This window comes from Marmota flaviventris, chromosome 10 (genome assembly GCF_047511675.1).
Source record: "Marmota flaviventris isolate mMarFla1 chromosome 10, mMarFla1.hap1, whole genome shotgun sequence".
Classification (NCBI taxonomy): domain Eukaryota; kingdom Metazoa; phylum Chordata; class Mammalia; order Rodentia; family Sciuridae; genus Marmota; species Marmota flaviventris.
Window position 1 is genome coordinate 105975253 of NC_092507.1, and position 60948 is coordinate 106036200.

Sequence of the window (60948 nt, forward strand, 5' to 3'; positions counted from 1 at the left end):
GAGGTCATTCCCAACACCTTAAAATAGCCTATTGCTTCATGATAAAAAAATTACAACAAGGCTGGGCCCATGGTAAACATTGGTAATTATACCTACTTGGGAGGCTGAGGCAGGAGGATTGGAAGTTTGAGGCCAGCCGGCGCACCTTGGCAAGAGTCTTTTTTGTTGTTGTTGTTGTTGCTAGGGCTCAAACCCAGGGCTTTGTGCATGCAAGATAAGCACTCTAACAACTGACCTATATCTCCAGCCCCACCCCCCTACCCCCCACCCCCGGCAAGATTCTGTCTTGGGAAAAAAAAAAAAAAAAGAAAGGGTTGGGGATAGTTCAGAGGTAGAGCATTTGCCTAGCATGTGTAAGGCCCTGGGTTCAATCCGTCGTACTGTAAACAAAACAAAATAAAAATCTTCCTGGATCCCATAACCCAATCTAGATACTATTCTGCTTCTCTGTTCACCTTCACAGGCAAAACTTGTAGACAAATGGATAGAAAACATTTCCATCCATTGTGTTTCACTCCCTCACCTCCCATTTACTCTAAATCCCTTAGTTTTACTCTGGCTACACCATTAAAGCTGCTGTTATCATCATCATGGCAGGTACTTCTAGTTGCCCTCACCATCCATTCCCAGTCCATTTTTTGTCTATTGTAGAGACTAGACATATTAAGCACTTTCTCAGAGCTGCCTTGCAGTTCACATATTCTGAATAATGAGATGTAAAAGAATTCCAGGAGTTGGGTTTTTTTGGAATTTTTTTTCTATTCTTCTTTTCTTCAGTATTTATTATTATTTTTACGATTTCCATAGTTTGGATATTTATATACAACAAAAAGATTAACAATCAGGTGTCATGGCACATGCCGTAATCCCAGCATAGGGCAAGCCAAAGATGGCTATTGTTAGGCTCCCTCATCAAGTCTACTGGCAATCTATGATTTAGTATAGAGCCGAAGTCATAAACACCCTGATTCTGTTATGGGCCAGGCTATATGAGCAATGACCAAACAGACTCCATTTTATCCTGAGACTCCATATCATGTAAGAATTGCTTCTCCCATGGGAAAGCCCTGCCTCTGTACCCATTAATAGTTACCTAGCATAGCATACTTGGCAACACAAAATAGCAATTCTTTTTTTTTAATACTTATTTTTTAGTTATAGTTGGACATAAGACCTTTATTTTATTTATTTATTTTTATGTGGTGCTGAGGATCAAACCCAGGGCCTCCAATGTGCTAGGCGAATGCTCTACTGCAGAGCCACAACCCCAGCCCAAGATAGCAATTCTTATACAATGTAAAATTGTTCTCTTTGGTTTCCACTTTTCTTGGGCATTGTACCTTGTCAGAAATTGATTGTCTAGATGTTAGTAACCATTCTCCAACTTGTACTGAACTATGGTCATTTTGACCCACTTCCCTTCTGCTTGCTTGCTGCTATGCCAACCTGGAAAGTCCTATGGGAAATACCAGTGTACCCATTGCATTGTCTCGCTGACTACTCAATCCAATTTCTGTACCTGCTTGCTTGCAGCTATGTCAACCCAGACATGGTTTTTGCCTTTAAATATCCTAAAATGCTCAGGCTTGGGGCTGGTCCTTGCAGAGACAGTTATAGGTCCTGCAGGGGGCAGTTACCAGCTGGTCGGCTAAATAATGACTCTTCAATTTGGACAACACTGGGACTTGGTGTGTTTTCTGAGCGACCTGCCCCACAACAATTCAGTATATATACTCAAGGTCATAAACATCTGTTTGTGAGTGTGTGCTCACTTATGTAAACTTGTTGGCAATGTTCCTTGTTTGTTTGGCCTGCATATTAAACAGGCCTATGAAATGACTCAGGGTCTGGGGTCTGGGGGTTGCTGTTGCTTCCAAATAAAGCATGTCTGCAATCTGAACTGTGCTTTGCATCTTCTTTCACCTGCTGGGATCCCAAATTTGTTTCTTAAGGTCTGAGCCCCTGCAGGACAACAAGTGTGGAGAGTGGTGGCTTGGATCATAGTCTCCGACTGTTTCAGGGCTATGGCTGTGTTTTTGCCAGGAACTGTGTGTGCAAAGGTTCAGGACAAGATTGCCCAGTTGCTATGGTGACATCCTGCCTGAGGAAAATCTGTGCAAAGGCACGGAACGATATGAGTGTTGAACCTGAGCTCAGACACCAGCTACTGGGAATAAAGAATTCTGGGCATAATAAGATAACCACAATGTCTGGAAAGTGCCATGACCTTCCAGTCTGTCTGCTTTGGAGAAACCTTCCCACAAATAACCTTTTGATAGTAAAAACCATATAATAAATGTGCTGTACTAGCTCTAGGTCACTGTTTCTCCACTAGAGGACAGTGTTCCCCCTGGTCCCAGGTTTCTCTCTCTGAGTTTTTGTTTATCTTTCTTAATCCCCCATTACCCCTTGCCAGTTTTCTAAGGTCAGCCATGCAGATCATGGCAACCCAGCAATTGGAAGGCTGAGACAGGAGGATTGCTGGTTTGAGGACAGCCTCAGAAACATAGCAAGACCCTGTCTCAAAAAATAAAAATACAAAAGACTGGAGATGTAACTCAGCGGTAAATTGTCCCTGGATTCTATCCCCTGTACTGATAAATAAATGAATAATAAAAAAGATTTATAAATAATTACCATATGAAGTTTCTAAAGTTTTAAAAAATTGCCTCCTGGTTATGATTAGAAAACTTATTAATGAACCAAGATAATCAAAATATCCTGAAGATATTTCTCCAGATATTTTTTTCAGTAATTCCAGGATTGAACCCAGGGCCTCACACATGGTAGGTAAGGGCTTTACTACTGAGCTAAACCCCAATCACTCTAGTTGATTTTTAAAACAACTTTTAATTATTTAGTCCATCTTTAATATGTCCAAGGACGAATAATGAAATGTGATATAACTTTACTTTTTTGTGATTAGTCAATTTTCCTAATACTTTATAGCACATGCTAGGTCTAGTTATTAAAAATTTCCATTCTTAAGCATTCCCAAACAGGGTGGCACTACCTCATGGGCTGAAGCAGTCCCACCTTCAGGAGCTCACATGCAGTCAAGCATGTGATCATACTTGGGTCATAGCATTGATTCTACAGGTCTGACCCTCACACACAGGCATGGAGCTTTAGAAAAGAAGAGTTCTGCCAGGTGTGGCGGTGTACACCTGCAATCCCAGTGACTTGAAAGGCTGAGGTAGGAGGATTGCAAGTTTGAGGCCAGCCTCAGCAGCTTAGCCAGGCCCTAAGCAACTTAGTGAGAACCTGTCTCAAATAAAAATTTAAAAGGGCTGAGGATGTGGCTCAGTGATGAAGCACCCCTGGGTTCAATCTCTGGCACAAAAACAGAAAAATTAGCTTTTCTCACATTAGCCATGTCTGGTTCTATCTGAATTAACTTCAGATTTTTCTATTTGTGATACAGAGACATATGTTGATGGCACTGCCCATTTTTCCCTTTCTGTCTTGAGCAAAGATACAGCACAGATACCCATCTTGCAACCATGATAGAAAGTCCCAGGAACTTACAGAGAAACAGACTACCAATCCATGCTATTAGCTTTGTATATCCCAATTTATGTTTTGGGGATGGGAACAGATCCCTACTTGGATTCAGTTGAATTTTTGCTTCATGTTTCTGAAATAAGTTCTAACAGCTACAACCAGTAATAACATATATTACAAAACTCAGTAGAAAATTCTTTCTACATATTATTTACATACGTATTTCTTTCCTCATCTTACTTAGCTTATTGTGGCGTACCTTTTCTGTGGAACTTATTTTCCCCTTCTTTCTTTGAAACTTTGTTTTGATCTTTTAAAATTCTACCTTTCATGCTACCTAATCTATTTTCTAATATCATTATCAAGCCAACATTTAAATATTGGAGTTCCTCAAGTCATGTCCTACTATTTCTTTCTTTTTTCCTGGGTGTTCTTAGATGTCTCTAAGGCTTTAAAGTTCATCAATATCTTGAAAGCTTCCTGATTATTAAGTCTAACCTCTTTTCTAAATTCCAGATTCAAATATCGAATACTTCCATTGACATTCTAGATGCTTCATGAATATTTAAACCTCAACATGTCCAAAATTGAATTGATTTTCCATTAAAAATGGAAGTCTGCAAGATTCAAGCGAACACAGAAAAAAAAAAAACCAGAAACACATTTCTATGCACTAACAATGAACATGAAGTAGCTGAAATTAAAAACAATACCTTTGAAGCCTGCTGCAGGGAGAAGATGGTGGTTGCAGTGAGAACTTTGTAGGCATAGCTAGGAAAGGCCAAAGAGAGCTTAAAGAATGTGGATGAGAGAGTCTTGGCTCAGTGGTAGAGCACTTGCCTAGCATGTGTGAAGTATTGGGCTCAATCCACAGCACCACATAAAAATAAAAGACATAAAATAAAGGTATTTTATCCATCTACAACTACAAAAAAGTAAAAAGAAGAAAAGTTTTAAAATGTAGGAAAAGTCTTTAGGACTTAGGACTAGGCAAAGAGTTCTTAGATTTTAACATTCAAAGTAGGTTCCACAAGAGAATAATTTCATAAATTAAAGTTCATCAAAATGGGATAGGGAGTCGGAGCATGGGAGGAATAGATGAACTCTAGATAGGGCAGAGGGATTGGAGGGGAAGGGAGGGGGCATGGCATTATTAATGATGGTGGAATGTGATGGTCATTATTATCCAAAGTACAGGTATGAAGACACAAATTGGTGTGAATATACTATGTATACAACTAGAGATATGAAAAATTGTGCTGTGTTTAATAAGAATTGTAATGCATTCCATTGTCATATATAAATAAAAAATAAAAATTAAAAAAATTAAAAACTTTTGCTCTGCAAAAGGCCCTGTGAAGCTGGATGCAGTGGTGCATGTCTGTAATCCTGTGACTCAGAAGGCCGAGGCAGGATGATCGAAAGTTCAAGGCCAGGCTCAGCAGTTTAGCAAGACCTCCCCCTAGAAATTTAGCAAGATCCTATCTCAAAGGTAAAAGACCCCTATTCTCAGTCCTGATTACAAAGAACAAAAACAAACCAAAAAACCCCCTCAAAAAACCTGTAAAAAGGATGGACTGGGGAAAATTGTGGTAAAAGACTATAAAGAATATATAAAGAAATCTCAAAAGTCAATAGTAAAAATATGAACAATCCAATTAGAAAACAGGGAAAAGAGAAAATGCAGGTGGCAAATAAGTAAATGAAAAGATGTTCAATCATGAGAGAAAAGCAAATCAAAACTACAGTGAGATATTTCTACATATTCATTAGTCAAATAATATTAAAAGTAAATAAATAAAACAAGTGGATTACACTTGTAACTTTTTAGAATCTCGCTGGAAGGCAACAGAGTTAATATATATTAAAAAAATTTTTTAGTTGTGGAAGGACTTTTATTTTATTTAATCATATGCAGTGCTGAGAATCCAACTCAGTGCCTCACACATGCTAGGCAAGCACTCTACCATTGAGCTACAACTCCAGGCCAATAGTGTTAATATTTATCTTAAGTAGTATGTATCTATTGAGGATAGCTGTGTACTGAGTAATAGTATAAAAATAAACTTCAAAAGATTTCTCTTTTATGCATATTATTGTATATCAGTGAACTGTATGATTATAAATAGAATGATCATGGCCAGTGTGGTGGCATGCCTGTAATTCTAATGACTTGAAAAGCTGAGGCAGAAGAATCACGAGTTCAAAACCAGATTGTGTAACTTGGTGAGACCTTGTCTCAAAAACACAAAACAAAAAAACAAAAACAAACAAACAAAAAACTGGGCGGGAATGGCTGGGGCTGTATCTTAGTGGAAGAGCATTCCTGGGGGCAATCCCCATACTGGAAAAAGAAAACCAACAACAAAACAAAACCCGCATGCTCAGGTGGTAGGAGCCTGTGTGGAATTTTAAAATATGTTCTATTTTCACTGTTTTTTTTTCCCCCCTGAATACCAGCATAATTACTTTTGAAATTAGAAACTGCATAATTCTGAATGAATTATCCTTTGTAAAACTAAAGGAAGCTGATTATCATTGAATTGGAATATCTCAGATATAACCTGGGTCTTAAGGAATTACATTATTTGTAACAATAGTTCCAGGTGTGTATATTTCTAGCTTAAAGATAATGGTCATAACAATACTTTGGGTTTCTAAAGAAGTTTATTGTACAGGCTTCATTCACTCAAATTATTTATGTGATAATGATTTCAAACTAATTTTAGGCAGTGTTGGTGTGGGAATGAGCGTATGAGTCATCAAGATGATATGAATTAATAAATAGTTTATTTAGTATTTGAAGGTACATCACTTGAATACAGAAACTGACAATTCTGCTTCTAGGTAGAGGTTCAAACTGGGAATTATCCAAACAGTAAAAGTAATTTAAAAATTAGTGCTGATACTTATATGCTAATAATTAAAGGGCTAAATTTTTTTTTTTCAAAAATGTATTCCCTTTAGAAATAAATGTTTTTGGAGTCAGGTGCGGTGGCACATGCCTGTAATTCCAGACAGTTGGGAGGATGAGGCAGGAGGATCACAAGTTTGAGGCCAGCCTAAGCAACTTAGCAAGATCCTGTCTCAAAGTAAAAATCAGAAAGGACTGGAAATGTTGTTCAGTGGTAAAGTGCCCCTGGGTTTTATTGCCAGTAAAAATAAACAAACAAATAACTAAATAAATGTTCCTGCCAAATACTTTAGAAATTAAGCGTTGCTTTAAAAAATTTTCAGTACTATATTTTTGCTGTTTTTCAATGTAAGGTTGCTGGTAGAGTGTTAATTCTTTTAAGATATAATTCTGAGTCTATTTCAATAATATTTTAGCATCAATACAAATGAATTATAATGCTATGATCATTATTCTTTGGTTCATATATTTAAAAATTTTTAGATACAGGGCCCATTATTAAAATGTATACATGACTTCATGGCAAATTTTATCATGATTTTATCATAAACTCTTCCTTGTAGTAGATGAGGGCTCTTGAAGAATCAGCATGAATATAGTTGTTACAAAGTCAGAAACTGGGCTGGGACTAAAGTTTAGAATTAGACAAAACAGGTAAGTCACCAGGTCAGAGGAGATGTGACTAGGAAAATTAAAGTTTAGTGGCAGAACTCTTTTATAACGGTGCCTCCTTAGGAATGCCTTAAAGAAATGAGACTATAAGCCTACTGGTATCCAACAGAATTTATTTACATAAGTGACATCTTAAAAAACTATAATGAAGTTATTTACATATTCTGTTAAAGTGTTTGGGTTTTCATAGTTTCAACTCTGCTATAATTAGCTCTGAGATATTGAACAAGTAGTAATACACATATATTTGTGTTGCAATTTTCTGTTAGCTCCACACCTAAAAAAGACATGTGGATTACATAACTTGTACACATCTAACATTATATCAGTTTATGAATTGTTATTCATACTTCTAATTGGTTAAACAACTTCTTTATCTGTAGGCAATTCAAAATTAAATTTCAAAGTTGGATTGTCACAACACCTGTAGTAATGGAGAGACAATTAATGAGGCTGTTCCTCACTTACCATATTCTTGCTAGCTTGTGGAGACCAATGTTTTGTAAACAAAGTGGAAGAATGTCAAACTCAATAAAGAAAACAAAATATTTATTAAGTCAATAATAAGGAACTCTGGGAGAATATGACCTTAAGGTCCCAAAGGCCTCTATCCCTGACAATCTGGTTATTTTTTAAAATTTATGTCAGCCTGTAATTGCCCTTGTTTTGACCCAAGAGAGGACTGTGTGGGAAGTTTGTCTTTGAGATAGTGCTGAAGAACTGCTCTGCAGAGTGTCTGGAGCCTAAGTGTATGCAGTGTCCCCCTCTCTACCCTTGATAAATAGGGAAAAGGCCCAGTTTGCTCCTACTGAAGAGTGAAGTAGTTGCTAAATCTCTCTGTATTCATTGTGTGAGGAAAAAGACAGTCTTTAGTAATATCACCTAAATGTGAGTATTTTGTCTTCTTAAAAATGAGAAAATTTTATAATTTTATGCTAAGTTAAATATGAATGTTATTATTTTGGCAGTTTACTATTATTAAACTGTAAGATGTTAATAATGGTATTTTTGAAATCTTTAATTTCCACTATTGAAAATTAATTTTTGCAAGTTTGAGTAAGCTGATTGTTGTTACTACATGAAAAGCATTTTCCCTAAAAAAGACATTTAATTAAGGAAAGTAGAATATATACTAATTTGGTTTTCTCCTAAAGAATGTCAAGCCAACTTTGGATTATAGTTGGACTTTAGTTGACATTTGATACAATAACCTAAGTTATTCCACAATCTTTATTGTAATATTTACTAAAGATAACTTGTTTTTAAATCAAGAGCTTATTGAGAGGCTGGAGTTGTAGCTTAGTGGTAAAGTGCTTGCCTGGCACAGGTGAGGGCTTGGGTTCAATCCTTAGCACCATATTAAAAATTAAAAAAAAAATTTAAAAATTGAAGTTAAGTTCTTTTAAAAATAGCTTATCAACATTATCCTTTTTTTTTGAAACATTAGTTTGTATATAAGTTCAAAACACATGAAACGGGGCTGGAAATATAGCTCAGTGGTATAGTTCTCTTAACATGCCCAAGGCCCTGAGTTTAATCCTCAGAACTGCCAAACAAAACAAAACAAACAAAAAACCAAAGCCAAAACAAAACAACATGAGAAATATTGTGATAAATGTATATTTAGGGAATTATAGCTCTTGAAAATGCTATTAAGTTATAGTTATAAAAATTATCCTACTTGGGAAATGGATATAAAATACTAATTTCATAGCCTTTTATTTTTATATTAGTCTATTTTCTCTTTTTGCTGTCTTTCTTAAGTTATGAAAATTACTTGACATAATATTAATTAAAAACTTTTTAAATTTAGAGCTGTATATAAAATTGTATGAATCAATTTATGTGAAAAGTCTATAATAGGCAAATCCATGGAGAAAATAGAATGGTGATTATCAGGTACTAAGGAGAAGAGGGAGAGAGGAGTGACTGCTAATGGATATGGGATTTCTTCTGGGGGTGATTAAAGTATTCTGGAATTAGGTGGTGGTAATAGTTGCATACTCTGAATGTTCTTGAAGTGTATACTTTAAAAGAGCAATTTTATAATAAGATCTCGTTACAGCTGCTTGTAAAAAAGTATATGAAGACTATATGGTGTCAAAAGTCCTCTATATTCTAAAGTATTAACTCTTATAAAGGAACCAGTGGACCTTAATTTGTGTTGTTCAAATATATTCTTTTCATTTTCCTTGGCTCCAATAAGCTCTGACTAGAGAATTTTAGCTCAAAGAAGCCTTACCATAAAAAAACCTTTTTATAATTATATATCAAAGAATAACACTTCCATGAAAAATGTTTTTATAATTATGTATCACTTTTAGTAGAGGCTACTATGAAAACTTAACTGTTTTTCTTTTGAAGCAATCTAGTTTTCAATTGTATCAATCCATGTGATTCATTTATTCATTATTCAAGTGACTTGTATTGCAAATGTAATGTAAAATGTAAAAAATGAGAAATTCTCTAACATGTAGATTTAGTTTTCAGGAATCGATGTTTTTCCTTTCAAAACTAGCTATTTGAAAGTTAATTGAGAACGGTTTTGATTAAGGAGGAGGAAATGCAAATTTATTTATAGAATTAAGCATTTATTCAGTAAATAACCATTACAATCTGTGAAAAACACAGATTTTATTAAAGTTATATTTGTCACAGAAAAAGCATAGACTTTGTCTATGTCAAGTTGAACCTCTTGATAAAAAATCCTCTTCTAATAAAGTTATTTTATTTTAAATAAATATTTACTAGGAAAGATAATAAAACAGAACCATTTCAGAGCCATTGAAGCTTTTCTTTTTAACAGAATAGGAAATTTTTGATTATATACTGCTCTGTATTATTAATAGTTTGCTGAAATGTTTTTAGACTAATTTCATGAATATTTTGAAAGGTTTATTTTATTATGCACATGTATTATAGTATTTCTGTTAAACATTTAAAAGACTGAAAAAAGTTAGCGAAAATCTTACGTTAATAATAGTGCAAATATTAATGAGATCTTATAAAAAAGATAGAAATTTCATATTTTAAAAGGTATCTTTTTACCAGAGGCTTACTTTTGTATATGTCCCATATATAACCTGGAGTAAAACTAGTCCATAAGCTTATAAAAACAGATCTGTGAAAGATAACATTTTAACACACTTATTTACCATTATCAGAAGGACTTGGTTTTAGAATATTGTAATTTACAATATTAACCTTGACAGTGACATTACCATAAGATCTTTATGTGATTGTTAGTATGTATTACCATATATTGCCAGTTTTGTTTAATGTACTACTTCTGGTTTGTTCTATATTATTTTCAAATAAACTCTCAGTCAGCAGAGTCTGATTCTAAACAGTACTGAATGCTATTTTAATTTTCAGTCTCCTTCAGATATTTAACACTGTATTATGTGAAGTTTAGTGGTAAATTCAGCAAATTTAAAAGGAGAGAGAATAACAACTTCAAATTTTCATGTTCATTTGTAATTTCCTAAGATCTAATTGAAACTCAGAAGAAAAGCTTGGGAAGAACGAAACAAATTAAAATTAAACCAATAGCATTCAGAATTGACTTGTTTTAGTAGAGGAAAAAGAGAAGTATGTACTAAGTGATCGGATTGACATTAGTCCTTACTTTTCAAGGGAAACTTCATGTTGAAAGTTCACTGCTGTTTGGGGCACTGATCTTGTTCCCGCTGTTCCATCCAATATATACTGTACATGACTGTTATGCCAGTAGAGGACTGGAAAATTCAAATGCTTTTAAAGGAACCTGGATCCTATTAAATGATAAAGGAAACAAATTTCGGAGATATTACTATTTAATCACCTTCATGGATATATAAATCTTAGTCATGAATCTATCACATTAGTAATAAATCAAAGTAAAACGTTATCCAATCATCTCAGAAGCTATCTCAGAAGTTTTTCATGTGTGTATACCTTTTAGCATTATTTAAAGCCCCTTCTTCTCCTTCTTCTTCTTTGTGCCAGGGATTGAATCTACTGAGTCACATTCCCAACTCAGCACATCCCCTCTGCTCTTTTTAAAATTTGAGACAGGGTCTTACTAAATTGCATAGGACCTCACTAAAATGCCGAGGCTGCCTTTGAACTCATGATCCCCCTGCCTCAGCCTCCTGAGCCACTGGGATTATAGGCATGCACCACTATGCCCAGCATTTTTGTTTCATTTTAAAGATGGAAAATAATCTTTGTCTTCTAATGGACAGCATAAAGCTATAAACAGTGGCCTCTATAGTGATCTTTATTTTCTTACAATAGTTTCCAATTTCTTAAACTGGGATTTCCTGTTTAATTCTATTCAAAGATGTAATCTTTTTGAGTTCCTTCCTGGAAAATAACAAAAATAGTCTTATATTTTTAAAATTTTTCTCATGATAACTTACAATTTTTAGGTTTTACAATTAAAACACTTTTATTGGTAACGAATTGTTGTTAGTTAAGCAGAACCAAAATTAATGTTTTAATATTTAGCATACCACAGTGCTATGAAAATATTTACAAAGAACTCAGATGATAAAAAAAAGTGCTAAAAAGCTATTGATTTCCTATTCTTTAATTTCTTCTATAATTATAAAAAAGTTGAAATTTTCTTCCTAATTCATCTCTATTTAGAATAATAATTTGGAAATCAATCATTGCCAAGAATTGTGTTGGATTTTAATACACTAATTAAACTCTCCTAACAATTTTGTCATAGGGCTTTACTACTTTTACAAATGAGAAACCTAAGGATCAGGGAGATACTGGGTATCAAATCCAAGGCCTTCCACATGCTAGACAAGTACTCTACCACTGAATTATATCCCCAGCTTCAGGCAGAATTAATAATCCCATAAGTGAGTGGGGAAAGCAATCTATGAGGCCTAACTTGAAAGCTTTTTTTAAACAAATATACAAATAAGCTTAATATAATAATAATTAGTAAGCTTAATACATTTATAAATAACAATAAATTTGGTATTTAAAAAATACATTTTTGTTGTAGACAAACACAATACCTTTATTTTATTTATTTATTTTTATGTGGTGTTGAGGATTTAACTCAGTGGCTCACACGTGCTATGCAAGCACTCTACCACTGAGCTATGACTCCAGCCCAGTAAACTTGCTACGCTTTTACAAATAACTTTATAGCTGATAATGATGATTACCTACCAAAATTTATTAAGTTATTTGTAAACAGCTGAGCAATAAGAAATTGGCAAAAATTAAATAAGTTGATGCTTAGAGATATGAAAATCATCATTTTGTCAATTAAAGTATAAATATAAATTATGCATAAATTCTGCTAAACTATTTTTTAAAAGTACACTATACTATCAGATGATACTGATTTAACAATCATCTGTTCAAATAATCTGTGAAATTTTTGTTTCTTCAGGTTTGATTCTGAAAAGTTCAGCATTGCCTGAAGTGAATGAAGCAGTGGGAATTGTACCAGAGAATGGCAAACACTTATGTTACTACATTTGATGGGTACTGTCTTGCTGACCCTATGCAGTACTATGGTATGTAACAAAGAACTACAGTAAAATAGTCAATAAATATTTTTATAGGAATTATGGTTAATTAAAGATTTTTTTAAAAAAGTAACAAATGAATAAATAATCTTCTACAGGAAAAAATAATTTTAAAAACCAGTAATATATTGTTAGTCCAGAATCAAAGGTAAAGAGGAAAAGATGTAACAGTTTAAAATCATATTCAATTAAAAAATTGGAGTTATTTTTAGGAGTTAGTTGAAGCTAGTTTTTATGCAGTTTAGTAAATTGAAATTTTATTATTATTTAGCATACTTGACATTTTAGTCCTAATGTAAGATTCTTGTAAAAGGGAAAGAAAGAAAACAATGCAGAGACAAAAGATTTTTTATTTTATTTTTTACAAAAAGACCAAGGCAATAATAAAAATTTCATCTTGCCATTTTCAAAAAGTAATTTAAACTGTTTTCCATGAAAATGGAACATTAGGTAGTATTCTACTGGGGTGAAAAAGACAGTATTTTTGTTTGTTTTGTCTGTCATCCTAGAAGGGTCTTTCCCTTCTCATCTTCCTCCTCCTTCTTTCTTCTTCTTCTTTAAGCCTACATTGTTTTACTGATAACCTTTCTTCTTATATCAGGCTATTTAGTATTCATTCAACCTTTAGAGTTGTATTGGATGCTCTAAGATTGTACATGACTTATACGAAACAATAGAAATTGTACTGTTTACCAATCTTTGTAGTAAAATTTTTTGGGTAAGAATAAGTCTTATCACCAGGTGATTAAGCACCAGGAAAAGTACAACTATTACTAGTTACAGACATGGAGCAACTAAGTATCCTGGGGTTCTTTTGGAGCCAATATTTTGGATTTAAATCAATAATTCTAACAAAAGCAGGAAGTAAGTTGGTGTTTGGGAACTTCTGATAATAATAATGATATACAACAGATGTCAATTTATAGTTTATATATGCTTTTAACTATCATATTTTATTTAATTCTTTTTTAAAAATTTCATTCTTATATAATCCTGCAAGGTAGGTAAATTTTTCCCCAGATAAACACCAGAACAAAAAAGAAAATAGTAATTTAAGTTAGGCTATAAGTGACAAAGGAGAGTATTGATATATTAAATGAGAAGTTCAAACAAAAACATTTCTTAACCATATAAGCTAAAAATGTATGTTAGCTTTTCTTTCTTTCTTTCTTTTTTTTTTTTTTTTTGAGGGTGGAATAACTTATTAATTCACATAGTTTCTGACCTATTTGCCCTAAGACCAGTATAAGTGGGACAAGGAAAATGTAGAAGATAAGGAAACTCTTCTTCCATTTCAAATTCTTCTACTAAGAAGGGAGATGGAATGGGTATATGAGCCATTAGGAAACTTTACCCTTCCTTTAGCTCCTGATCAACCTCTGCGTATCTCTGGGATGGTGACATTTATCAATATATTGCAATGGGACATAGTAGGAATGTTAAACTCTTTGTTGAGCATGAAATATTTTGAAATTTGAAAATAAATTAAGAAATTTTGACTTTTTACTATTTGCTCTTTTTTAAAAAAATAAAACTAGATATTTTGCCAGAACAAATTGATTATCAGCTGCACAACACTGATTTTCAAGAATCACCTCATTGCCAGTATTCTACAGCTCAGTTTCCTCCGGCTCTCCAATCCCAATCTTTACAAAGCCATTTCAACACCTATGGCTTGGATCCACAGTACAGTGGTGATGGACAGTGTGGACTTGATTCTTGTGAATTAAATAAAACCACTTATGTGGTTGCTCACAATGTTGAAGATGGATACCCTGGAATAAAAAGGTCCAAGCCAACTTGTTCTTTGCAAATGAAGGGACAGAAAGAACTCTGTGTAGTTTGTGGTGATAAGGCATCAGGATATCATTACAATGCACTTACTTGTGAAGGTTGCAAAGGTAAGGATAAAGTTAAAAGAAACTTGAAATCTTAGTGTTCACTGAAGAGCCATGACATCCTAGACATATGAGAATACTTTTCCTTTTAAAGTGTGAAAAACCAAATCAGAATGAGCCATGGCATGTTTAAAGTGATCAATCAGTGGTATCAAAGACATAAAAATAAAATATAAAATTTAAGTTCAGTTTTCTTTTCATTTTTGCTAAGGGCTTTTACATTTAAATATAAAATTCAATACTAATATAACAGAAAGATTTCATATTCCTAGAAGAATCTGATGCTGGAATAGATCTTTGAAAAAGATTTGAATGTTAAACATTATTTCTTTTTATGTGGTTGATGTAAGTTATGCATTTGGAGGGGATTTGAATTAAGTGACTTTCAATATTCTAAGCCTATTTTTCTTTTCTATTTCTGTGTGTATGTGTGTGTGTGTGTGTGTGTGTGTGTGTGTGTGTGTGTGTGTGTGATGGTGGGGATCAAACCCAGGACTTTACACATCCTAGGCAAGTGTTCTACCACTGAGCTATATCCCTAGCCTCTTTTACCCTTTTATAATTTAATTTTTGATATAATTTAGTCTCACTAAATTGCCCAGGCTAGCCTCCAGCTTGTGAACCTACAGTCTCAGCCACCTGAGAAGTTGGGATACAGGCCTGTGCCACCATTCTTATCTTGAAATACTTTTTTGAAGAAAAATTGAAGGTCTGAAAGTGAAGACCAAAACTGACATCTGCAAAGAATGAAACAGTCTTTGATTTTGAACAGTTTTGAAGTACTCTTGCACTTTTAAATTCATAAATGCAGGATTGGGGATGTAGCTCCGCAGGTAGAGCACTTGCCTAGCATAAATACAAGGCCCAGGATTTGAATTTTAGCACTGGAAAAAAAAATCAAAAGTACAGGGTTAGGACTGAATCTAGAAATGATTAGGCCAATATGGTATAGGTATAGATATTAATTAGAGGTCAAGTTAAGTTTTATTCTCAGAAAACTCTCAACCTATCCCTTCAAAGAATAGCCAAATGAAGACCACAAGGAATGAGCTTTGTAAATAGAACGGTGGGGCAAATGTGTGCCTACTCTTGAAATGCAGGGTTTTGCTATTAAAATTAGGTTAAAAAATGAGGCGTAGTTCTGAAAACCTAAACTAAGACTTTTACTCTGTTGAATCTAAGCCATGGAACTCATATTCTCAAGAGCATATGGCAGGGCTTTAAGGAGGGCACTGACTAAGCTTAGTAACTTCACTGTTTGAAATGGAAAGAAGAGGAAGAGGGCAGGAACTGGCATAGAACAAGAAATAAAGGAGGAAATGGGAAGAGGAACTGTTTTTTGCAAGCATTTAGGAAGTGAAATAGAAAACCTTCCTTCCTTCTACCAATTATGAACTCTTTAATGTCTTAAACCAAACTAGCAGCACTTTCTCACTGGGGGAAGTACAATAACAAAGGTGGTGGTGGTGGGGGTGATGGGATATGGGCAGGTATGAAAGTATGAGAAAAAAGGTTTTTCTTATGGTTTTATTTACCTGATCACATATTCTTTCAAGAGAGCAGTGAGAGATGCTTCAGGGGAATTTGATTATCTATAAAAGTTTTAAAAAGGCTTTTAGATGATACATTATAACTATTGTAAAACTAGAGTCTCTTAATGTGATAGAATTATTTAGTTTAATTATCAGGTGTGACTATTTAAAGACACAATGTTGGGATAGAATAGATCAATTAGGAAAAGATCAATTTTCCAGATAAATGCATATTAAGCAAAACCTTTTTATCAAGAGAAAAAAATTTAATTGAAGTAATTTAACTTAATTATTTATTATAACAGTATATATTAGTAATAATGACAATTAAAAATACTTATGATAAAATCTGAAAAATTTTATTGTTAGGTTTTTTTCGACGTAGCATTACCAAAAATGCAGTATATAGTTGCAAGAATGGTGGTCATTGTGAAATGGACATGTATATGCGTAGAAAATGTCAAGAGTGCAGACTGAAAAAGTGTAAAGCAGTAGGCATGTTGGCAGAATGTAAGTACTATTGTGTTTTTTGCTTTGGTTTATTTTGTTGAGGGAATTTTAAATTTTCTTATCTTATTGAGAACTTAATGCATTCTTCAAGGCATAATTTTGAACATTTATATATATTTTTTAGTCTACTTTTCTGGTAACTGTACAACTAGGATAGCCAATTATCAATCTGAATATTTATTTCCATAAATCCTGCTCTATAACTGTGTTGCTCTAATTTTGGAAATGATCATATTTCATCTTAGTTAGAAATTCTTATATTTTTATGTTACCTAAACTAAAGTTGTAACTATATCTGTAAAGAGCAAAATTTTAAGTTAGTAATTTTCAAAAGCCTACAGGATAACTAGATATGTAGAGCTTCCTAACAATTAACACATAGGTGTTAAAAAATGCAACTGCATAGGCAGAAGAGGGTATAATCCACCACCTATCTCCTTAGGACTGAAGATTGAACTCAGGACTGCTCTGCCATTGATCTAAATTTCCAGACCTCTTTATTTTTTTGAGACAGGGTCTTGCTAAGTGTCTAATTATTTGAGTCTCTTCTATGTTTACTGTATTTTTTGCTTTAGTTAAATAATGTCATTTAATACCCATAGTAGTACTAAAATTTTGGCAAAATTTTCTCAATTACTTCCCATTTTCTCTGGCTCAAATTTTCAGATGATTTTCAAGTTATTTTTTTATAAAGTAATATTAATATTTTCTTTTCCTGTCTAATATAGCCTTAATGCAAACCCTTTTTATCTTATAATTATGCTATTATATTAGTTTCCTGGACATTTCTCCATTCTATGTAGTTCAATCAACCTTCAACTTCCATAATAATCTTAAGTTGTAGACAGTTACCTTCTTACTGCTTCACCTCACATAATGAAAAGGAGAAAATAAACTCTCTGATGTCCCTTCTCATAAGGCATTAATTCCATCATCAGGGCCCCATCCTTGCAATATCATCTAAGCATAATTACTTTCCAAAAGCTCCATCTCAAGATACCATCACATTGGGGATTAGAGCTTCAATATATGAGGTTTTAGGAGATACAATTTGGTCCATCAAAGTTCCCAATAAATTGTCTTTGTGTGTGTTGGGGGGGCGGGGCGTGATGGGGATAATAAGATTGAACCCAGGGGTACTTTTTGACTGAGCCACATCACCAGCCCTTTTTATTTTTTATTTTGAGACAGGGTCTACCTAACTTTTTTAGGGCCTTGCTAAATTGCTGAAGTTGTTCTTTAACTTGTTATCCTCCTGCCTCACCTCCTGAGTTTCTGGGATTACAAGTGTGCACCACCATGTCTGGCTTGATAAATTGTCTTGTAACCTATGTCTGAAAGCCTATATAAAAGGAAACTTGTATTCTTCTGTGTCAATTTATAAATGAAATCTTCCCTCCTTTCCTTTAAACTTGAATGAATTATGCAAAGGTCAGAGAGACTTGACATGAGTGTAGTTATTATGATATATGGACATAAACATTATTCAGATATTATTCACATGCATCCAGATTCCTGCCATCATTATTATAGCTCTTTTATGTTATATTTACCCTTAAATTGACCTAAGAATATCCAGTGTTTAGTACTTTGATTGATGTTTTTTATGGATTAATAATGATAATACAATTGGTCATAATTGGCCATAGGATCCTGCTCAAACAGGTCTGTAAAACATTACTTCCTTTCTTCTGGAGTCTTTTTTATTTATTTGTTCTTTTTAGATATACATGACAGTAGTGTATATTTGACATATCTATATGAAGTATAATTTATTCTAATTAGGATCCTATTGTATAGTTGTATAAAATGTTTGAATATGACTTTCCCTGATGGTGTATTCATATATGAATATAGGAAGGTTATGTCCAATTCATTCCGCTGTTTTTCCTATTCCTACCCCCGCTTCCCTTTATTTCCTTTTGTCTAATCCACTAAATTTATATTCTTCCTCCCAAACCCCTTGTTACATGTTAGCATCTGCTTATCAGAGAGTACATTTGACCTTTGGTTTTTGGTGATTGGCTTCTCTTTTGGTCTTAATTCCCTTACCACATGATAATTCTTCAAGTATTATGTCCCTCATGAATTATTTTCTCTCTATTTATTTATTTTTGTACCAGGAATTGAACCCAGTGGTGCTTAACTATTGAGCCATATTCCCAGCCATTTTTCTTATTTATTTTTATTTTGAGACAGGGTCTCAAAAAAGTTGCTTAGAGCCTCACTAAGTTGCTGAGGCTGGCCACAAACTTGTAATCCTCCTGCCTCAGTCTCCCAAGTCCATGAAATTACAGGTGTGTGCACCTCGTCTGGCTCTCTCATTTTAAAGTGCCACGTCCATTACCAAATATATGGTACTCAATGTGTGGTCTTACATACAGAGTGGAACTCAAATACTTCTATCTTTTTAGTTACTAAGAATATATTAAAATAGATTAAAAGCAGGGCTGGGATATAGCTCAGTTAGTAGAGTGCTTGCCTCGCATGCACAAAGCCCCATGTTCAATCCCCAGCAACACACACACACACACACACACACACACAAAATAGGTTAAAAGCATGTTGGTTTTTATAGGTGGCTGTATTATTGATCCATTTTTGTCTGTTTTAACCTCAGTTCAATGTTAGTAGCTCAGCAGGTCTAGACCCTAGAATTATCTCATGTTGAGCTAAGGGTTGACAAACTACCTTCCTTTGCTTTTACATCCACAATTAGTTAATTATTAATTTACTCATCTCTATATAGCTATTCAGACTAAACTCAGGGAAGCATAGCTTTAGGCATGATGAATCCTCAAGCATAGGCTGGTAGAAGATGAGAGGAAATAAATTAGTGAAGATTCATGGCTGGGATGAACAACCTAGGAGGATCCTTGAATATTGAGGGATGGCGGTCAATTTTTTTCTACAGTGTTCAAAAGTGTTATGTCAAAGACAGACTTTATTTATTGACAAAGTATTCCATGTTCATTTTTTGAGGTATGATTATAATAGGTTGTTTTCAGTAGTGATAAAATTTGATATTAGATTAGTTGTAATGCCATGGCTCCAGAACACTAGTGAATTACAATCCTAGCCAAAGTTTGAGGATATAGGGGACCAAGTCCTCTTCTTTCAGGGAAGTGGTGAGATCTAAATGTTTTTAGGTACCTGGTCAAATAGGTTAGGGCTCAAAACAAGGCTGTATTCTCACTGGGGAGCTGAAAACCAATAAGCATAACTAAAAAGGGACCAAACATCTCAATATATTATCTCATTCAGTTCTTATTATAACCACATGAAGTAGATAGTGTTAATACCTTTTTTTAATGAATGAGGAAAGTAAATCATAGAGAGGCACACAGCTAAGAGCACGGTTTGAACTCAGGTATTCTGATGTCTATATGTTAACCATTATACTATGTTAAAATCAGAAATATAATGTGTGACAGTGACTCTTCATGTTATTCAAGATTAGTTCAGAAACATTGCAAAGCTGATTTCACAGGCTAAGAAGTATTGGAAAAAGTCAGAGGTTGATGTCATATGCTGGTCCTAACATTTATCCTCAGTGAATTTTCCTTTGTTATTTATTAGTGTATTATTCAGTCTCTGAAGAGCTTTTAAAATTATTTTTGTGTTGTATAATGTTTTGGGATATTTCCCTATGATTTCTGATATTGAAAAACTTTTTCCAGATTGTAGTTTAAAATAATGACTAGAACTAGTTGCAGGATGGAAACTGGGATTTACCATTAAGAATCTTTCTACAAATGAACTCTGAAAACATTATGCTAAGTGAAATAACCCAGGGACAAAAGGACAAATACTGTATGATGCTACTTAAAGGGACTATCTTGAATAGGCAAATTCATAAGGACACAAAGCAGAAAGAGGTTCCCAAGGGCTGCAAGCTGGGGGAATAGGGAGTTATTGTTTAATGGCTATAGTTTCTGTTTGGGGTGATAGGAATTTTTGGTAATACACAGTGGTATATGGCTGTACAACATTGTGTAAGTAATTAATGCCACTGAATATTATACTGCAAAATGTCTAAAATGGCAATTTTTATGTTATGTATATTTTACCACAATAAAACTCTTGTGAAATAAAAAAAGAATCTTTCTACAGATTGGCATTCATCCATTAATCAAGTTGCTCAGTTAGTTCTTTATACCAACTATCTTTTTCTGAAGGTACATTGCTTTTTTATATGACTTAATTTTATGTATTTATTTTTATGTGGTGCTGAGGATCGAACCCAGTGCCTCACACATACTAGGCAGCTCCTTGATATTTATCCTTAAGAATTAAAGGCATCATACTATAGTGACACCTGAGTACCCATGTTTATAGCAGCAAAATTCATAATAGCCAAACTATGGAACCAGCCTATGTGTTCATCAATGAATGAATGGATAAAGAAAATGTGGTGTATATACACAATAGAGTTTTATTCAGTATAAATAAAAATGAAATTATGTCATTTATAGAAAAATGAATGGTACTTGAGAATATTATGTTAAGTGGAATAAGCCAAACTCAGAAAGTCAAGGGTCATATGTTTTCTCACTTGTGTGGAAGCTAATGAAGAAAAGAACAGAAAGGTGGGGTGGGGGAATCTCATGAAAATCAAAGGGAGATCAGTAGAATAGAGGAAGGGAAGAGGACAAGGAGTGGGTGAGAGGATAGGAGGGAGGGAGAAAGTGCTGGGGAGTGATATTGGCCAAATAATATTGTTATATTGTGTGCATGTGTGCAAACGTAACAATAAACCCATTATTTTGTATAACTGTAATGTACCAATAAAAAATGTGTGTGGGGGCGGAAATAGTTCTACAGTTGATGTTCTTTACCATCATTTCCTCTAGCCTCTGTGTAAGATTTTATCAGTTTATTTTCCCCCCTCCTTTTTAAAATTTATATATGGCAGTGGAATGCATAACAATTCTTATTACACATATAGAGCACAATTTTTCATATCTCTGGTTGTATAGTCACACCAATTCATTTCTTCATACACATACTTTTATTTTTTCTGCCTTCTGTGATGTATTTATCTTTGCCTCTTTGTTATTTCCTTTTCCTGTAGGGGACTCTTCTTTCCCCTCAACTAAACTTAAACATTTATATAGCTCTTTAGTAAGCTTTCCCACAATTAATTCCCTCTGATTCTAACTACTTTATTTTTTGCATATGTGTAGTCAGTTCAAATTATTTTGATATTTACTTGATATGTTGTATTTATTTTTAAATTATCATTATTTTTATTTGAGCTTCCAGGTGTGATTTATTTTGGAGACATTTATAATGATAAAAGGTTTGGAAGTCAAGAGTCTATAGTGTTGTGGGGTATGTGTTAGACAGTGGGAGTAAAAACACAAATGTAACCATGCACTTTAAGATCAAATAAATGATTCCATAAAAAAATGAAGAATCATCATATTTACAAATTTACATCAGGTCTCTCATTCCTAGAATTGGGTATGATCATATCACCAGAAGCAAACTCACAGGGGTAGCATTTAGAGAGTAAGACAGTCATCCTAGTACAGCTCCTACTGATGTATGTCTGAGTCTCCTGGGGCTGCTGGGACTAGATATAGCAAACTGGCAGGGTTGTGGGGTGGCAGGCACAAGTAGCAGAGATTCATTTCCTCATTCATCTGAGGGCTGGAAGTCCAAACTCAAGGTACACACAGGGTTTGCTTCCCCTGAGGCCTCTCCCTGGGATTGGTGATGGGGTTCTTTGTCTTAGTTTTATAAGGACAGGTCATGTTGGATTATGGCCTCCCTAACCATCTCATTTTGACTTCATCACATCTTTGAAGGTCACATGTCCAACTAGTGCAATATTGTGGGTTAGGCTTCAACATGCAAGCTTCAGGGACACAATGTTCCTAACACCATGGGCACTATCACTGATAGCACACAAGTGGAGGACAGTGCCTTGGCAGTTGCACTCTGACAGTGCCTTGGCAGTTGCACTCTGCGCCCCCTTTTTTGTTGTTGTTCTAATTAGTTATACATGACAGTAAATTGAATTTTGACACATTATACATAAATGGAGTATCACTTCTCATTCTTATGGTTATACATGGTGTAGTGTTACACTAGTCATGTAATCATATATGCACATAGGGTAATAATGTCTGTTTTATTCTATTATACTTTGTACCCCCATTCCCCTCCCCTCCCTTCACTCCCTTCTGTCTAATCCAAGTACCTCTATTCTTCCCTGGCCACCACCCTCCCCACTTATTGTGAATTAGCATCTGCATATCAGAGAAAACATTGGTTCTTTGGGATTGGCTTATTTCACTTAGCATGACATTCTCCAGCTCCATCCATTTACCAGTAAATGACATAATTTCATTCTTCTTTAAGAAGAAGACTTAAGTAATATTCCAATGTGTGTGTGTGTGTATGACATTTTCTTTATCAATTCATCTGTTCATCAACCACCTAGGTTGGTTCCATAGTTTAATTATTATGAAGTGAGCTGTGTCACTGTATTATGCTGATTTTAAGTCTTTTGGATATAGACTGAGGATTGGGTAACTAGATCAAACAGTGGTTCCAAGACTAAGTTTTCTGAGGAATCTCCATACTGCTTTCCAGAGTGGTTGCACAAATTTGCAGTGCCACCAGAAATGTATGAGTGTGCCTTTTCCCCATATCCTTGTCAACATTTATTGTTTCTTGTATTCTTGATAATTGTCATACTGACTGGAGTGAGATGGAATCTCAGTGTAGGTTTTTTTTTTTTTTTGGTACTGGGGATTGAACTCAGGGGCACTCAATCACTGACCACATCCCCAGACCTACTTTGTATTTTATTTAGAGATTGGGTGTCACTGAGTTACTAAGCACCTCGCCGTTGCTGAGGCTGGTTTTGAACTCGCGATCTTCCTGACTCAGCTTCCTGAGCTGCTGGAATTACAGATGTGTGCCATCACACTTGGCTTTCAGTGTAGTTTTGATTTGCATTTCTCTAATTGCTAGAGATGTTGAACATTTTTTCATATATTTGTTGATCAGTTGTATTTCTTCTGTGAAATGTCTGTTCGGTTCTTTAGCTGATTTATTGATTGGGTTATTTGTTTTTTTTTGTGTGTGTGTGTTAAGTTTTTGAGTTCTTTATATATCCTGGAGATTAGTGTTCTATCTAAGGTGCAAGTGGTAAAGATTTTCTCCTATTCTGTTGGCTGTCTTTTCACATTATTGTTTCCTTTGCTGTAAAGAAGCTTTTTAGTTCAAATCTATCCCATTTATTGATTCTTGATTTTACTTCTTGTGCTTTAGGAGTCTTGTTAAGGAAGTCAACTCCTAAGCCCATATGGTGGAGATTTGGGCCTAATTTTTCTTCGATTAGGCACAGGATCTCTGTCTAGTGCTTAAGTCCTTGATACATTTTGAGTTGAGTTTTGTGCAGGTGCAAGATAGGGTTTGATTTCATTTTGCTACATATGAATTTCCAGTTTTCAAGCATCATTTTTTCAAGAGGCTATCTTTTCTCCAATGTATGTTTATGGAGCCTATGTCTAGTATGAGATAACTATATTCAGGTGGATTTGTTTCTGTGTCTTCTATTCAGTACCATTGGTCTATGTATCTATTTTGGTGCCAATACCATGCCTTTTTTATTACTATGGCTCTGTAGTATAATTTAAGAACTGGTATCATGGTGCTTCCTTTTTCACTTTTCTAAGGATTGCTTTGACTACTCTGACCTTCTTATTTTTCCAAATGAATTTCATGGTTGCCTTTTCTATTCTATGAAGAATTTCATTGGAATTTTAATAGGATTTGTATTAAATCTGTATAACACTTTGGTAGTATGGTAATTTTGACAATATTAATTCTGTCTCTCCAAGAGCATGGAAGATCTTTCCATCTTCTAATGTCTTCTTCAGTTTCTTTCTTTAGTGTTCTGTAGTTTTCATTGTGTAGGCCTTTCATCTCTTTTATTAGATTGATTCCAAGTATTTTTTTTTTTTTTGAGGTTATTGTGAATGGGGTAGTTTTCCTAATTTCTCTTTCAATGGACTCATCACTGATGTAAAGGAATGCATTTGATCTCTGGGTGTTAATTTTATATCCTGCTACTTTGCTGAATTCATTTATTAGTTCTAGAAGTTTTCTGGTGAAATTTTTGGGGTCCTCTTAGTATAGAATCATCATCAGCGAATAGGGATAGTTTGAGCTTTCTTTTCCTATTCATATCCCTTTAATTTCTTTCTTCTAATTGCTCCTGCTAGAGTTTCAAGGACAATGTTGAATAGAAGTGGTGAAAGAGGGCATCCTGTCTTATTCCAGTTCTTAGAGGGATGCTTTCAATTTTTCTCCTTTTAAAATTGATGTTGCCCTTGGATTTAGCATATTTAGCTTTTAAAATATTGAGGTATGGTCCTATTATCACTAGTTTTTCTAGTGTTTTGAACATGAAGGGGGTGCTGTCTTTGTCAAATGCTGTTTCTACATCTATTGAGATGATAATATGATTCTTGTCTTTAAGTCTATTGTTGTGATAAATTGTGCTTATTGATTTTTGTATGTTGAATCAATCTTGCATTCCTCTGATGAACCCCACTTTATCGTGGTGCACTATCTTTTTAATATGTTTTTAAAAAAATATTTATTTTTTAGTTATAGGTGGACACAACATCTTCATTTTATTGTTATGTGGTGCTGAGGATCGAACCCAGTGCCCCATGCATGGTAGGTGAGCGCTCTACCTCTGAGCCACAACCCCAGCCCCTTAATATGTTTTTGTATGCAATTTGCCAGAATTTTACTGAGAATTTTTGTATCTGTGTTCATTAGGGATATTGGCCTGAAGTTTTATTTCCTTGATGTGTCTTTTTTTGGTTTGGTGATACTAGCTTCATAGAATGAATTTGGAAGGGTTCCCCTCCTTTTCTGTTTCATGGAATAATTTGAGGAAGATTGTTGTTAATTCTCCTTTGAAGTTCTTGTAGAACTTGGCTGAGAATCTGTCTAGTCCTGGGCTTTTCTTAATTGGAAATATTTTTGATGGTGTTTTCAATTTCATTGCACGAAATTTATCTGTTTAATTTGTGTATGTCCTTGTGATTCAGTTTGGGTAGGCCATGTGTCTCTAGGAATTTGTCAGTGTCTTTAAGATTTTATTGGAGTATAAATTTTCAAAATAGTGTCTGATTATTTTATGTATTTCAGTAGTGTCCATCATGATATTTCCTTTTTCATCATGAATTTTAGTAATTTGAGTTTTCTCTTGCCTTCTCTTTGTTAGTGTGGCTAATGGTTTATTAATTTTATTTATTTTATCAAAGAACAAACTTTTAATTTTGCCGATTTTTTGAATTCTTTTGTTTCAATTTCATTTATTTCAGATCTGATTTTAATTATTCCTGTCTTCTACTGCTTTTGGTGTTGATTTGTTCTTCTTTTTCTAGGGCTTTGAGATGTAATGTTAGGTCATTTATTCATTGACTTTCTATTCTTTTAACGAATGAGTTCAATGCAATGAACTTTCCTGTTAGCATAGCATTCATAATGTCCCAGAGATTTTGATATGTCATATCATTATTCTCATTTACCTCTAAGTATTTTTTTTATTTCCTCCCTGATTTCTTCTGTTATTCATGAATCATTCAATAGCATATTATTTAGTCTCCAGATGTTAGAATAGCTTCTATTTTTTATTCTATCATTGATTTCTAATTTTAATCCATTATGATCTGATAGAATGCAGGGTATTATCTCTAGTTGCTTTGTGGCATAAGATATGGCCTATTTTAGAGAAGGATCCATGTGCTGCTGAGAAGAAAGTGTATTTGCTCATTAATGGATGAAATATTCTATATGTGTCTGTTAAGTCTAAATTATTGATTGTATTATTTAGTTCTATAGTTTCTTTGTTTAGTTTTTGTTAGGAGGTCCTATCCAGTAGTGAGAGAGTAGTGTTAAAGTCACCCAGTACTATTGTGTTGTGGTCTATTTGATTCTTGAAATTGAGAAGGGTTTGTTTGATGTGTGTAGATGCTCCATTGTTTGGGGCATAAATATTTACAATTGTTATGTCTTATTGATGTATAATTCCCTCAAGAAGTATGAAATGTCTTTCTTTGTCCCTTCTGATTAATGTTGGCTTGAAGTCTACTTTATCTGACATAAGGATAGAAACCTCTGCTTGTGGGCTGGGGTTGTGGCTCAGCAGTAGAGTGCTTGCCTTGCATGTGTGAGACCCTGGGTTTGATTCTCAGCACCACATAAAAATAAATAAGTGAAATAAAGGTATTGTGTCCAACCACAACTAAAAAATAAGTATTTTTTTAAGAGAGAGAGAGAATTTTTAAATATTTTTTAGTTTTCGGTGGACACAACATCTTTATTTTTTTATTTTTATGTGGTATTGAGGATTGAACCTAGTGCCCCACGCATGCCAGGTGAGCACGCTACTGCTTGACCCACATCCCCAGCCCCTAAAAAATAAATATTAAAAAAGAGACCTCTGGGGGGATAGTAGAGGATAGGAAAGGTAGCAGAATACAACAGTTACTAGTATGGCATTATGTAAAAATGTGGATGTGTAACCGATGTGATTCTGCAATCTGTATTTGGGGTAAAAATGGGAGTTAATAACCCACTTGAATCTAATGTGTGAAATATGATATGTCAAGAGCTTTGTAATGTTTTGAACAACCAATAAAAAAAAAAGAGACCTCTGCTTGTTTACATGATCCATGTGAATGATATGGTTTTTCCCATCCTTTCACATGCAATCTGTGGATGTGTTTGCCTATGAGATGAGTCTTTTGGAGACAGCACATTGTTGGGTCTTGTTTTTTAATCCAGGTTGCCAGACTATGTCTTTTGATTGATGAGTTTAGGTCATTAATGTTCTAGGTTATTATTGAGATATTTGTATTCCTGATCACTTGGGTTTATTTCTAGTCTTTAATTTGAATTAGTTTTTCCTTTGATTGACTATTCCTTTAGTGTAGTTCCTTCCTTTGTTGGTTTTCACTTTTCTTTCCCATTTCATCCTTATAGAATATTTTATTGACAATGTTCTGCAGTGCAAGCTTTCTCAGTTGCAGATTCTTTTAACTTTTGTTTATCATGGAATGTTTTTATTTCATCTTCAAATCTGAAGCTTAATTTTGCTAGATATGGAATTCTTAGTTGGCATCATTTTCTCTTAGAGCTTGGTGTATGTTATTCTAGGACCTCCTAGCTTTGAGTGTCTGGGTTGAGAAATCAGCTGAGATCTGAATTGGTTTCCCCCTATATGTAATTTGATACTTTTCTCTTGTAGCCTTTAAAATCCCATCCTTATTCTGAATGTTATGCATTTTCATTATAATGTGTTTTGGTGTGGGTCTGTTGTAATTTTGTACATTTGGGGTCCTGTAAGCCTCTTGTATTTGATTTTCTATTTCATTCTTTGGGTTTGGGAAATTTTCAGTTATAATTTCATTGGAAATATTGTGTGTTCCTTTGGTTTGTATTTCCGTGCCTTTATCTATCCCTAAAAATCTTAAATTTGGTCTTTTAATGTTTTCCCATATTTCCTGGAAGTTTTGTTCATGGTTTCTTAACATCTTCTCACTGTGGTCAACTCTATTTTCAAGATTATATATTTTGTCTTCATTGCTTGAAGTTTTGTCTTCCAAGTAGTCTAGTCCATTGGTGATGCTTTCCATTGAATTTTTAATTTGGTTTATTGATTCCTTCATTATAAGGATTTCTGCTTGCTTTTTCCCCCCAGAATTTCTTCCTCTTTATTGAAGTGATCTTTCACTTCCCCTATTTACTCTCTGATTTCACTCTTAATACCATCCTTTACTTTGCAGATCAGTTTAACTATGTACATTCTAAACTCCTTCTCTGACATTTCTTCCACTGTGGTGTTGATGAATTCTGTTATTGGAGTATCTTGCTTTGTTTGGGAAGATTTGTTCCCTTGATTTTTCATGTTGTTTGTGTGTCTACCCATCTAGTAGTATGGATCCGAGGTAGTAGAATTTCTATCCTGTGGACTTGTAGTGTCCCGAAAGGTTTCAAGTACCTCATTTGCAGAGAAGTTGCCTGTCTACTTTCTTGGTTTCATATCATGGAGCATCCAGGAAAGCAACCTCCTCTATTCTGCCATCTTGAAAACCTCTCAGCACCCTTTCTTGATGTTTTAAATGGCTTCATATTTGTGAACCCAGGGGTGCTTAACCACTGAGCCACATCCTCAGCCATATGTGTGTGTGTGTGTGTGTGTGTATTTTTTTTTGAGACAAGGTTTCATTAAGTTGCTCAAGGATTCACTAAGTTGCTGAGGCTGGTTTTGAACCTCCAATCCTTCTTGCCTCAGCCAACCCAGCTTTTGGGACTAGAGGTGTATGCCAACCACACCTGGTGCTTTTTTAATTTTGACACATGTTCTAGATAAGTTGATTAGGGCTTCACTTAGATGCTGAAGCTCACTTTGTATTTGCAATCATCCTGCCTCAATGTTCTGAGTCCCTGGGATTACAGGCAAGTGCTACCATACCCAGCTAAAATGGCTTTATATTTGGATATATTCTTGTTCCCTAACAAAAATGATGAAATCATTTAGAAAGAGACTAAGGCTTTTGTTCTCCATTATAGCTCCTGATATAATATTTTTAATTAGTTAATAATTTTGGTACTAGGAATTGAATGCTAAGTTGCTGAGAGTCTTGCTAAGTTGTTGAGGCTGGTTTCAAACTTGCAACACTCCTGCCTCAGTCTCCCAAATTGCCAGGATTACAGATGTGTGCTACTGTGCCCAGCAAGTTTTAGATTTATTTATTTGTTTATTATTTATTTATTTATTTATTTTTACAGTGTTGGGGATCAAACCTAGGGCCTCATGCATGCTAGGCAAGCACTTTATCACTGAGCTGCACCCCAGCATATAATGTTTTAAAATATAATAGCTATGATTTAAATGCTTATAGAAATGGCTCACATTGTAAAAGGTAAATATTAATATTTGACTAATTTTAGTAGTGACTGATGGACTGCTGTTCAGGTAGAGGTACCAGATGAAGATTTAAAAACCCATAAACACATAAAGCTGTGGCTGTGGCTCAGCGGTAACACACTTGCCTGGCATGTTGAGGCACAGTGTTCGATTCTCAGCACCACATATAAATAAATAAAATAAAGGTCTATCAACAACTAAAAAAAATTTTAAAAACCCCATAGAAACAATAAACCCTAAATTAAAATTGTTTACAAAAATGTATCAGTACCTTGGTCTTGTTTATAACAAGAAAAAATCTTGACTTTACTCATTTTGAAAAATCACAAGAAGCTGTTGGTAAGGTAGTTCCACTGCTCTACTAAACAATATTCTACGTTGCTTTCAGGATATAATTACTGTTGGTGTTATTATATAAATTTTTAAATTTATAATTTGGACAGACAAAATTAATTTTTGATTTTTTGCTTGAATAAAGGGCTTTTAGGTATTCACCATAATTTTATAAGAAAAAGGAGAAATAAATATAATAAATTCAATTGCTGTGATATAAATACCCCCAAATAAATGTTCTTTGTAAAAAGTCAAGTCTAGTGTCATATAAGTATACCATATAAGACAATTTCATAAAAATCCTATTATGTTATTGCCAAGTCAAAAATGTTTTACATAAATTTTATAATATCACAGGTTTACTCACAGAAATCCAACGCAAATCAAAGAGGCTTCGAAAGAACTTTAAGCAGAAGAATAGTTTTTACTATAATGTCAAAGTGGAAGAGGAAGGAGCAGACAACAAACTTGTATCATCCACCACTAGATCTGGAAAAGTGGCAAGACTTCTTCATTTATAATTTTTTGTTTTTTCTTTAATGATGTTTTGTTTAATGAGTATGCACAAATAATTTCTCACTATACTTTCTAACAGACTCAGGAGAGCATGGAATTAACTCAAGAGGAACATCAGCTTATTAATAACATTGTGGCTGCACATCAAAAATATATGATTCCTTTGGAGGAAACAAAGAAATTTGTATGTATTACTAGCAAGAAATAGTTCATAACTTTTTAATAACATTTTATAACATTTTCTTTAGAAGATGTTTCTTTAACATTTCCTTTTTAATGACATTTTCTTTAAAAAATGAAGGACTAACACAACAGTTTAAAGTTTCAACAGTTGTTTAAATGAATATAATAATTTATTAATTGTAGTTCTTTCTATGGGTTAGCTGCAGGAATATACCAATCCTGAACTGAGCTTTTTACAACTCTTAGAGATAGCTATCCTTCATGTCCATGGGATGATGGAGTTTACCAAGGGACTTCCAGGTAATTACTTTGCTTTTGGAAAAAACTAAAGTAATTTACCACTTCAATTTTTTAAAATGTTCCATATTTTAAAGGAAGAGGGTATTGTAAGGAAAACAAAACCTCTATGTTTTCTACCAATGCCACTTCTAACTGCCAAAACATGTTTATGTCTGCCTGCTCCAATTAATCATGTGGGTGAAAATCTAAATATTTAAAAATATTATTCAAATACGTCAACATTTAAGAGTTAAGATAAACATATTTATTTGCATGTTTAATTTTTGGAAATGATTTGTTTTTGTTGTTTTAAATGAAACATGAAACAAAAAGAAGATTCCCTGTACAATATTAAAAATGTGGAGCCACTCTTGGCCAAAACTTAGCTATTTACATGCACACACGATTCATTATAAAATAAATTCTTCAAGTCTAAATAAACTATGTTTAATTTGTCCTTGCTAGAAGAAAAGGATTATCTGATGAAAGTGCCCCAAAGTATTACCATGTATAATTAAGAATTTTATTCAAATTTGAAGTTATAGATCATGATTATTGTAAGTGAACATTTAGAATTCATAAGAAAATTAATAATTTAAAACATTAAATACTATGTCTGAAAATTATTTTTCATTATCTATATATATTTTCATGATCTTTTATTAAAGGATTCGAAAAGTTGACTAGTGAGGACCAGACTGCACTACAGAAGGGATCAAAAGCTGAAGTGATTTTTCTTCATGTGGCCCAACTTTACAGTCAGAAAGTATCAACCTCCAAAAGTAAAATGGCTTTCTTTTTAATTTTAAAATTTATAATAAAATTTAGCAACAAATGATATATCTAAAATATTTTCATTTTATTTTACCAATTGGTATAGGAATAAATATCTTATGACAGATGTTTATAGTTCTAATACTATAAACATAATATTATGTTTGGTCTAGCTTTTTTTCCTTTCGTTTTTTTTTTTTTATTGGTACTGGAGATTGAACCCAGAGGGGCTTTATCATTTCATCACATCTCCAATCCTTTATTTATTTATTTTTAAACTTAAGAGACAGGGTCTCACTGTGTGCTTAGGACATCACTAAGTTGCTGAGGCTGGCCTTGAACTTGCATTCCTCCTCCTGCCTCAGCTTCCCAAGTTGCTGGGATTATAGGTTTGTGCTTTTGTGCCTGGCTTGCTTTTTTGTATTTTAAAAAAGTCATTCCTTTTTTTTTGTATTAGAGTTTATGGTTATAAATAGTAGTTGGGTTAATCCTCACAAACTCATACATGCATGGAAATAGATTTCAGTTAATGATGCCCCCTCTTCCCCTCTTTTCTGTCCCATCCTTCCGCCTCCTTCTTCTACTCTACTAGACTTCCTTTCATTTGTCTTTGATTAATTAATTTGTATTTGATTGGTTCTCTAGTAATCTTATCATTCCTTCCCCCTTTCCTTTATTTTACTCTAGCTTCCACATATGAGAACATTTGACGTTTGAATTTCTGAGTTTGTCTAATTTCACTTAGTGTGGTATTTTTTATTTCCATCCATTTACCAGCAAATGTCATAATTTCATTCTTTTTAATGGCTGAGTAGAACTCCATTGTGTGTGTGTGTATCTCACATTTTCTTTATTCATTCATCTATTGACAGGCATCTGGTGGATTCTGTAATTTAGCTATTGTAAATTGTGCTGCTATAAACATTGATGTGATGGTGCTACTTCAGTATGCTGATTTTAGATCTTTTGGGAAAATAATGGAGAGTAGGATAGCTGGGTCATATGATGGTTCCATCCCTAGTTTTTTTTTTTTTTTTTAATTTTTTATTGTTGGCTGTTCAAAACATTACATAGTTCTTGATATATCATATTTCACACTTTGATTCAAGTGGGTTATGAGCTCCCATTTTTACCCCATATACCGATTGCAGAATTACATCAGTTACACATCCATGGATTTACATATTGCCATACTAGTGTCTGTTGTGTTCTGCTGCCTTTCCTATCCTCTACTACCCCCCCTCCCCTCCCCTCCCCTCCCCTCTTCTCTCTCTGCCCCCTCTACTGACATTCATTTGTCCCCCTTGTATTATTTTTCCCTTTCCCCTCACTTCCGCTTGTATGTACTTTTGTATAACTCTGAGGGTCTCCTTCCATTTCCATGCAATTTCCCTTCTCTCTCCCTTTCCCTTTCACCTCTCATCCCTGTTTAATATTAATCTTCTTCTCATGCTCTTCGACCCTACTCTGTTCTTAGTTACTCTCCTTATATCAAAGAAGACATTTGGCATTTGTTTTTTAGGGATTGGCTAGCTTCACTTAGCATAATCTGCTCTAATGCCATCCATTTCCCTGTAAATTCTATGATTTTGTCATTTTTTAATGCAGAGTAATACTCCATTGTGTATAAATGCCACATTTTTTTTAATCCATTCATCTATTGAAGGGCATCTAGGTTGGTTCCACAGTCTTGCTATTGAGAATTGTGCTGCTATGAACATCGATGTAGCAGTGTCCCTGTAGCATGCTCTTTTTAGGTCTTTAGGGAATAGACCGAGAAGGGGAATAGCTGGGTCAAATGGTGGCTCCATTCCCAGCTTTCCAAGAAATCTCCATACTGCTTTCCAAATTGGCTGCACCAATTTGCAGTCCCACCAGCAATGTACAAGTGTACCCTTTTCCCCACATCCTCGCCAGCACTTGTTGTTGTTTGACTTCATAATGGCTGCCAATCTCACTGGAGTGAGATGGTATCTTAGGGTGGTTTTGATTTGCATTTCTCTGACTGCTAGAGATGGTGAGCATTTTTTCATGTACTTGTTGATTGATTGTATGTCCTCCTCTGAGAAGTGTCTGTTCAGGTCCTTGGCCCATTTGTTGATTGGGTTGTTTGTTCTCTTATTGTCTAATTTTTTGAGTTCTTTGTATACTCTGGATATTAGGGCTCTATCTGAAGTGTGAGGAGTAAAGATTTGTTCCCAGGATGTAGGCTCTCTATTTACCTCTCTTATTGTTTCTTTTGCTGAGAAAAAACTTTTTAGTTTGAGTAAGTCCCATTTGTTGATTCTAGTTATTAACTTTTGTGCTATGGGTGTCCTATTGAGGAATTTGGAGCCTGACCCCACAGTATGTAGATCGTAGCCAACTTTTTCTTCTATCAGACGGCGTGTCTCTGATTTGATATCAAGCTCCTTGATCCATTTTGAATTAACTTTTGTGCATGGCGAGAGAAAGGGATTCAGTTTCATTTTGTTGCATATGGATTTCCAGTTTTCCCAGCACCATTTGTTGAAGATGCTATCCTTCCTCCATTGCATGCTTTTAGCCCCTTTATCAAATATAAGGTAGTTGTAGTTTTGTGGATTAGTTTCTGTGTCCTCTATTCTGTACCATTGGTCCACCCGCCTGTTTTGGTACCAGTACCATGCTGTTTTTGTTACTATTGCTCTGGAGTAATGTTTGAAGTCTGGTATCGCTATACCGCCTGATTCACACTTCCTGCTTAGAGTTGTTTTTGCTATTCTGGGTCGTTTATTTTTCCATATGAATTTCATGATTGCTTTCTCTATTTCTACAAGAAATGCCGTTGGGATTTTGATTGGCATTGCATTAAACCTATAGAGCACTTTTGGTAATATCGCCATTTTGATGATGTTAGTTCTGCCTATCCATGAACAGGGTATATTTTTCCATCTTCTAAGATCTTCTTCTATTTCTCTCTTTAGGGTTCTGTAGTTTTCATTGTATAAGTCTTTCACCTCTTTTGTTAGGTTGATTCCCAATTATTTTATTTTTTTTGAAGATATTGTGAATGGAGTGGTTGTCCTCATTTCCATTTCAGAGGATTTGTCGCTGATATACAGGAATGCCTTTGATTTATGCGTGTTGATTTTATATCCTGCCACTTTGCTGAATTCATTTATTAGCTCTAATAGTTTCTTTGTAGACCCTTTTGGGTCTGCTAGGTATAGAATCATGTCATCTCCAAATAGTGATAATTTAAGTTCTTCTTTTCCTATTTTGATGCCTTTAATTTCTTTCGTCTGTCTAATTGCTCTGGCCAGTGTTTCGAGAACTATGTTGAACAGAAGTGGAGAGAGAGGGCATCCCTGTCTTGTTCCAGATTTTAGAGGGAATGCCTTCAATTTTTCTCCATTCAGAATGATGCTAGCCTGAGGCTTCGCATAGATTGCTTTTACAATATTGAGGTATGTTCCTGTTATCCCTAGTTTTTCTAGAGTTTTGAACATAAAGGGATGCTGTACTTTGTTGAATGCTTTTTCCGCATCTATCGAGATGATCATATGGTTCTTATTTTTAAGTCTATTGATGTGGTGAATAACATTTATTGATTTCCGTATATTGAACCAGCCTTGCATCCCAGGGATGAATCCTACTTGATCATGGTGCACAATTTTTTTGATATGTTTTTGTATCCGATTCGCCAGAATTTTATTGAGGATTTTTGCATCTAGGTTCATTAGAGATATTGGTCTGTAGTTTTCTTTCTTTGAAGTGTCTTTGTCTGGTTTAGGTATCAGGGTGATGTTGGCCTCGTAGAATGAATTTGGAAGTTCTCCCTCTTTTTCTATTTCCCGAAGTAGCTTGAAAAGTATTGGTATTAGTTCCTCTTTAAAGGTTTTGTAAAACTCTGCTGTATACCCATCTGGTCCTGGGCTTTCCTTAGTTGGTAGTCTTTTGATGGTTTCTTCTATTTCCTCAATTGATATTGGTCTGTTTAGGTTGTCTATATCCTCCTGACTCAATCTGGGCAGATCATATGACTTAAGAAATTTATCGATGCCTTCGCTATCTTCTAATTTATTGGAGTATAAGGATTCAAAATAATTTTTGATTATCTTCTGTATATCTGAAGTGTCTGTTGTGATATTGCCTTTTTCATCCTGTATGCTAGTAATTTGAGTTCTCTCTCTTCTTCTCTTTGCTAGCATGGCTAAGGGTCTGTCGATTTTGTTTATTTTTTCAAAGAACCAACTTTTAGTTTTGTCAATTTTTTCAATTGTTTCTTTTGTTTCGATTTCATTAATTTCAGCTCTGATTTTAATTATTTTTTGCCTTCTACTTCTTTTGCTGTTGTTTTGCTCTTCTTTTTCTAGGATTTTGAGATGAAGTATGAGATCATTTATTTGTTGGTTTTTTCTTTTTTTAAGGAATGAACTCCAAGCAATGAATTTTCCTCTTAGAACTGCTTTCAATGTGTCCCATAGATTCCGATATGTTGTGTCAGTGTTTTCATTAATCTCTAAGAATTTTTTAATTTCCTCCTTGATGTCTTCTATAACCCATTGATCATTCAGTAACCTATTGTTCATTCTCCAAGTGATGTATTCTTTTTCCTTCCTTCTTTTATCGTTGATTTTCAGTTCCATTCCATTATGATCAGATAGGATGCATGGTATTATCTCTACTCCTTTGTATTGTCTAAGAGTTTCCCTGTGACATAATATATGATCTATTTTTGAGAAGGATCCATGTGCTGCTGAGAAAAAAGTGTAACTGCTTGATGTTGGGTGGTATATTCTATATATGTCAATTAAGTCTAGGTTATTAATTGTGTTATTGAGTTCTATAGTTTCCTTATTCAACTTTTGTTTGGAAGATCTGTCCAGTGGCGAGAGAGGTGTGTTGAAGTCTCCCATGATTATTGTATGGTGGTCTATTAGACTCTTGAACTTGAGAAGAGTTTGTTTGATGAACATAGCTGCACCATTGTTTGGGGCATATATATTTATGATTGTTATGTCTTGTTGGTGTATGGTTCCCTTAAGCAGTATGTAGTGTCCCTCTTTATCCCTTTTGATTAACTTTGGCTTGAAATCTATTTTATTTGATATGAGTATGGACACTCCTGCTTGTTTCCGAAGTCCATATGAGTGATATGATTTTTCCCAACCTTTCACCTTCAGCCTATGTATGTCTTTTCCTATCAAATGCGTCTCCTGTAGGCAGCATATTGTTGGGTCTTGTTTTGTGATCCATTCTACTAACCTGTGTCTCTTGATTGGTGAGTTTAAGCCATTAACATTTAGGGTTATTATTGAGATATGGGTTGTTCTTCCAGCCATATTTGTTTATTTATGTTACTAAACATGGTTTGTTTTCCTCTTTGATTATTTTTCCCCCCTTTACTGTCCTACCTCCCACTGTTGGTTTTCATTGTTATTTTCCATTTCCTCTTCCTGTAATGTTTTGCCAAGGATGTTTAGAAGAGATGGTTTTCTAGCTGCAAATTCTTTTAACTTTTGTTTATCGTGGAAGGTTTTAATTTCATCTTCCATCTTGAAGCTTAATTTCGCTGGAAACACAATTCTTGGTTGGAACCCATTTTCTTTCAGTGTTTGAAATATGTTATTCCAGGATCTTCTAGCTTTCAGAGTCTGTGTTGAAAGATCAGCTGTTATCCTGATTGGCTTACCCCTAAATGTGATCTGCTTCCTTTCTCTTGTAGCTTTTAAAATTCTCTCCTTATTCTGTATGTTGGGCATCTTCATTATAATGTGTCTAGGTGTGGGTCTCTTATGATTTTGCACATTCGGCGTCCTGTAGGCTTCTAGGATTTGGGATTCTGTCTCATTCTTCAAGTTTGGGAAGTTTTCTCGTATTATTTCATTGAATAGATTGCTCATTCCTTTGGTTTGAAACTCTGCCCCTTCCTGTATCCCAATGACTCTTAAATTTGGTCTCTTGATGTTATCCCACATTTCTTGGATGTTCTGCTCATGGTTTCTTAACATTCTTGCTGAGCTGTCTATGTTCTTTTCAAGTTGAAATACTTTATCTTCATTGTCTGATGTTCTATCTTCTAAGTGTTCTACTCTGCTGGTAGTATTCTCAATTGAGTTTTTAAGTTGGTTTATTGCTTCCTGCATTTCTAGGATTTCTGTTTGTTTGTTTGTTTTTTATAACCTCTATCTCCCTGTATAGTTGATCTTTTGCTTCTTGGATTTGTTTATGTAATTCATTGTTGAAGTGATCTTTCATTGTCTGATTTTGCTGTCTGATGTCTTCCTTGAGACTCCAGATCATCTGAAGCATGTATATCCTGAATTCTTTATCTGTCATTCCATCTGCTGCAGCTATTACCTCTTCTAACGTTGAGTTGACCTGCATTGCTTGTGGTCCTTTCTTTCCTTGTCTCTTCATACTGTTCGCGTTCCTTTCTACTTGGTGAAACTGTTGTGCTATTGAATTTTCCCCCTATATATTTATATTGGTCTTGTATAGTTGCAAAGTCTCCCTCGCAGGCGTGGGTGGCGGCTCTGCCCCTCCTCCAATTGGGGCAATGTGCCTACCACGCCGGCAGGCCACTGGGCCTGCTCTGCCGGTCGGTAGCATGTCCGCCTACCTTGCAGGCGTGGGCTGCGGCTCTGTCCCTCTGCGGGCCGCGAGGCTTGTTCTGTCTGTGGTCGCAGTTCTGCCTACTTTGCAGGCGCAGGCAGCGGCACTGCCCCTCTGCAGGCCTCTGGGGCTGTTCTGCCAGTGGGTCGCAGGTCCGCCTACCTTGCAGGTGCGGGGGGCGAGGCGGCTCTACCCTTCCTCAGGCCACTGGGCCTGTTCTGTCTGTCGGTTGCAAGTCTGGCCTGTTCTGTTCAGGCGCGGGGGGAGGGGGCGGCTCTGCCTCTCAGCAGGCCGCTGCTCCTCTTCTGCCGGTGGGTTGCAGGCCCGCCTACCTTGCAGGAGTGATTGGAAGCTCTGCCCCTCCGCGGGCCACTGGGACTTTTCTGTCGGTGGTCACAGTTCCACCTACCTGGCAGGCGCGGGGGGTGGGGGGCGGCTCTGCCCCTGAGCAGGCCGCTGGGCCTGCTCTGTGGGTGGTCACAGTTCCCTCTACCTTGCCGGCGCAGGGGGAGGGGGCGGCTCTGCCTGTCAGCAGGCCGCTGCTCCTCTTCTGCCGGTGGGTCGCAGGCCCGCCTACCTTGCAGGAGTGATTGGAAGCTCTGTCCCGCCACGGGCCACTGGGCCTTTTCTGTCAGTGGTCACAGTTCCGCCTACCTGGCAGGCGTGGGGGGTGGGGGGCGGCTCTGCCCCTCAGCAGGCTGCTGGGCCTGCTCTGTGGGTGGTCACAGTTCCCTCTACCTTGCCGGCGCAGGCCATCCCTAGTTTTTTGAGGAAATTGCATACTGCTTTTCAGAGTGGTTGTACTAGTCTGCCATCCCATCAAAAATGTACAAGTATTCCTTTCTCCCCACAATCTTGTATTTATTGTGTTCTTGACCATTGCCATTCTGACTGGAGTTAGATGGAACTTAGTATAGTTTTGATTTACATTTCCCTGATTGCTAAAGATGTTGAACATTTTTTTCACATATTTATTGGTGTTTTGTGTTTCTTCTATTGAGACATTTTTGTTTAATTCTTTTGCCCATTTATTGATTAGACTATTTGATTTTTGGTACTAAGTTTTTTGAGTTCTTTGTATATTCTGGATATTAATCCTGTATTGAAGGAGTAGCTGGCTGAGATTTTCTTCCATTCGGTAGTCTCTCTCTGCCAGCTCTTAATTATTTCCTTCACTGTGCAGACACTTTTTAGTTTAATGACATCCCATTATTGATTGTTGGTTTTATTTCTTGTGCTTTGGGAGTCTTGTTAAGGAAGTCTGTGCCAGCACCTCTGTGATGGAGTGTTGACCCTGTGTTTTGTCTTTGATCCATTTCAATTGATCCAATCCAGTTCTTTTCCAATTTGAGTGTAGGGTGAAAAATAGGGGTCTAATTTTATATTTCTACATAAAGCTATCTAGTTTGCCAGCACCATTTGTTTAAAAGACTGTCTTTTCTACAAGATTTGGTTTTGGCACCTTTGTGAAATATCATATGGCTAGAGGGTTATGGGTGTGTCTGTATATTCTATTCTATTCAACTGGTCTTCATGTCTATTTTGGTGCCAGTACCATGCTGCTTTTGTTAATATAGCTCTATAGTATCATTTCAAATCAGGTATTATGATGCCTCCTGGTTTACTTTTCTTGCTTAATATTGCTTTGGCTATTCTGGGTCTCTTATTCTTCCAAATGAATTAAAATTTGTTTTTGTCTAATTCTGTGAAGAATGCCATTGGTATTTTGATGGGGATTGCATTGAATCTGTATATTGCTTTTGGTAATGTGGCCATTTTGACAATATTAATTCTGCCTATTCAAGAACTTGAGATACCTTTCCATCTTCCAAGATCTTCTTCAACTTCTTTCTTCAGTATTCTGTAATTTTCATTTTAGAGCTCTTTTACCTCCTTGGTTAGAGTAATGTCCAAGTTTTTTTCTTTCTTTCTTTTTTTTTAATAGATTATTGTGAATGGGATGGTTTTTCTGATTTCTTCCTTGACTGAATCACTGTTGGAATATAGGAAAGCTATTGTTTTATGGGTATTGACCTTATATCCTGCTACTTGCTAAATTCAGTAATAAGTTCTAGAAATTTCTGGTGGAGTTTTTTTGGATCTTCTTGATATAGGATCATATCATGGGCAAACAGAGATAGCTTGAGTTCTTTTCCTATTTGAATCCCTCTGATTTCCTTTTCTTACCTGATTGCTCTGGCTAATGCTTTGAGGACTATATTGAATAGGAGAGGTGAGAGTGGACAGCCTTGTCTTGTTCCTGAATTTAGTGGAAATGCTTTTAGTTTTTATCCATTTAGTATGATGTTTGCTTTTGGTTTGTTATAAATGACCTTTACGATGTTGAGGTAACTTCCCTCGATTGATAGCTTTTAGCATTTTTAACATAAATGTTATGACATAGCATTTATTTAACATAAATGGGTACTGAATTTTATCAAAGGCTTTTCCTGCATGATCCTACGATTTTTGTTTTTAGTTTTGTTTAAATAATGAATCACATTTATTGATCTGTGTATGTTGAACTGACCTTGCATCTTTTGTATGAAACCCACTTAATCATGGTGTATTACCTTCCTGATTCACTTTTTATTTTTTTGGTACCAGTGTTTGAACCGAGGGGCACTTAACCACTGAGCAATACTCCCACCCTTTTCTTGTATTTTATTTAGAGATGGGGTCTCACTGAGTTACTTAGGGCCTCATTAATTTATTGAGGCTGGCTTTGAACTTGTGATCCTCCTGCCTCAGCCTCCTGAGCCACTGGGATTATAGGTGCATGTTTCTGTGCCCAACTCTTGATGTATTTTTAAACGTGGTTTGCTAATATCTTATTTAGAATAGTTGCATCTACGTTCCTCAGAGATATGGGTCTATAATTTTCTTTCCTTGATGCATTTTTGTCTGGTTTTGAAATCAGGTTTATATTAGTTTCATAAAATGTTTTTTTCTTGGGGGGAAGGTTTCTTTGTTTTTGGTACCAGGAATTGAACTCAGGGGCCCTCAACCCTTGAGCCACATCTCCAGCCCTATTTTGTATTTTATTTAGAGAAAGGGTCTCTCTGAGTTGCTTAGTGCATTGCTGTTTTTTTTTTTTAAGACAGAGAGAGAGAGAGAGAGAGAGAGAGAGAGAGAGAGAGAGAGAGAGAGAGAGAATTTTTATTTTTTCCATATTGGCCGCAAATTGGTGCGGCCAATATGGAAAGCAGTATGGAGATTCCTGGGACCACCATTTGACCCAGCTATCGCCCTTCTCGGTCTATTCCCTGAGGACCTTAAAAGAGCATACTATAGGGATACTGCCACATCAATGATCATAGCAGCACAATTCACAATAGCTAGACTCTGGAATCAACCTAGATGCCCTTCAATAGATGAATGGATAAAAAAATGTGGCATTTATACATAGTGGAGTATTATGCAGCACTAAAAAACGACAAAATCATGGATTTTGCAGGGAAATGGATGGCATTAGAGCACATTATGCTAAGTGAACCTAGCCAATCCTTAAAAAACAAATGCCAAATGTCTTTTTTGATATAAAGAGAGCAACTAAGAAAAGAACAGGGAAGAAGAGCATGAGGAAAAGATTAACATTAAACAGAGACGAGTGGGGGGAGAGAAAGGGAGAGAGAAGGGAAACTGTATGGAAATGGAAGGAGACCCTCATTGTTACACAAAATTACATATAAGAGTTTGTGAGGGGAAAGGGAAAAAAAACAAGGGAGAGAATTAAACAACAGCAGATGGGGTAGAGAGGGAAAATGAGAGGGAAGGGGAGGGGGGATAGTAGGGGATAGGAAAGGTAGCAGAATACAACAGTCACTAATATGGTATTATGTAAAAATGTGGATGTGTAACCGATGTGATTCTGCAACTTGTATTTGGGGCAAAAATGGGAGTTCATAACCCACTTGAATCAAATGTATGAAAGATGATATGTCATGAGCTTTGTAATGTTTTGAACAACGAATAAAAAAAAAGAAAAAAAAAGACAGAGAGAAAGAGAGAGAATTTTTATTTTTTATTTTTACATTTTATTTATTTTTTAATTGGTTGTTCAAAACATTACAAAGCTCTTAACATATCATATTTCATACATTAGATTCAAGTTGATTATGAACTCCCAATTTTACTCCAAATACAGATTGCAGAATCACATCGGTTACACATCCACATTTTTACATAATGCCCTATTAGTAACTGTTGTATTCTGCTACCGTTCCTATCATCTACTATCCCCCCTCCCCTCCCCTCCCATCTTCTCTCTCTACCCCATCTACTGTAATTAATTTCTCTCCTTGTTTATTTTCCCATTCCCCTCACAACCTCTTATATGTAATTCTGTATAGCAATGAGGGTCTCCCTCCATTACCATGCAATTTCCCTTTTCTCTCCCTTTCCCTCCCACCTCATATCTCTGTTTAATGTTAATCTTTTCTTCCTGCTCTTCCTCCCTGCTCTGTTCTTAGTTGCTCTCATTATATCAAAGAAGACATTTGGTATTTGTTTTTTAGGGATTGGCTAGCTTCACTAAGCATAATCTGCTCTAGTGCCATCCATTTCCCTGCAAATTCCATGATTTTGTCATTTTTTAGTGCTGCGTAATACTCCATGGTGTATAAATGCCACATTTTTTAATCCATTCATCTATTAAAGGGCATCTGGGTTGGTTCCACAGTATAGCAATTGTGAATTGTGCTGCTATGAACATCGATGTGGCAGTATCCCTGTAGTACGCACTTTTAAGGTCTTCAGGGAATAGTCCAAGAAGGGCAATAGCTGGGTCAAATGGTGGTTCCATTCCCAGCTTTCCCAGAAATCTCCATACTGCTTTCCAAATTGGCCGCACCAGTTTGCAGTCCCACCAGCAATGAACAAGAGTACCCTTTTCCCCACATCCTCGCCAGCACTTGTTGTTGTTTGACTTCATAATGGCTGCCAATCTTACTGGAGTGAGATGGTATCTTAGGGTGGTTTTGATTTGCATTTCTCTGACTGCTAGAGATGGTGAGCATTTTTTCGTGTACTTGTTGATTGATTGTATGTCCTCCTCTGAGAAGTGTCTGTTCAGGTCCTTGGCCCATTTGTTGATTGGGTTATTTGTTATCTTATTGTCTAATTTTTTGAGTTCTTTGTATACTCTGGATATTAGGGCTCTATCTGAAGTGTAAGGGGTAAAAATTTGTTCCCATGATGTAGGCTCCCTATTTACCTCTCTTATTGTTTCTCTTGCTGAGAAAAAAGTTTTCAGTTTAAGTAAGTCCCATTTGTTGATTCTTGTTATTAACTCTTGTGCTATGGGTGTCCTATTAAGGAATTTGGAGCCCGACCCCACAATATATAGATCGGAGCCAACTTTTTCTTCTATCCGACACAGAGTCTCTGATTTGATATCTAGCTCCTTGATCCATTTTGAGTTAACTTTTGTGCATGGTGAGAGAAAGGGATTCAGTTTCATTTTGTTGCATATGGATTTCCAGTTTTCCCAGCACCATTTGTTGAAGATGCTATCCTTCCTCCATTGCATGCTTTTAGCTCCTTTATCAAATATAAGATAGTTGTAGCTTTGTGGATTAGTCTCTGTGTCCTCTATTCTGTACCATTGGTCCACCCACCTGTTTTGGTACCAGTACCATGCTGTTTTTGTTACTATTGCTCTGAAATATAGTTTGAAATCTGGTATCGCTATACCGCCTGATTCACACTTCCTGCTTAGAATTGCTTTTGCTATTCTGGGTCTTTTATTTTTCCATATGAATTTCATGATTGCTTTATCTATTTCTACAAGAAATGCCGTTGGGATTTTGATTGGCATTGCATTAAACCTATAGAGAACTTTTGGTAATATCGCCATTTTGATGATGTTAGTTCTGCCTATCCATGAACAGGGTATATTTTTCCATCTTCTAAGATCTTCTTCTACTTCTCTTTTTAGGGTTCTGTAGTTTTCATTGTATAGATCTTTCACCTCTTTTGTTAGGTTGATTCCCAAGTATTTTATTTTTTTTTGAGGATATTGTGAATGGAGTGTTTTTCCTCATTTCCGTTTCAGAAGTTTTGTCGCTGATATACAGAAATGCCTTTGATTTATGCATGTTGATTTTATATCCTGCCACTTTGCTGAATTCATTTATTAGTTCTAGTAGTTTTTTTATAGACCCTTTTGGGTCTTCTAGGTATAGAATCATGTCTTCCGCAAATTGTGATAATTTCAGTTCTTCTTTTCCTATTTTTATGCCTTTAATTTCTTTCGTCTGTCTAATTGCTCTGGCCAGTGTTTTGAGAACTATATTGAATAGAAGTGGTGAGAGAGGGCATCCCTGTCTTGTTCCAGATTTTAAAGGGAATGCCTTCAATTTTTCTCCATTCAGAATGATGCTAGCCTGAGGCTTAGCATAGATAGCTTTTACTATGTCGAGGTAAGTTCCTGTTATCCCTAGTTTTTCTAATGTTTTGAACATAAAGGGATGCTGTACTTTGTTGAATGCTTTTTCTGCGTCTATCGAGATGATCATATGGTTCTTATCTTTAAGTCTATTGATGTGGTGAATCACATTTATTGATTTCCGTATATTGAACCATCCTTGCACCCCAGGGATAAATCGTACTTTTTTTTTTTTTTTAATATTTATTTTTTAGTTTTCGGCGGACACAACATCTTTGTTGGTATGTGGTGCTGAGGATCGAACCCGGGCCGCACGCATGCCAGACGAGCGCGCTACCGCTTGAGCCACATTCCCAGCCCCGATAAATCGTACTTGATCATGGTGCACAATTTTTTTGATGTGCCTTTGTATCCGATTCGCCAGAATTTTATTGAGGATTTTTGCATCTAGGTTCATCAGAGATATTGGTCTGTAGTTTTCTTTCTTTGAGGTGTCTTTGTCTGGTTTCGGAATCAGGGTGATGTTGGCCTCATAGAATGAATTTGGCAGAGCTCCCTCTTTTTCTGTTTCCTGAAATAACTTGAAAAGTATTGGTGTTAATTCTTCTTTAAAGGTTTTGTAAAACTCCACTGTATACCCATCCAGTCCAGGGCTTTTCTTGGTTGGTAGTCTTTTGATTGCTTCTTCTATTTCATCCATTGATATTGGTCTGTTTAAGTTGTGAGTATCCTCCTGACTCAGTCTGGGCAAATCATATGACTTAAGAAATTTATCAATGTCTTCACTATCTTCTAATTTATTGGAATATAGGTTTTCAAAATAATTTCTAATTGTCTTCTGTATTTCTGTAGCATCTGTTGTGATATTGCCTTTTTCATCCCGTATGTTAGTAATTTGAGTTCTCTCTCTTCTTCTCTTCGTTAGCATGGCTAAGGGTCTGTCTATCTTATTTATTTTTTCGAAGAACCAACTTTTAGTTTTGTTAATTTTTTCAATAGTTTCTTTTGTTTCAATTTCGTTGATTTCTGCTCCGATTTTAATTATTTCTTGCCTTCTGCTACATTTGCTGTTGTTTTGCTCTTCCTTTTCTAGGGCTTTGAGATGAAGTGTGAGCTCATTTATTTGTTGGTTTTTCCTTTTTGGTTTTAACTATTTTATTTATTTTTCCTTTTTCTTTTTTTTTTGCATTCTTTTTTTATTGGTTGTTCAAAACATCACATAACTCATGACATATCATCTTTCATACATTTGATTCAAGTGGGTTATGAATTCCCATTTTTACCCCAAATACAAGTTGCAGAATCACATCGGTTACACATCCACATTTTTCCATAATGCCATATTAGTGACTGTTGTATTCTGCTACCTTTCCTATCCCCTACTATCCCCCCTCCCCTTCCCTCCTCTCTTCCCTCTCTACCCCATCAGCTGTTTTGGCTTTGTATATCTCTGTTGTCTCTCCTTTGTGGTGGGAGATTATGCCTAGAGATGTTGGGCTTTATTGTACTTTAAAGCTGATTCATTCAATTTATAAAGGGCTTCCGGATTCTGTATGCATATAGTGATTTGTTGTTTGTTCTTAGGACTTTATGTTTAGGTTAGGTGCTATGAAGGTATAAGGGTTAGTATGTCTTGGCTACTTTAGAAGGTTGCTCTACTGAAGGGGGATACTAACTGTCGATTGGATCAGGGTGTTGGTAGTAGCTAGGTATTTAGGAGCCCTATAGACAGCCTCAAAACATTCACCTATTTGCATTTAGACAATTACACGTAATGGAGGACGTAATGCTTGGGATGAAAGTTGGGGAGAAGGGGAAAGAAGGTGCTCTTAAAAAGAAAGAAGGAGAGGGAGATAGATAGAATAGGGAGAATGGAAAGAACAATAAAACTTGAAAGGGGAAAGAAAGAAGGAAAAGGGGAGAGAAAAAATAGAATAAAATAAAATAAGAAATTAAATTAGGTCTTAGAGATCCATTTTCTTCTCTTCCCGTAGGCAGAGCTGTGCCCTCCGGGCTGAGTTTTGCCCTCTATGTGTCGACAGCAATCCCTGTAAGGCAGCTCCTGGGAGTCTCTCAATCCTGTTAGTCCAGAGTTGTTCCACTTCTCCGGCCCCTCCTCCCCTTCCTCCTGCCAGCCAGCCAGGTCCTGCTCACCAGAGGCGGTTCCCAAGGATCTGGTTATACTTTCAGCCCCACTGCGTGCCCTATTTTCCGAACGACTGAGCATTCTCTCTACCATTCATCTAATCTCCAGTGCTGTGGAGCTGTGGTCTGGGAGTCAATAGTTTAGTTTTTCCAGACCCCTTTGGTGGGCACGCCCTGGGAAGCTGGCGGCTAAGACCTTGGGTGTCGCCACTGGTGGTAATGTGAGTTGGGGGTCGAGAATCCCCTCTGCTACCCTCAGCCCCTACAATCACGACCACTCCGCTGGCGGTAGGAGGAGTTGGGGGTCAGGAGTGCCCTCTGTTTCCCTCCGCCCCTACCGTCATGCCCTCTCTGTTGGCGGTTGGGGGAGTTGGGGGCAGGGAGTCTTCTCTGCTTCCCTCCACCCCTAAAGTCACGCCCACGTCACTGGTGGTAGGGGGAGTTGGGGGTCGGGAGTCCCTTGGCCCTTACGGTCATGCCCACGGAGAGATTTTTGAAGTTTCCCGGTTGTTTGTATCTGGTGTTGGTGGGAGTCACACACCTGCTAAAGTAGATTCCGCTGGGAAGGAATCTCGTTGGCCGAACTCTGGTGACTTCCCCTCTCTGCTATGGCGGGCCCCTGGCTCCTTGCCGGAGAATCCGAAGGGAGGGGTGGGATTGGCTTGTCTCTGGTCTGACTCAGTCTCTGGTTTTAGCTCCCAGTTCGCTATTTCATAAAGGCTTGGTTAGAGTCCCTTCACGTCGCCTCCTGAGCCGGGTGGGCGGGGCCTTTTGCCGGTTGGGCGGGGTCGTTTGCAGAGCCAGGTGGGCGGGGTCCGTTTGCCATGCGGGCGGGGCTGTTCGCCGTGCGGGCGGGAGCTGTTCACCCGAGGGGGGGTAGGGGGGGTCGCTTGCAGCGCCGAACGGGGGGGGGGTCGTTTGTAGCGCCGAACCGCCGGGGGCGGTTCACAGAGCCGGGCCGGCAGGAGCCCGGGCAGGCAGCAGCTGTTTGAACGTTCGCCGCCGGGCTAGCAGCGGCCTTTTGGCGGCGGCCAGCGGGACTGGGCCCCTGTGCCTCGTAGCCGAGACAAACTGACACTTCCAATAAACTTACTAATTCCCGGCAGGTCTCCTTTCAGCAGAATTTTGCTAGAAGTTTCTCAGCAGGTAGCATTTAGGTGTATTAATGGGTCTCTCTGATCCCATTACTGTGGAGGTATTGAAAGTGCTGCCTCCTCGCCGGCCGCCATGTTGGGTCCCCGCAGTTTTTCCTTTTTTTGAGGAATGACCTCCAGGCGATGAATTTCCCTCTTAAAATTGCTTTCATTGTGTCCCATAGATTCCGATATGTTGTGTCTGTATTTTCATTTATCTCTAAGAATTTTTTGATTTCCTCCTTTATGTCTTCTGCAACCCATTGATCATTCAGTAACATATTGTTCATTTTCCATGTGATATAGGATTTTTCCTTCCTTCTTTTATCATTGATTTCCAGTTTCATTCCATTATGATCAGATAAAATGCATGGTATTATCTCCACCCCTTTATATTTACTGAGGGTTGCCCTATGGCATAATATATGGCCTATTTTTGAGAAGGATCCATGTGCTGCTGAGAAAAAAGTATATCCACTTGATGATGGTTGATATATTCTATATATGTCAGTTAAGTCTAGGTTATTGATTGTGATATTGAGTTCTATAGTTTCTTTATTCAACTTTTGTTTGGAGGATCTTTCCAATGGTGAGATAGGTGTGTTGAAGTCACCCATAATTATTGTGTTGTGGTCTATTTGATTCTTGAACTTGAGGAGAATTTGTTTTATGAACGTCGCAGCACCATTATTTGGTGCATAAATATTGATAATTGTTATGTCTTGTTGGTGAATGGTTCCTTTTAACAGTATATAATGTCCTTCCTTATCCCTTTTGATTAACTTAGTCTTGAAGTCGATTTTATTCGATATGAGGATGGCCACCCCTGCTTGCTTACGAGGACCGTGTGCGTGGTATATTTTTTCCCAACCTTTCACCTTCAGCCTGTGTATGTCTTTTCCAATCAGATGTGTCTCCTGGAGGCAGCATATTGTTGGATTTGTTTTTTTAGTCCATGTTACTAGCCTATGTCGCTTTATTGGAGAGTTTAAGCCATTAACGTGTAGAGTTACTATTGATATATGGTTTGTACTTCCAGCCATGTTTGATTATTTATCTTCTTTTTTTTTTTAATTTAGTTTGTTTCTCCATGATTAGCTTTCCCCCCACCCTCTGTCTTTACAGAGGTACTTCCCACTGATGGTTTTGGTTATTGTTTTTCATTTCTTCCTCGTGTAGTGTTTTGCTCAAGATGCTTTGCAATGCTGGTTTTCTGGCTGAAAATTCTTTTAGCTTTTGTTTATCATGAAAGATTTTTATTTCGTTGTCGTACCTGAAGCTTAATTTTGCTGGATACAGAATTCTTGGTTGGCATCCATTGTCTTTCAGTGTTTGAAATACGTTGTTCCAGGATCTTCTTGCTTTCAGCGTCTGTGATGAAAAATCCGTTGTTAACCTTATTGGTTTACCCCTGAATGTAATCTGCCTCCTTTCTCTTGTAGCTTTTAATATTTTCTCTTTGTTCTGTATATTGGATATCTTCATAACAATGTGTCTTGGCATTGGTCTACTCTGATTTTGTGTGCTCGGTGTCCTGTATGCATCTACAATGTGTATATCCGTTTCCTTTTTTATTTCTGGAAAGTTTTCTGTAATTATTTTATTCAGCAGGTTACTCATTCCCTTGGTTTGAATCTCTGTTCCTTCCTCTATCCCGATGACTCGTAAGTTTGGTTTTTTTATGTTATCCCATATCTCTTGGATGTTTTTCTCGTGATTTTTTTACCAGCCTTTCTGAGTTGGCTAGACTCTTTTCAAGATGATATATTTTGTCTTCATTATCTGACGTTCTGGCTTCTATTTGCTCCACTCTGTTAGTGATACTCTCAATTGAGTTTTTAATTTGGTTTATCGTTTCCTTCATTTCTAGAATTATTGTTTGATTTTTTTTAATAATCTCTATCTCCTGATAAAGATGCTTAACTTCTTCTTTTATCTGTTTATGTAATTCATTTTCAATGTGTTCTTTCACTGTTTGGATTTGCTGTCTCGTATCCTCTTTAAGGTTCCATTCCATCTGTCTAAGGTATTCCTTGAGTTCTTTATATGACCATTTTTCTGCTGACTCTAGGTCCTCCTGAATATTTAGGCTGTCCTTCATTGTTTGTACTCCTTTTCTTCCTTGCTTTTTTATGCTGCTCATGTTACTTCTTGTTCTGTTTGACTGCTGAATTACTGTTTACTCTTATATATTTATTTGATGCTTGGGAGGAAAGGTATTAGAAAGGAAGGGAAGAAGTCACTAAAGAGAATGAGAGTAGGCAGGTAGAGTTCAAGGAAGGGGGAATAAGAAAATTGAAAAGAAATGAAAAGACAAAAGAAAAAAATAGAAAATAAAGAAAGAAAGAAAAAAAATTTTTTTAAATAATAATGATAATAAAAAATGAAAATTAAAATTTAAAAAAATAATAATAAAATTAAAAAATTAAAAAAAATTAAAAACATTAAAAAATTAAAGAACAACAACAACAACAAAAAATGAAATTGAAAGAAAAAGAAAAAAATAATAATAAATGCAGTCATAGAGTTCAATTAACTTCTCTTCCAGTAGGTGGAGCTGTGCCCACTGGGCCAAGCTTCTCCTCTCAGTAGGTGGGAACCAATCACTGTGCAGCAGCTCTTCCTCCCAGACTGGGCGGGTCTCCAATCCTGAGTGCCTAGGGCCTTCTCTTGTGTTTCCTCAAGCCAGGCCACGCTCACCTGTGACGCTCACCACAATACTGGCTACACGCCAGGTCTGCTGCTCCTGGGAGCCCTGTTTTCATGAACGCCTGGGCACACTCTCCTTGTTTGCCTCCCTCAGACCCTAAGTTTGTAGAGCTTGGGGCTGAGAACCCCCAGCGAATTTGCTTGCCCTCCGGTAGCCACACCCCTGGTAGCTGGTGCAAGAGACCTCAGTTGTCAGCACTGGTGGGAGCGGTAGCCGGGAGATCCACGCCGCGAGTCCCGCGCCACTCCTGATTCCCTCGGTCTGGCTATCGCACTCACAGGAGAGCTGGGAGGGGCCCTTAAGGTTTCCCTGCTGTGTGGAGAGAGATAGCTAGGAATTACACACCTGTTGCGCTGGTTTCAATGAAGTTATCTCCTCCGCCCGTGACGTCAGTTCTCTGCCATGGTGGTATCCCATGCAAATGGTGACTGTTCGTTCCCTTTGCCAGGTGACCAATGCAACGGGTGGGTCCTGATTGTCTCTCCCAATCCCCGTTTCAATCCTGTGGCCACTGCCTATGAAGGCTCGGTTGGCTTTTACCTCTATAAGTTCAGAAGGGCCGACCAGTTATTTCAGCGGGATCGTTAGTGCTGAGTCACGAGAAGCAGGTGAACCGGAGCTTGAATGCAGCCAATCCGGGCTCTGTGTGTGTGTTCTGAGGGGCCCAGACTGTTCGCCCCAGATCCACGTCAGCTCAGCATTGCCTAGTGATCCTGGATCTTCATGTTTCACTTGGGTTCGCTGCAGTTGATTAAATATTACCACAAAAGAGGTATGCCAGTCCTTACCAAAAGGACCAGACTACTGGAGGGGTCCCCTGGCATTCCAGGTATCTTCCCTGTCGTTGTTGTTGTTGTTGCTAGAGGGTTGCTATGGGTCTTCAGGTCAGGCCTTAGGCCTCAAACATCGCGAGATAATTTTTAATATTTATTTCTTAGTTATTGGCGGACACAACATCTTTTGTTAGTATGTGGTGCTGAGGATTGAACCTGGGCCGCACGCATGCCAGGCGAGCACGCTACCGCTTGAGCCACATCCCCAGCCCCTGCATTGCTGTTGTTGAGGCTGACTTTGAACTTGTGATCCTCCTGTCTCAGCCTTCTGAGCTGCTAGGATTACAGGTGTGCAGCACCACACCTGGCCCTCATAAAATGTATTTGGGAGTGTTTTTTTTTTTTCATTCAATTTCATAGAATAATTTGAGAAAGACCGGTGTTAGTTATTCTGTAATGGTCTAGTAGACCTCAGCTGAGAATCTATTAGGTTCAGGGCTTTTCTTTTTTGGAAGTCTTTTAATTGCTGTTTCAATTTTATTACTTTTTATTGGTGTATTTAGGATTTCCATATCTTCCTGGTTCAATTTGGGTAGGTCATATATCTGTATCTAAAAATTTGTTCATGTCTTCATATTTTCATGTTTACTGGATCATGAATTTTCAAAATTTGGTCTGAAAATACTCTGGATTTCAGAGGGGTCTGTGGTAATAGCTCCTTTTTCATCATTGATCTCGTTGATTTGCTTTTTTTCATTCTTTCTTTTATTAGTTTGGCTAAGGGTTTGTTTATTTTCTTTATCTTTTCAAAGAACAAATTCTTTATTACCTTGATCTGGTGTATTATTTTCTTATTCTCAATTTCATTGATTTTGGCTCTGATGTAATTAATCCCTGTCTTTTGCTGTTTTGGGGTTACCTTGTTCTTCTTTTTCTAAAGCCTTGGTAGAAAATAAGCTTATTTATTTGGGATTCCTTTAATTTTTTAAGGTGGGCTTTCAGTGCTATAAATTTGCCCCTTAGAACTGCTTTCCTACTGTTCAAGAGATTTTGATGTGTTGTGTCTTTGTTCTCATTCATTTCTAAGAATTTCTTGATTTCTGTTCTCATTTTTCCTCTTTGATACATCGTTATTTATGAAAGTATAATTCAATCTCCATGAGTTTACATGGTTTCTATTATTTTTCTTGTTCGTTATTTGTAATTTCATCTCATTATGATCTGATAAAATACATAGTATTCTATTAATGTTTTCATATTTGCTAAGATTTGCTTTGTGGCCTAGAATATGATCTATTTTGGAAAAAGTTTCATGCACAGCTGAGAAGAAGGAAAATTTAGCTATTTTGGGATAGAATATTCTTAAGCTGTTAGGTCCATTTGATTTATAGTTTTGTTTAGGTTTGAGATATCTTTGTTGATTTTTTGTTTTGATGACCTATTTGTGATAAGAGTGTATTGAAATCCCCCAGTATTATTATGTTGGGGTCTATGTGGAATTTAATGTCATGGAGTATTTGTGTGTGTGTGTGTAATTGGGTGCATTGAACTTTGGGGCATAAATGTTTACTATAGTTATATCTTCTTGTTGGATTGTTCCCTTTACTTGAATGTAATGTCCTTCTTTGTCTTTTCTGATTAATTCTTTCTTGGAATGTACTTTGTCAGGATATGAGAAAAGCTACTCCTGCTTGTTTTCCTGGACCATATGTTTGGAATACTTCTTGTCACTTTTTTACCTTTAGCCTGTGGGTGTCTTTGCCTATAAGATACATCTCATGTAAACAGCATATAGTTGGGTTTTGTTTTTTGATATATTTTGCTGATCTGTATCTTTTAATTGGGAAAGTGAGATCATTAACATTTAGTGGTAGTATGGATATGTGTTCATGGTTTCCTGCCATTTTTTTTTTTTTTTTGCTATATTTTATTCCTGCCTTGTTTTTCATTTAGTGGATCATTCTTTTATTGAACTTCCACTGTGTTTAGGTTTTTGAATTTTTTTTTTTTGTACTGGGGATTTAACTCAGGGGTATTTGGCCAATGAGCCACATCCCTATTTTTTATTTTATTTAGAGACAGGATCTTACTGAGTTGCTTAGGGCCTTGCTTTTGCTGAGGTTGGCTTTGAACTCATGATCCTTCTGCCTCAGACTCTGGAGTCACTGGGATTGCAGGTGTGCACCACCACACCAGGCATGGAAATTTTTGTTGTTGTTGTTGTTCCTATGTGTGAAGTTTGAGTATTCCGTGTAGTGCTGGTTTGGTTATCATGAATTCTTTTAGTTTATTCTTGTCGTGGAATGTTTTTATTCCCCCTCTAATTTGAAACTAAGTTTTGCTGATTATACCTTGGCTGATAGTTGGTTTCTTTTAGGGTTTGGGATATCTCATTCCGGGGCCTCCTTGATTTTAGAGTCTAAGTAGAGAAATCAGAAGTGAGCCATATTGGTTTGCCTTTAAATGTGACCTGTTATTTCTCTCTTTCAGTTTTAAATATTCTTTCCTTATTTTCTATGTAAGGCATTCTGCTTATGATATGTATCAGTAAGCTTCTCATTTGGCTATTGGGGGACCTTTAAGTGTCCCGTATGTGGATGTCTAAATTATTTCTGATGAAAGTCTCACTGAAAATGTTCTTTATTCCTTTGGTGTGTATCTCTATTGGAGTTCTCTTCTATCCCAGTGATTCTCAGGTTTGATCTTTTAAGTTGTCCCAGAGTTCTTATATATTCTGATCATGTTCTATATTTTTTCCCCTTACTGCCTTCTGTGTATTCAAGATCATATAGACAGTCTTCAATGCTTGAAATTCTGACTTCAAGGCCTGAGGTTCTATTTTCTATGCCATCTAATCTGTTACTGATATCTTCAAGTGAGTTTATAATTAGATCAATCTTGTTTTTATTTTATAGGAGTTCTGCTTGGCTTCTTTTCACTATTTCTATTTTTATTAAAATGGACTTTATCTTGTATGTTTGCTCTCTTAATTCCTTCCTTAGTTCTTCTTTTAGTTCATTGAACATGAGATAATCAGCTTTTTAAAAAAATATTTACTTTTTAGTTGTAGTTGGACACAATATCTTTATTTTATTTATGTGGTGCTGAGGATTAAACCCAGGGCCTCACATGTGCTAGGCAGGCACTCTACCACTGAGCCACAACCCAGCCCCGATAATCAGTTTTTTCTATTATTATTATTATTATTATTATTATTATTATTATTATTATTATTTTTGTACCAGGGATTGAACCCAGAGACACTTGGCCACTGTTCTACATCCTCAGCTCTATTTTGTATTATATTTGGAGACACGGTCTCACTGAGTTGCTTATTGCCTTGCCGTTGCTGAGGCTGGCTTTAAACCTGTGATCCTCCTGTCTCAGGCTCTTGAGCTGCTGGGATTACAGGTGGGCACCATGTCACCTGGCTGTTTTTTACAATCTTTTTCTGGGTTTTCATCTACTTCACTATCAGTAGGTCCCTTTGTTGTGGGATTGTGGATTTTGGAGGAATTTTGTTTGCCTATTTTCTCCTATTTTCACAGGTCTTGCTCTTTTGCTCAGTTGATGCATTGATTGCTCCTTTCTTAGGGCACATTCTTCAGTTGCTAAAGTGTCCTAGAGTGATCTGGATTGAGATCCCTCATATGTGTGGTATCCACAGGCTTTCTGTTATTTCACTGTTTCCTCTATGTTAATGGATGTCCATAGATGGGATATGGGGGCCCACATCTAGCTGTTTCTACTTGGGGCCTGGTCTTTCATTTGGGTTTTTGTCTTTTCTATTCTTTGAGGTAAAGTATAGCTGAAGATTGAGTGTCAATAATTAAAGTGGAGCAAGGTGTGCTGTCTTTTGGTTGAATTTAGTTCAGCAGCAGAATTTCTACCCTGTGAACTTGTAGTATCCCTGTAGGTTTCCAGTACCTCACCAATTAGGGGGAAGCAAATAATAGCAATAATCAATGCAAACAATATACAGCATTAAACTAAATACTTGGTTCCTACTATGACATCTATAAATTAATTGCCACAAAAACCAAGAAATGGTAGGATCAGCAATTGCCATCAGAAAAAACAATAAGTAACCGTATATTATATCTGGTATTAAATCAAACTACAGGTCAACTATAACATTCACAGCAGTAATAATTGCAATAGCATTAGTGGTGGGGGCAGGCATTGTACAAACCAACTAGTGCTAAAAGATGTTAAGAATGCAGTTAATTAAGATAAAAGAAAATGTGATAGAAAGGCTGAAAAAAGAGTTTACAATTTCAAAACGTGAATAGAGAGAATGCAGAACAGATGTAGGATGTGATGGTATAAGGAAGGAGTAGAAAAAATAGAAGTAAAAAATTAAAGGAAGAGTGGAAGAGGGAACAATAGAATTTGTTAGCAGAAGAAAAGATGTATTCCCAGGGTGGGACTGCTGCAGAGTTCTATGAGTGGAGTTCTAGAAGGTGGAGTTTAGGTCTAATTAGGCCTCACAAGTTTTATTGGGTGGCATCTGCCCTGGAGAGATTAGATCAACATACCCCTAGAGCCTGCTAGTTGCCAGTTTCTGCTGAGAGTCTGGATCTCAGGAGTCTCCATAGGATTCTGTTAATGGATCCAGGAGCCAATCCTTCACCTACTCTGCTGCTCACAAATACAGCCTTTCCCGTCTTCGCAGGCTTAGTCCCTGAGTGTTTTCACACTTATAACTTCAGCTATTCTCATGAGCTGCAAGAGTTTTGACCCTTTCACTTTTCTTACTTCAATCCCCCTGAGTATGATCTTCTCTAGGTCATGAGGCAGGCACTTGCCAGGAATGTGAACCCTCTTTGCTTAAATCTCCTGTTTCCCTCAGCAGCAGCTACAACATGGCCACCTCAAGATAGCTACTGCCTCAGCTCTCCATGGTCAGTTGGGAAACATGAGGTGCTTTTCAGGCACCAGTGTACAGTGCTAAGGGAAGGCTGTTTTTCTGCTCTTCGGATTTTCTATACTAAATCTGTCCATTGTGTTTCTCTGAGTTCTCCTTCCTGTGTTGAACCAGCACTGCTCCTGCTGCTGCTCAAACCAGCTTTGTAAGCAAAAATAACTAAAAATGGGAGCAGACCTCAAAGATCAGCAAGCTGCCTTTTTAAGCACATGGCATATTTTCAGGGGAGAAAATGGTGACTGGTTACAAGAGGAGGTCTGTGTTTCGTAGGTTTTAATGAGAGTTAATCATAGCAGAATGTTTAGTGTGACTTAATCATTAGAGACTTGGGATGTGCTGGCTGGGCAGTCAGGAAACTAGTTGTGCAGGTTAAAATCTAACTCAGGAAAACAGCTGTAAAAGCTTGAAACTCATCTCAGGGAAACAGTTGTAAAAGCTTGAAACTCCTTGTTACTGGGATAAATATCTTTGAGAAAGGATGAAAGCCCATAGCTCAGGGCCTAATGTTTGCCTTCCTCTCCTCGCCTCCCTGATCACACTGTCCTCCTTTTCTCCCTGGTGGCTGTCATTTCTCTTTTCTTGGGGGATGTTATTTTCCATAGCCTTCAAGCTTGACTCCAATGTAATTTTTTTTCTTTCTTAATGGATCCAAATTTCTGAGTCTCTAAAACACTGACTGTCCAATATTGAGTTTTAGTAAAATCCCTCTTTGATCCACCTTGCAGAGAAGCAGTATTTCTGCTCCTTGAATCAAAGGTCACAGAGCAACATGTATGCAGCCTTCCTCTAGTCTACCGTCTTGAATCCAACCTAAAGAAAGTCATCCTTGCTGGGGGCAGTAGTGAACACCTGTAATTTCAGTGACTCAGGGGACAGTCTAATCACTAATTCAAGATCAAGTTCAGCAACTGAGACTCTCAGCAATGTATGGAGAACCTGTCTCAAAATAAAAACAAATAGGGCTGGGGACTTAATTTAGTGGTAAGACACTAGGTTGAACACTCAACACCAAAAAAAAAAAAAAAAAAAAAAAAAAAAGCCACTGTGTTTAGCATATGGTATCATGGAAAACACATGTTAGAGGGCCTTCTCTACAATCTCTCTCTATAAATATGAACTACCATTTGTTCAGAATGTTTCTCATTTAACTGCCATTCTGGATTCTGAAAGAGATTTAATTTACTATCTATATAAAGAGAAAAAAGTCAGGCTTTATATTTTTCCCTTTTACTAGGTACTATGAGACTATCAAATCATGCAGCTCATACATTGAATGGTCACAATCAGAGTGGTGATAGAAGTGTTATTTATTCTATGGACAAATTTTGGAATGAAGACTGTCCTTCGGCTACTTTAACTGGTAATATTACACATAATACAAACTATTATATAGGATAGAAAAAAATTGTTAGATATAATGTTTCATTTTCTTACACTATGTTGAGAAAATAATAATATTTGATTCTGCACTATGTTCAAATGAAAATCTGTTTTTATATTAATCTTCATAGGTATTACTGAAGAATTTATTACCTCACTGTTTTACTTCTACAGAAGAATCAGCGGACTTTATATAACTAATACTGAATATGCTTTACTTGCAGCAATGGCTGTGCTTTTTTCAGGTAAAAACCATACAGCAAGCAGTAAAAGCCTGGATTAAATTTTAGCAATGAAATCATAAAGTTGGTTGTTATTAAATTATCATTTGCATCCAAATGCACCAATTTTGTTTTACCATAATTTTCTTATTATGGGAGCATTCCTTTTTTTTAAAATTTTTATTGTTGGTTGTTCAAAACATTACATAGTTCTTGATATATCATATTTCACACTTTGATTCAAGTGGGTGGGAGCATTCCTTTAAGCTTATGAACATGTTGTAATTTCTTGCATCTTAAAAAAATGCCTTCTTGACCTCACATTCCCATTCATTTTTTTCTTCCATTCTTCTGTTCCACTTTATAGAAAAAAATTTTTTTAACAGGGTTGTCTATGCTGCTGCTTCTATTTGTCTCCTCTTACTCATGAGTTCTCTATGGTCAAATTTAGCTCTGTCCTCTCCACTCCCCAGTAACTGGGATTACAGGTGTGAACCACCATCCCCAGCTGGTATTGCCATCTTTAAGCTGCATAAACCAAAATTGTTTCTTTCTTTTTCTTACAAATACAAAACAAATCATTTTGGCTAAATCCTCAAAATATATCTAAAACTTAATGATTTCTTACTATCTCTAGCTAACACCCTAATCGAAACTACTTTCCTCACTGACTTTCGTAATTCTGTGCTTGCTTCTCTAGAATCTATTCTTTATGTAGAAGCCAGGGGAATTGTTTGAAAGTATAAGTCAGATCATTCCTCTGTTGTGTCCTTCAATTACTTCCATTTTACACAGATTAAAGCCACAGTTCTATTATTGTTTACTGTTATCTCTGTTTTACTCCATCCTAGCACATTCCTTTTTTTTTTCCCCCAGGATGAGTGTAAGAGTAGTATTTATTTAAGTGTGTATATAAACAGAACTCTTTCAGGGTGAGAGGGGACCCAACAGAGTTGCCTAGCACATTGCTTTTGACACAGATGTTCCATGGAAATTTCAAGAAGTTTCTTGCCACAGGTTCTACTATGCTTGATAAGTCTTTTGCCTGGAAATGTTTTCCTCCAGATAGACATATGACTCCCTCCTTCACCATTTTGAATCTCTGCTAAGTGTCATTTTATCTTTGATCAGTCTTTTAAAAATAGCTACTTTCCCTTCCTGGTGTGGTAGTGCACACCTGTAATTCTAATAGATCAGGAGTCTGAGGCAGGAGGATAGCAAGTTCAAAGCCAGCCTTAGCAACTTAGCAAGGCCCTAAGCAACTTAGCAAGCCCCTGTCTCAAAATAAAAAATAAAAAGCGTTGGGGAATGTGGCTCAGTAGTTAAGCACCCTGGGTTCAATTCCTTAGTACCAAAAATAAATAAACAAACAATGAAATAAATTGTTATCTCTTTTCCTGTTTATTTTCCTTACACTACATCTATGCTATGTTATATTTTTACTTTTAAAAATATGTATATGCCTCTTTCCTCCCCTACTTCTCCTGAACCCAGAATAAGCTCAATGAGGGGAAGAAATTTTGCCTATTATGTTCACTGTTGTATCTCTGGCACAATGACTAGATGAATAAATGCTGTCCAAGCACTATGAAATTCTTGGTTGGCACTTATATTTTATAGGCAAGTTCTTAAGAAGCTTTGCTTTTTACTTACTGTTGGTCTTGGGAAATTAATAATTTAAGACTTCAAGTAAGCCCTTGCTTGCTCTTATATTCTTAAAACTAATTACTGACCCTTCCTTCCTATGTGACTTCATGAAAATCACTTAATTCTCTAAGTTTAAAGATTATCTGAGAAATGGTGATAAAAATAGAACTTACAACCCCCCCCCCCAAAAAAAAATATTTTTTGTAGGTACTAGGGATTAAACCCAGGGTCTCAGGAATGCTGGGTGAGCATTCTACTACTGCGCCTCATCCCTCAGACCTTTAAAAATTTTTACTTTGAGACAGGGTCTTGTTAAATTGCCCAGGCTGGCCTTGAATTTGTGATCCTCCTGTTTTAGACTCCTGAGTAGTTGGGATTACATGCCTGTGCCACCAAGCCAGCCCTAATGGAGTATTGTAAAGATTAAATAAAATAATGCACAGAGGCAAGTTACTTATCTTTTTAAAAATATTCATTTTTTAGTTATAGGTGGACATAATATCTTTATTTTATTTTTTTATGTGGGGCTGAGGATCAAACCCAGTGCCTTACACATTGCTGAGTGAGTGCTCTACCTCTGAGTCACAACCCCAGCCCAGCAAGTTACTTATCTTAATGCTTGGCATATGTTAAAGGTTCAGCAAACGTTTGTTATTTAAAAACTGCACTGTCTTAAAATGAATTAATTATCTTTTACCACTTTCCAATATACATTAAGATGAATATAACAATGTTTTTCAGATCGTCCATGTCTTGAAAATAAGCAACAAGTGGAGAATTTACAAGAACCAATTTTACAAATTTTGTATAAATATTCAAAAATTCACCATGCAGAAAACCCACAGCATTTTGCTCATCTCATAGGGAGGCTAACAGAACTGAGAACTCTGAATCACAACTACTCAGAAATACTTAGCACTTGGAAAACAAAGCACCCCAAATTTATTAATTTATTTTCTGAGAAATGGAATGTGTACTCACATTGCTGAAATTTTAGAATGTTGTGGTTTGTCTTGATTTTTCTGTACCTAAATTGGATGACTAATTTGAAAAACATTAACATGACAGCTATATTACCAATATATCACCATAAAATGGATATCATCAATACTCATCAAGTTTTGTGAAATCCTTCTATCACTACATGGACACCTAGGATTCTTTTCAAGATTGGACTCAAAACAAGCAACTCTTATTGTTTCTGCATGGTTTCTCCAAAAGAAAATTACTGTAAGAGTTATCATCTGAAGAAACTCTACTTTTTTCATTTAGTTGAAAATACATAATTTATAGACATTAAAAAAAGGTTATCTAGTGAAAAAGATTGTAATTAAAACAAGTAAATTTCTATCTCATTAATTAACACCAGATTGATGGAATAAGGAACTAACACTTTAAATGTCTTTGAAAAAAGAAGTCT

At 36.3% G+C, this 60948-nt stretch overlaps 1 protein-coding gene across 1 annotated transcript; it reads left to right on the top strand.

Annotated features, from left to right (window-relative positions):
• The first annotated feature begins 12554 nt into the window (after window positions 1–12554).
• LOC114096699 (bile acid receptor-like) lies at window positions 12555–60517 on the top strand. Its single transcript, XM_027940246.1, has 10 exons — window positions 12555–12618; window positions 14169–14531; window positions 16430–16570; window positions 30231–30373; window positions 30469–30573; window positions 30773–30872; window positions 31520–31633; window positions 57515–57640; window positions 57792–57905; window positions 60270–60517. The coding sequence occupies exons 1-10, from the start codon at window positions 12555–12557 to the stop codon at window positions 60515–60517; spliced, it is 1518 nt and encodes a 505-aa protein (XP_027796047.1).
• The last annotated feature ends 431 nt before the right edge of the window (window positions 60518–60948 follow it).

Excerpts from the sequence above, each read along its gene's own strand:
- LOC114096699 (XM_027940246.1), top strand. The coding sequence starts at position 12,555 with ATGGCAAACACTTATGTTACTACATTTGATGGGTACTGTCTTGCTGAC. Across the intron at positions 30,374-30,468 it reads CCACTAGATCTGGAAAAGTG|ACTCAGGAGAGCATGGAATT; the intron begins GCAAGACTTCTT and ends ACTTTCTAACAG. Across the intron at positions 30,574-30,772 it reads TGGAGGAAACAAAGAAATTT|CTGCAGGAATATACCAATCC; the intron begins GTATGTATTACT and ends TCTATGGGTTAG.